The sequence below is a fragment of the Hakea prostrata genome, chromosome 5, assembly GCF_041222555.1.
Source record: "Hakea prostrata isolate BN-2017 chromosome 5, UWA_Hpros_2, whole genome shotgun sequence".
Lineage (NCBI taxonomy): Eukaryota > Viridiplantae > Streptophyta > Magnoliopsida > Proteales > Proteaceae > Hakea > Hakea prostrata.
Genome location: NC_142604.1, coordinates 58,284,217 through 58,345,164, shown reverse-complemented (window position 1 = coordinate 58,345,164; position 60,948 = coordinate 58,284,217). Strand labels below are relative to the sequence as shown.

General features: G+C 35.8%; 1 protein-coding gene, 1 long non-coding RNA gene and 3 pseudogenes across 2 annotated transcripts; 2 read left to right on the top strand and 3 right to left on the bottom strand.

Moving 5' to 3' along the window:
- The first annotated feature begins 435 nt into the window (after positions 1 to 435).
- On the top strand, positions 436 to 1,953 carry LOC149016786 (UDP-glycosyltransferase 92A1 pseudogene; annotated as a pseudogene).
- Positions 1,954 to 10,889: 8,936 nt separating this feature from the next.
- On the top strand, positions 10,890 to 20,931 carry LOC149016784 (uncharacterized). Its single transcript, XR_016173370.1, has 3 exons — positions 10,890 to 11,019; positions 12,811 to 12,896; positions 20,138 to 20,931. It is a non-coding gene; the product is annotated as an uncharacterized LOC149016784 (long non-coding RNA).
- On the bottom strand, positions 17,720 to 20,115 carry LOC149016785 (L-type lectin-domain containing receptor kinase SIT2 pseudogene; annotated as a pseudogene).
- A 6,888-nt stretch (positions 20,932 to 27,819) lies between the features above and the next one.
- Positions 27,820 to 30,285, bottom strand: LOC149016783 (uncharacterized; annotated as a pseudogene).
- Positions 30,286 to 46,552: 16,267 nt separating this feature from the next.
- LOC149016782 (formyltetrahydrofolate deformylase 1, mitochondrial-like) lies at positions 46,553 to 51,241 on the bottom strand. Its single transcript, XM_089156081.1, has 8 exons — positions 50,974 to 51,241; positions 50,673 to 50,785; positions 49,962 to 50,112; positions 49,767 to 49,840; positions 49,528 to 49,687; positions 48,830 to 48,928; positions 48,599 to 48,685; positions 46,553 to 46,804 (listed from the first exon to the last, which is right to left on the bottom strand). The coding sequence occupies exons 1-8, from the start codon at positions 51,124 to 51,126 to the stop codon at positions 46,658 to 46,660; spliced, it is 984 nt and encodes a 327-aa protein (XP_089012207.1). The 5' UTR covers positions 51,127 to 51,241; the 3' UTR covers positions 46,553 to 46,657.
- Positions 51,242 to 60,948: the final 9,707 nt, after the last annotated feature.

Below are 60,948 nucleotides of genomic sequence, written 5' to 3'. Positions count from 1 at the left end.
CGGGCGCTCGATCTTGAGCATTCGGAGCACGGTGCTGCGCATTAACTGAAGTCGAACTTGCTTTATGTATGTTTTCCCACAATTGCAGCAATTAAGTATTAGATACTATTTTCTTCTAATAGACTTAGAATTTTCATTTTTTTGATAGGAAAGAGATTTGAATCATCCGTAATAAGCACAATCTACATAAATATGGCATGTAAGGGATTATATACCATAATTGTATATTTCTTCTATTTAGACTGGAGAATTTCAATCACCCCAAAAGATTTTTTTCCTTCTCTGTTCTTACATATATCACTCAACTCATGCACCATCGCCTCTGCAAGTTAGAGTTTGATTTCTACTCAACTGTTTCTGATCTCTCAAAATACTCTCAAGCTGCAGAGTCAATTGGAGCATTAAGCAGTTGAGCATTCAAGTGAAACCTTCATCATGGCCAGAAATGGAGATGCAGAGCATGTGGTGATGTTCCCATTCATGGCCCAAGGTCACATTCTACCATTCCTATCCCTTGCACTCCATATAGAACAGAGATTCGGCTTCAGAATCACCTTCATCAACACACCACTCAACATCAAATCTCTTAAACCATCCCTCCCTCCCAACTCCACCATCAACCTTGTCTCTCTCCCCTTCTCTAGCTCAGATCATGGTCTCCCACCTGACTCTGAGAACACCAATCTCCTCCCTTACCCACTCATATGTAGTCTCTTTCATGCCTCTCTATCTCTCAGGCCCTCCTTCCATCACTTTCTCTCCCACCTCACTCACCCCCCTCTCTGCATTATCACTGACATGTTCTTCGGATGGAGTGTTGAGGTTGCCAGAGATCTTGGCATCCCTCATGCCATCTTCAACGCTGGTGGTGCTTATGGCATGGCTGTATTCTTCTCTCTGTGGCTTAATCTACCCCATCTCACATCAAATTCCGACGAGTTCTTTCTCCCTGACTTCCCCGAAATCTCAAAACTTCACCTAACTCAACTCTCTGAGACTCTCATAGATGCTAATGGGTCTGACCCTTGGTCAATCTTTATTCAGAAACAACTGAGCCTCTCATTGAAATCTGATGCTCTCTTGTTCAACTCTGTGGAGGCTTTGGACCGTACAGGCTTCGCTTATTTTAGTAGAAAATCGACCGGCCGAGTCTTCACGATTGGACCAATCCGAACAAGAACAGAGCAACAAAATCGCAGCAATCAGGATTTCTGCATTGAGTGGCTCAACACACATGAGCCCTGTTCAGTTTTGTACATTGCATTTGGTTCTCAGGACACAATCTCAACTTCACAGATGATGGAATTGGCTATGGGTTTGGAGGCCAGTGGTAAGAATTTCATCTGGGTTGTGAGGCCACCGATTGGTTTTGACATTAATTCAGAGTTCAGAGGAGAGGACTGGTTACCTGAAGCTTTTGAAGTTCGAATGAAGGAGATGAATAGAGGTTTGCTAGTGCGAAACTGGGCACCTCAGTTGGAAATTCTGTCTCATGGGTCGACTTCTGCCTTTCTGAGTCACTGTGGTTGGAACTCTACGATTGAGAGCTTGAGCCATGGCGTCCCAATCATTGGGTGGCCACTGGGGGGAGAGCAATTCTACAATAGCAAGTTACTGGAGGAAGATTTGGGGGTGAGTATTGAGGTTGCCAGAGGAAGTCATGATAAGATTAGACATGAACATGTAAGGAAGGTGATAGAGTTGGTGATGGGTGATGGTGAGAATCACAGAGGGAAGGAGATGAGAAGAAGGGCTAGTGAGGTAGAGAAGATACTGAAGGATGCTATTAGAGATGAAGGCGACTACCAGGGATCTTCTGTAATGGCAATAGATGAGTTCTTCAATATGGTTCGGTTGACAAAGAAGACAGAATCATTGTCGTTGAGTCTTGAAAGAGGAGAATTACATATGGGTGGCAAGTATCCATATCAGAGTATCACATATGTCGAGTGATTTTAAGAGAAAGTATTTTTTTTTTTGTTAGTAAACTAGATTTTAATTAGAAGCATGGCAAGAAAAAACCAAGACATCCTGAGTACAGACTACAAGAAGCCAAGGAGCGGAATTATAGGCCAAACAGTCCTACTTGCCACTGACTGGACCCTCCTAGCTAGACAATCGGCTACAGAATTAGCTCATCTAGAAACAAACCGAACCGACCAACCTGATTCAATAGAGAGAAAGTGGCGGATATCCTGAACCACACAAAAGGCATCAATATCGACCGGGCACAAAAAGGGTCTTCTCTTATCATACTAGCTAATATGTTTTATTTTGTAATTCAATAAAGAGACGTATCTATATGTATTGTATTAGTTGAACCTAATATAAATATGTCTTGATTAATATCATATTGTTTCGCAGAATACTTCAAATCTTGTCAAGAAATGTCATTCCCATTTATTTATTTATTTTTTCCATTGAAAAACAATACAATTGTTCCCATTGGTATTATGTTATCCCTCAAATTTCAAGAGATATCCATGTTCTTTCATTTGCCCTAAGCACTCATTGTGGAATAGGTCCTTCAAGCACTAAAAAGGATTCATTCTTTTTTGATAGTCATACGATGAATTCTCTACAAAAAGATAACAACTCAAATCAAGTGTCTTCTCTTCTTCTTTTTTTTCCAATTTATATCTACAGTTCTTATTGTATTATGTGATGCTAGTTTTACAACATTTGAAGAGCAAAATGGGATTGGTTATGCTTTTCTTTCTCCAAGTGGAAGTCTGCTGCATGCTGTTTCGGATCCAAAAAAGATTTCATCTTCTTTAATGGGTGAAGCTTTGCGCCTTCGTGATGCTCTTCAGGATGCAATTCGAAGTGGATATAGATGCATCCAGATATGTTCTGATAATCAATTGATTATCCATTTCTTAAATGGCATCAATTTGTTTTTAGATTGGGATGTTAGTCTTATTTTAGGAGTTATTTTAAGGCTATGTCAGGATATTGATGTTTGTAATTTTCGTTTTATTTCAAGAGTGTCTAATGCTTTAGCAGACACCTTGGCTAGGAGGGCCCGTCAGTGCCAAGTTTGACTGTTTGACCCGTTTCCTCTCCCTGGCTGGTGAATTTCTTATCTCCAGGTCGTTCCGTAGTTTTTTAATGAATGCTGTTCTATAACAAAAAAAAATAAAAATGTTATTTTTAGATAATTATTATTGTCTTCTTGTACTATAGTTTAATTACTAAAAGAACCCTGCTTTTTATGAAATTATTGTTGTTCTCCTTCAATTCTAACAGTGTTAATAAACTGTCATAATTGAATGTTTAATGTCTATTTTGTCCTTCTAAAATTAAAATTAAAATATAATATTATCCTCATTTAGAAAAAAATCATATCAAGTACCAATTCTAGAATTGTATTATTCTTTTGAATTCAAAAAATGTTACCTAAATTATTTTCTTCTACTAAGAAAATGAACTTTTAAAATTAATAACGCTAAAATGGAAAAAATAAAAACTAAAAAGCAACACCAAATTGAAAATTAAATATAAAAAAGTTAAAAAATAAAGAGCTATCTAAATAGGTTAATTTTTTCTTGATTACTAAGGTAATAATGTAATTTAGTATAAAGTATAAATAAATAAAATAAAACTTTAGGGTTATTTTGAAAATTTTAAGTCACATCATTACTTAACTAATAGAGTTTTATGATAGGACACAACAATAATTACAGGTGACATTTAAGGTTGGATTAGTAATTTCAAAAAGTATAGAGGATAAAGTAATAATTTTAGTTATATTATAAGGGGCAGGCAACATCTTTTTTTTAGGGCCTGTTTGGTTATATGAATCCTGAGATTTCAAATCTCTGGATTCATGAATATTCACGTTTTTACATTAAAAACGTGAATCTGTAGATTTATGGGTAAGGGGTGAAATCCAGAGATTTCAAAAAAGCTATACATTTGCACGTTCACAAAAATCACGTCGATCAAATAACTTTTTAGAATGAATCCTCAGATTTCATTTCACAACCAAACATCTAATTTTATAAATTATAACTCCATAGATTTGAAATCTCTAGATATTAGAAATCTCCAGACTCATGTAACCAAACAAGGCCCTTAAAGAGTTTTGTAAATCGAGAAGCTCGTTTGCAAGGTGCAAAATTTCACCTGATTCACTAGCCGCAAATCGGGCGAAATTGCGAAATATTGGCGAGATTTTGCCCCCCATTTCAGGGGGTATTTTTTGTCATTTTGCTACTAAATTTGGTATCTACCCCAATTTGATGTTAATATTTAATAATTTTAAATTATTTCCTATAAATTCTTCCATGTAAATACTCATTCCTAGTTACATTTAACATGTTACTTTCTGAGGCCTAATTCATTCGGATATAATTGGAAATATAACCCATTGACCTTGGAGGTCATTACAGAATCCATTCATAATTTAAATTATTTCTATAAATTCTTTCATACATATAGGATTCCCTAACCACATTTGGCATGTTGCCTTTTGAAGCTTGAATCTTTTTTCTTTTTTTTTTTTTTTTTTTTTTTTTTTTTTTTTTTTGTAGAAAGCTTCATTAATTTAGAGCAAAAGCCAAGGTTGAAGAACTCAACCAAGGAGAGGAGAGAGGCCAAATTTTCGAGCCCTTAATGGCATTGGTCTTGGGGGGGGGGGGGGGGGGGAGGGGGGGGGGGCGGGGGAGAAAAACAAAAAAAAAAAAAAAAAAAAAAAATAATTTTGTTGTGGGTTGGGGGGGGGGGGGGGGGGGGGGGATGAAGGAAAGGGGGGGGGGGGGGGGGGATTGAAAATAATAAAAAAAATAAAAAATTAAATAAAAAAAAAAAAAAAAATATAATTAAAAAATTAATTATTTTTTTCTTTCTTTTTTTGTGTTGTGGTTTGGTTGTTGGTGAGTGGATTGTGTTGTTTGTGGTTTTTGTTTTTTAATTTATTATTGGTAAAAAAAAAAAAAAAAATAAAATAAAAAAAATAATAAAAAATAAAAAAAAAAAAAAAAAAAAAAAAGAGAAAATATATTAGATACAAAGAAGAAAGACAAGATGAGTTCAATCCGAACTAATTCATTCAGATTGAGTGCATTACATATTTATAGTAGAAGGAGCATCTACTCTGATATGGAAATACAATATATGATTCTTGCACACAATAAGATATTCTTGATATGGAAAGATAGATTGCCGCCCAAGATAGAAGGTGCATAGAATGGAAATATTGACTGCCAATATTGTGTAATGAGATGGTTGTGATCTTCACCAATATTGCATCCTGAGGTAATTGAGATCTTCAATTGGAAGTACAATCTCTTTGGGGTAATGGACATCCATAATAAATATTATTTATAACACTCCCCCTTGGATGTCCATCAATAGATAATGTACCTCGTTAAAACCTTACTAAGAAAAACCCTGTGGGAAAAAAATCTTAGTGAAGGAAAAAGAGTATACATATCTAAATAATACGTATTGGTAGCTGCCTCATTAAAAACCTTACCAGGAAAACCCAGTGGGACAAAACCTTGGTTAAGGGAAAAAGAGTGCAGCACGTATTTTACTCCCCCTGATGATAACATCATTGAGTATCTTTGAATACGTACATTCCATTATCATATACCAACTTCTCAACATCTGAAGTAGGCAACACTTCAATAAATAAACCTGTCAAGTTATCACTTGAACGAATTCAATGAACATATATTTCACCATTTCATTGAAGATCAAGAGTGAAGAAGAATTTCGGTGAAATATGCTTTGTTCTATCTTCTTTGATGTATCATCCCTTCAATTGAACTTTGCATGCAGCATAATCTTCATATAATATTGTTGAAATTCCTTCTTCTAGTAGAAGATTGCATGCTTCATGAATGTATTGTATCATTGATCTTAACCAAATATAAAATAACTAACATTCACTTGAAAATAAATAGCATGTTTGAGATCTAGTTTTATGTAGATCAGATAAATATCCTGCATCTGCAAAACTAATAAGTTGATATCCACATTCATAAAATAATATCATGTCAATAATTTCTCGAATATACTGAAATATATGTTTTATAACATTTCAGTGTCTTCGTATTGGAGAATAAATAAATCTTGTTAATACACTTATAGAAAATGCTACATCCGATTGTGTATTATCAGCAAGATACATTAATGCCCCAATTGTACTAAGATATGGTACTTCAGGACCAAGAAATTCTCCATTGTTTTCTTGGGGTCGAAATAAATCTTTCTTTATATTGAGCGATCTCACAACCATTGGGGTACTCAATGGATGTATTTTATCTAGATAAAATCTCTTCAAAATATTCTCTATATAAGTTGATTGATGAACGAATATTTCATTCGTCAAATGCTCAATTTACAAATCAAGACAAAACATTGTCTTTTCAAGATTTTCATTTCAACTTTCTTAAAATAATCTATCGCTTTTGGAAACTCTTCAGAGTTTCGATGATATTTAAATCATCATCATATATACTTACTAAAATTAGATCCATATCCTTTAATAAAGGCACAATAATAAATTGGATCATTTTTATGCTTTTCATTTAGTAAATATCCACTAAGGAGATTACCATATATGCCTTGATAATCTTTGAAGCCTTATTGAACAAACTTCCTAGGAATTTTTATATGCTTCAGTCATTTTGAATCCTTCAGGGATTTTCATATATATTTCACACTCGAGTGAGCCATAGGCTGTAATAATATCCATTAGACGCATGTCAAAATTTTCATATATTGCCAGATTAATAAGATATCTGAAGGTGATTGCATCCACCACAAGAGAACATGCTTCCATGTAATCAATGCCAGGCATCTACGAAAATTCTTGTGCCATAATTCATGATTTATCTATCACGATTTCATTCTTTTTCTCATTTCATTTTTTCGCAGAAAACTCAATTGTACCCCACTGGCTTTATACCTTCAGATGTTGGACTACAGGTCCAAAAACTTTATTTTTCAAGCGAATTCAATTCTGCTTGAATTGCGTCTCTACATTTTGGCCAATCGTTTCTTGATTTATATTCATCAACAAATTTATGTTCAAGATCCTCGTCTTGATGTATTATTTCAACAATAAAAAATGTTGTCGACAACTTTATCTTTTCGGTTCCATCTTTTTCCTGCAATGACATAACTAATCGAGATCTCTTCATTATTTTTCAGGTACCTGAACCTCTTCTGGGGTTTTATAGAAAGTTATGTATTCATGATCTTCATAATCAATTGTCTCCATATTATGACCATCTTGATCATTTGCTCATTTCCTTTTCTAGGATTTTATCCTTGGAACCGATTGATTTGCACTGATAGATTGTCCTGCTGGGACATCAATTCTAATTGGAGCATTTACAAATTGGAATATGAGATTTAGTAACTCTTAGTGTCAGCAAACTGGCGAGTTGATTTATAATATTTATTGCATTATCCTTTGAACTTCAAGTTCACGGTGCTCGATCTTGAGGATCTAATGAGATAATGATAATGCATACAATCAATCTCTTTTTCCAACTATTTATTCTCTCCCCCTCATGTTGGAAAAACTAATTCATCAAAATAATACTCAGCAAGTATTGCGTTAAATAAATCTCTTATCTTTAGCAATATATTGAATTATATAAGGAGATTTATATCCAACATATATTCCCAACTTTATTTTGGGACTCATCTTTGTGCTATTTGTGGTGGAGCAATTGGAACGTAAGCCGTACATCCAAAAATTTTAAGATGAGAAATATTTGGCTTCTGACCATAAGCCAATTGTAATAGGGAGAATTTATGACAACCTTTTGGCCTGATGCGTACAAATGATGCTTTGTTCTCATACACAATGGTTTAGCAATTAATTGGAGACAATTAATAAATAATTTTACCAAACCATTTTGGATATAAACATGAGTAATAAAGCTATTCAACTGTGATCTCGGTTGTTATACAATAATCATAAAGCCCGAGATGTAAATTCACCAGCATTATCAAGACAAACTGTCTTTATCTTATAATTCATAAATTATGCTCTTAATCTCATTATTTGAGCAAACAATCTCGCAAACACCAAATTGCGAGTTCATAATGAACATACATGTGACCGTTTTATATATGCATCTATTAAAATCATATATTATCTGAATGGTCCACATGATGGGTGAATGGGCCCATACATTTCACCCTCTATACGTTTTAAAAACGTAGAATGTTCAATCTCAACTTTAGCTGGTGAATATTTAATAATAAATATTTCTTGAGAACAAATAATACAAGAAAATTCACTAAATTGAAGAATCTTCTGGTTCTTCAATGGATGACAATTGAATTTTCAATAATTTTTCGCATCATACTTGATCCGGTATGGTCCAACCGGTCATGCCAAATAATAAAATTATTGGAATCAATGTTCATTTGATTTACCCAAGCATGTGTTTCAACCATGCGATATTTGTGTAGTACAAATTGGGAGAAATATCTAATAACTTTGTATAGATATTTACTTATACCATTATTTGTAGTCTCAATCTGATAATAATTTTGACAAATAGCTTTGAAACTTAATAAGTTTCTTTGAGACTTACTACAAAATAATGAATTATTTATAACCAATTTTATCTCTCAGATAATAATAGATTAGCTCTTCCGGAGCTTCCAATCAATGTTGTACTACCGATTTTATATGAACATTGGCTTCCGCATTATCAAATAAGAGAAATATGTATATTTTTCTCTCAGTATAATATGCGTCACAGCATATAAGAGAATATTCACATTCTTCATCAAAATGAAACAAAATATATTAAAAGATATATATAGAAAGTCAATAAAAAAAATTATAGAAGAAAAAGATTAAATTTAAGATAAACTAATATATGAGATGAGATTTGAAGAGAAAAGAATTACATAATCAAATTTTCAACTATTATCTTCAAAGAAGTTTGCAGTATCTAGATATGTAGTATCTGTGAGGCCATCAAAATCATTCCTTTTATAGGCAAAAATTGATCAAGTATCATGATTTTGGAAAATCTAATTTATCTCCACATTATTTTTTTTATTTCTTTAATTAAGGCTTGACAAAGCTTAATTAAATATTGTGGAGTATGACAGATACATGTCTAATGGCTTTCATACCACATTGGTAACAAATATTATCTTCACTCCTTGAATTGTTATATTGAGAATCCTTATTATTCTCTTATTTATTTCCATAATAATGACGGTAATTATTCCGTCTTTTGTCTCATCCTCTTCCACAGTCATGACCATAATTTTAATTTTGCCTTCTTTCAGGCATATCATGAATTGTTGCATTCACTTCAGGGAATGGAACAGAACCAATAAGACGAGCTTCATGACTTTTCATTAATAGTCTATTATTTTACTCAGCCACAAATATGCATGATATCGTTCAGAGTATTTCTTAAAACTCCTTTTACAATATTACTATTGTAACAACAAATCTGAAACTTGAAAATTTGTTGGGATATTTTCATGAATAATATTTTCTCCTTATAATTTCAAAAGAGAATTAATTTAAAAAACTACAGAACTGTATTTATTTACAGTTTTAAATCTTGTAGTTTCAATTGCAACTTCATGTGCATCTGTAGAACTGTATTTATTTACAGTTTCAAATCTTGCAACTTCATGTGCATCTCAAACTGACTAGTATTCATTTACAGTTTCAAATCTTGCAACTTCAAGTGCATCTACAGAACTTTGTACTTATTTACAGTTTCAAATCTTTGCAACTCAAGTGCATCTGCAGAACTGTATTCATTTACAGTTTCAAATCTTGCAACTTCAGGTGCATTTATCAATATTTGTGGTGCAAAGCTAGCAACCACTATATACAATAAATAAAACCACAATCGTTAAAGCAACATAATATCTTATTATTTGATTGATTCTTAAATTCAATAAAACACATACCTTTTTATCATGATGCACTTACATTTAAAGATGGACAAGGCAAACTCCATTGTTTACAAAAACGTGCGAGGAGGTCGATCATTCTTTTCACTTTGGAATATAAAACATAATGATACATAGTCTGCTGTCTTTCTTCTCAAAACGCAATACTTCAAGCGGATTCGTTCTTCGAGCGGAATCGTGCTGATAACGTGTTATAAAATAAAGAGAAAATATATTAGATACAAAGAAGAAAGACAAGATGAGTTCAATCCGAACTAATTCATTCAGTTGAGTGCATTACATATTTATAGTAGAAGGAGCATCTACTCTGATATGGAAATACAATATATGATTCTTGCACACAATAAGATATTCTTGATATGGAAAGATAGATTGCCGCCCAAGATAGAAGGTGCATAGAATGGAAATATTGACTGCCAATATTGTGTAATGAGATGGTTGTGATCTTCACCAATATTGCATCCTGAGGTAATTGAGATCTTCAATTGGAAGTACAATCTCTTTGGGGTAATGGACATCCATAATAAATATTATTTATAACAATGTCGGGGAAAAAGGGGGGGAGTGGGGGCTCCTTATTTTGTTTTGGGGGGGGGGGGGGGGGGGCGCCGCCCCCCCTTTTTATATAAAAATAATTTTTGTTTTTTTTTTTTTTTTTTTTTTTTTACCCCCTAATTACCATGCTATCCTATCCTTATTTTTAACCGTTAGATCAACGCGGTAATACCTTGTTGTTTCTGGGGCCTACGAAGGATATATGCGAGAACAAATGGGGATTTTCATTCGGGCTGGGCTGCCCACTTAGATATAATAGGTTGACCCATGGGCGATGGGGCCCAATATTCAGCCCATGCCAATCCAATCGAAGCGAATCGGGTCTTTCTCCCCAGGCTCTGGGTTAGTTATCTACTTTATAACCCGACCGAAGAACCGGTAAGATCCTGATGCAGTTTTCCATTTGAGAAGAAAACCAAGGAATTCCTTCCAAGCGACAAAATTGAAAGACAGAGGGTCTTAGCAGTTGAAGTTTTGTCAATGTACTTCCGTGGCATCAAAGCAGCAGGTGAACTGGTCTCCTTACGACAGCAATGGAGGGTAAATTTATCATTCATGGTTTGTTGTTGTTGTTGTTGTTGTTTAAATCCTCCTTTCCCTATTCTGATCTATATTCCTTTGTTCTGCTTGTTATTCTTGTCCTAATTGAAGGTCTTGGATTTTCTTACCACAATAGAAAACTAGGGTTTGTAATATCTATAATTTGTTATGGCTCATTTTCATGGAGTGCTTTTGGATGAAATACTTGTTAGGACCTGCTTTTCTGGTAATTAACATGGTGAATACCATGTAGTGGAGCGGCTTTTAAGTATTTGCTAACTGAGTAGATTGTCAACCCATCAGCAAAGAAATAGAGTTTGAGTTACGTAAATAGGTAACTGACCTATTTGCTGCTTTAAACCGTGAAGTAGGATCAATTTTTCAACTTTGCACCCAAGATGAGGTGGAAGTGAAAGAAGGGAATGAAAATAAGGATGTAGATTGGAACACGTAAGTATAAGCATTAATTAGGGGCTGGCCTTGGTGCAATGGTTGGTGCATCACAGTTTAGCCTGAGGTCAATACATCAAAATAGTATCTAAGCAAAAAATTGCTTGTGTGAGGCTAGTAGGAAAACTGCCCCCCGGTCCCCTGGACTCTGCTTGTGCGGAAGCCTTCGGCACCAAGTTCACCCTTTTATGGGTATTCAGGAGCAGGCTTTCTATTGATTACATCTGCCAAGGCAGTTTTGATGTGGTATGATAAGAATGTTTCTTTTGTTATCTTGTGGGTTAATTCCGTTAGGAGCTGTATGATTTCCACTGCCGTGTCTTCAGCTTTGAAAACAGCAACCTGTGCATGTCTTTTGAACCCTTTTTTCTAGAAACAATTAGCTTTAGTTAACTCATAGTAGAACTTGGACCACGATGAAGTGTTTGTGTTGGACTTACATTTTGTCCCTGTTGACTGAAGAGAACTTGGGGCAATGTGCATGTCTTTTGAACCCTTTTGGTAGAAACCCTTCGTTGTTTACTATGAGGCCATGTGCTACAAGTTCATGGGTTCCTTGTCTGACTTGTCAGGAAAAATCCTTTAATTGAGCTAGAAAAGTTGCTAAGGGCAGTGGCTAGCTGTTTGCCATCTTTGGATTTGAAGAAAGTTAAGGTGGGTGGTGTCTTGAGGATTTTTGCACCAGAAATACCAAAAGGGTGAACCTGGTGCTGGAGGCTTTTGTACAAGCAGAGTCGGGGGAGGGGGGGGGGTGCAAAAGCCACCAATGACGATAAAAATCCTTTGGTAAATAAATAAATAATGTATCCCACCTGGACATTCCCTAATAGTTCTGGAATGATTGGGCATTTCCATTTGATTTTCCATAACAGTCATATCCAATCTGGTGATCTAGCCCATCTATTCATAGAAGCACTGCCATGGTACCATGGATGGAAGTGTAATGTTGTTTCTTCAGTTTTTACCCCCTAGTTGGAAATTTTTTCATTCCATTAGGCGCTACAAGTAAAATCAGGAATTAATAAAATGAAGGCATGCTCCACATACACCCAATGATCTTGAAAACAAAAATAAAACTCAGGCTGAAACCAATATGAACTATTATGAAGGGTTATTCATTTATGAGAAACAACCTCCTTGACAAATGGGTTAAGGCTATGTACGTTTTGACTCTCCCCATACTCCACAGTGGCAGGAGCTTTGCATACTGGGTACGTGCTTTTACAAATGGGCATTCATTTCCCAAGCTCCATTTTGTCATTGTGATGCCTTGCTTAGAATTATTTTCCTTATGTTGAAGTTCTATTTATTTTTTATGATCTTTACGTTTTTGATGTGCAGAGAGGACAAATGTCTAATTGCCTCTTCTGGGTTTCAGGCTGATGTTAAGGCTCTACAAAATGTTTTGACAGGTAGACAGACACCTGGTAAGTGGTAACAAGTAATACTTCATATATATTTTTTTAAAGTATTGGTTTTACCTCTATCAAAATCTGGTTTATGAATGATGTCATCAGTTGGTCTTTTGATACTTTATGCTATCAGGGACATGCTAAAACACACAGAAAACAGTAGAGCAGGACCTTATAATTTCAATGGTGTGATTGTTTTGTGTTAATTGTCATATGACTCATGTTAGATTATGATAAGAAGAAAGTTGTTAAAGGGTGAACCTGATACGGAAGGCTTCTGGACAAGAAAGTTAATGTGCCAAACAAATTGATTGGATTAAACCTCCTTAATTATTTGGGTTATTTGTTGATTGCTTCAGTGTTTTCTTATGTCAAACTTCCCTCAATCCAAGTCCCCTAACTTCTATTTATGTTTGTGGTGTTGGCTAGTAGGGAACTGTCCCCTATAGTTTGTCTTCTTTACTGAAAGGATTATTTTTACACTAGTTCTATATGGAAAGTGCAAGACCTTAAAATGTCAACAACGTGATTATTACATGCTAATGGTTATACTGGTATGTCAGATTAAAAGTTGATTTGCCAAACAGATTGGTTAGGTGATGCATTCTCTATCTTTTGGCTTAATTCTCTAACTGTGTTGGTCTGTTGTTATGTTAAACTTCCTCAGCCAAGCTCTCCTATTATGCTTCTGGTGTTGGCTAGCAGTGGGGAATTGTCTCCTATAATTTATTGGCTTCATAACTAGTTCTATTTGATAAGTGCAAGGCATGATATGACAGATTTGGATATTGAGGGGTTTAAACACACGTATCTTCTTTCTAAGATTAATGTGAATATCAAAGTAAAATTGAATTGGGAGTCCTATACAATTTATTATTATTATTATTAACTAATTTGATTATTTCATTTTTTTTTGGCCAGGTAAATTAATAACTGTTTTTTTTTTTATTATTTGTTTGAGTGAATATTCATAGAAAATGGAGTCAATATGCACTCAGTTTATGGTGATAAGTTGTACAGAGTCATATTTGTCACAGCATCTAGACGAAATATGGTATTGAAGGCATAGTTGGCATTGTGCCTAAGCGAACCAAGGCGTTTGAGGGGGTTTAAAAAAAAAAAAGAAAATGAAAAGGAAGGAAGATGACACCAACAAACAAGGCAAGAAAAGTGCTCATGGATGCCTAGGCAAGACTTTACAACATGGTTGGAGGCCCTTTTTTTTTTTTTTTTTTTTTTTTTTTTTGGGTATGAAAATGGGGTATAGCACCCAAATTGGAAAACAACACTTCAGAGAATGGCGAAGCCATTATCAGCCTGGAAAAACTCCTCTAAGCCTTGAGGAAGTTCCTGAAAGAATAGTAGGCAGTGTCCTTCATGAGTGAGCTCCCTAGCTATCCAATCAGCTGCACAGTTTGATTCCCTATACACATGTTTGAAGACAATACTCTTATGTCAACCATATCTGTGATTGCATGGATCAGGCCTGCCATTCTTCCCTGCAATTGATTGCTAGGTTGGAGGAGAAGGATTGCTTTGGATGAGTTTGATTCAACAATAAGTGGTAGTAAATTTCTTTCAACTGCTACACAGACCCCTTCGTAGATTGCATGTAGTTCAGCTTCTACAACATCTCTTCCATTTATTTGCCCTGTGAATCCTCCTATAAATGTACCTTCTGAATTCTTGAAGAGTCCACCCACTCAAGCATACCCTTGTGCGATTCTGCCTGCATCAACATTGCATTTGATCTACCCTATCTCTGGGCGTTGCCATCCCTCTTTTGGTCTTCTGCTTCCCCCTGATGTTTCGGTCTCTCTATTCATTCGCCATGCATTATTAACCTGAACTTGATAGTTCTTTACGATTTCGACCCCATTTCCAGGTCTGGTAAAGTTATTGTCATGCGCCTCATGGTTTCTCCAGCCCCACATGAGCTATGTTGTGCATGCGAACTTGGTTTGCCCATCTCTTACTCCATCTTGCTGCTGCCCCACAGATATAATCTCGTGGCCATGCTTCTTTATTGCATCCAAAGAACCAATCCTGGTGTTGCCTCGGTACTAGACGACTCCAGATTTCTTGAGCATATTGACAATCCCTGAAGATGTGTATGGTGTTTTCCGGATCTTTGAGGCAGAATCTGCATATCCCGTGGTGTTGGAGCCTCATTCTTTGTAATCTGTCATTGGTTAGGAGTCTATCCCAGTTTAATAACCATAAAAAGCAGCAGGTGTGGTACGACACTCTTAGTTAATTTCCAGATTGCTTCCCAATATTTCTTTCCCATCTCGGTAGCCATATCCATCTCCTGTCCTAGCTTTAGCACCTCTTACGCAGATCGCATGGAGAAACAACCATCTGCAGACGGCTTCCAAATGATCATATCCCGACCTTTCTCCATTGCTGGTTATGAATTTGAGTGCTCACCTCCAGAGGCAAAAATGTGTTGATTAGATTTCAGCTCCAGCTTCTGTTTTCATTGATATATTTTGGCAGATTTTTCTCTAGCCATTCTCCTTGGCAACAGGTTCACTGCAAATTGTTTAAGATTTATTCCAGGTGCAAGCTAGTTATCCTCCCAAAAACTTATGGTCATTCCATTACCTATTAAGGATTGGCAATGTGAAAGTACTTAGGGTGCCACTGTACTCATCGCTCTTCAGATGGGAGAGTCACCAGGAAGGGCTGTAAATCGATCATTCCTTCTATTTCCATCATATTTTGCTTCCATAATAGAAGCCCAAATTCTATCTTTATTTAGATAGCTCCAAACCAACTTCATTAGAAATGCGTCATTCGATCTGACAAGGTTCTTGAAGCCTAGTCCGCCCTCCTCTTTAGGACTACATAATGTTTCCCACTTAATTAAATGTGCTTTCCTTTGATTTTCTGAATCACCCCAGATGAATCTTCTTGCAGCTTTCTCCACATCCTGTAGCACCCCTTGGGTAATGGCCCTGATTGTATCGAATATATTGGGATAGAGGCCTTCAATAATATGGTTGCCTAGCCACAACACCTTGACCGCTATGGTTGTTTCTGTATGCAACATAATTACCTATAATTTAGGCCCATAAAAGTGGCCTATTTACAAGGAAAATCCATGAGATCAAAGACCCAATATATAAATAACCCAACCCTAGACTTACTCTATAAAGAAGCCTAGTTTGACGCAGAACCACTTGGCTGGTTGGATCAGCATGCTAGGATTTAGGGACCCAACCCATAAAGAACTGGTCATATGGGCTTTGGTCCGACAAGGGTTGGATTTAATTAGTTAAATTATTTCAGTATTTTATTTTCCGTACTTTATTTGTTGGTTTGGATTTAATTGGTCAAGTTGTTTCAGTATTTTATTCTCCGCACTTCAATTGTTTTAGCTTACCTATGTAAATTAGAACAAGTTAGAGTAAGGATTGAGTTGCACATTAATTTTGATTTCATGGTCTAACAAGGATACCTGTTAGTCTCCTTTAAAGACATGTGTGTAACCCAACCATTTACAGAGATATTTGAATAGAAGTTTGAGTTTTCACTTTGATGGTGTGTGATTGTGTGTCTCCCTAAATGCCTGCCATTATATTTTGGTGATGAATCCTATGGTTTTCGTAGAAGATGCTGGGATTTTATATTAAGATAGGTATGTGATTTATCAAACTCTTGATGATTTTGTATATGCTTAAATGAATTCTTGTATCAGGATTACGTGGTTGATTTGATGTTTGGAGAGGAAGTCATATTATGTATTTCCCTGAGGAGCTTACATGTTGATTGTCTTGTTAGCAAAGAGTTATATTACACCAAGTACTTGCTTTTCAACTTTTGTAGGAAAGCTTAGAGGTTTAATACTGGAAAGATCTACAATTAGTAAAAGATGAGATTGTAATTTTGTGAAATTATATGCAATGCTACACTTTAAGCTCCAAAAATAGAAAACTTTCAGAATCAACATATCTGCTACTTCTACTTTGTGGAGGTGGCAGTTTTGATGATCTGAGAAGATTTGTTACTCCATGGACATTGATTGCTGGTTCACTTTTTTTGTGACATTGATCAAAATTGATTGCTAAACTTTCACCTCTCCTTCTCCCCTGATATTTTTAAATACCCAAGTTAGCCCTCTATTTTTTTTACCCAGTCGTTTCCTCTTTCTTTTAGGTATTGCCATCTTTTAGGTATTTTGAATTTATGTATTGAAGCATATTTTTCTTGACTATCCATAGAGATATCGAGTATTAGAATTTATCCATTTACCCAAATGATTAACACCTAGCAGTTAATCAAGGTTTTCCGTGTATATTTTTGCTTGGAACCATTGGGAGGATATCAATCACCTTTTCTTTGAGTGGTCAAAGTCTAGGAATATATTCTAAAGTTGTATGCTCTGTTTATGGTTCATCAGGAGAAGCACCAATTTTGTTGGACACTAGGCTTGATAAATAACAGAAATGTAAAGGAGAAACACCATCAGTTGGTTAAGTTAGCATTCCACTACACTCTCTCTCATATATGGAACAAGATAAGCTGTCATAATTCCCAAAATCAAAACCAGCCTGATCGCCTCAACTGGCCTAACTTGCGTCGCTTGCCTCATTGTCTTGACAAACATGGTTCTAATTAAATTTAAGTAAGGCGAGGGGCTTCTATACTCTACGTGCCAATTAAACCAACTCTTACCCACATGCCTAATAAAACTTCCCATGGGAAGGGATGATTTAAGAAATGCTTGCCCCTTTCCTTCCTTTGTAGAGAATGCAAAAATGGATCTCAAAGTAATTCATGGCAGGCTACAGTTTGACTAATTGGGACTGATGGGTTTGGCTTATGTGATCAGGAATAGCCTTCACTGCGAGTCGATCTGCATCTTTTTAGGAAAAAAATTAGTTGTACTAAAAGATAAAATAAAATGTACAATCGGGATATATATATATACATGAAATCAATTCGCCCACAAGCAGTCAAATAAACCCATTAATTCTATATAAGCTGCAGGATACTTGGTACATACTACAATCAAAGCCTGTAACTCGATCAAAACCTCAACGTCCACTAGAAAGCACAGATTCTGCAACAGATGATGACCGACTTAGTACGCTCCCATGAGAACCTTCCTCTGAAGGCATAAAACTAGTTAGCTCATCAGTACCCATGCTTTGGTATACACATATTAGCTCTGGTAGAGGCACCACACCCTCCAAATAGCTTACAACTTGTCGCATGCATGGTCTCACTGTTGGAATAGGGTGGGAGCAAAGCAATCCAAGTTTCAACACCACTTCCATCTCCTGCACTTGATAATTCAGCCCCAGTTTTGGATCCACAGTTTCAAGAATGCTTCCCCTACTCCAACATGAGAACACCCAATCCACCAGCATAATGCACTCTTCAGGTGCTTCAGTCTCTATGGGTCTCCTGCCACAAGCAACTTCTAACAAAAATGCCCCAAATGCGAACACATCCACACTAGGCTTTGCTTTGCCTGTTTCACAAAGTTCTGGTGCAAGATAACCAAGTGTCCCTACTACATGAGTGGTTTGAGGGTTAGTACCATGATCATATAATCTTGCCAGCCCGAAATCTCCTAATTTTCCATTTAATTCCTTATCTAATAAGACATTACTGGACTTTATGTCTCTATGAACCACAACTTGTTTCCATTCTTCGTGCAGATATAATAGTGCAGCTGCCACACTTTTGATTACTCGAAACCTTTGGCACCAACTGAGCGTTGTCGTCTCTGTTGTTGTTCGATCAAAGAGAAATTTGTCTAGGCTCCTGTTGGGCATGAAATCATAGACTAGAAAGAGTTCTTCCTTACGTCGGCAGTAGCCCAGCAGTCTTACTATGTTTCGATGCCTCAATTTACCGATGCTGATGATTTCAGCTATGAATTCTCTCTCCCCTTGTCCATAATTGTGGGAGACTCGCTTCACTGCAACTTCTGTTTTGCATTTGGGTAGTACACCTCTATAGACCATTCCAAAGGCACCAGCTCCAAGAAACTCCTCGTCCTTGAAACCCTTAGTGGCTTTATAGAGGTCTTTATAACTGAACCTGTGAGATCCATATTCAACTTCCCAGTCTTCAAACACCTCGGCAAACTTTCTCTTTCTTTTCACCATAAATTGGATGATCAAGACTGACAATAACGCTACAGTAGCACCTATTACAGAAAATAAAGCACCAAAAAACGTAGATCTAGTTTTATGTTCTTTATGAGTAGGAAGCTTAGGGAGTTGGGAGAGAGTGAGTTCTCCTGCTTGCCCATTCAATTTGAAGCTCCATCCCAAAATATAATGGGATGTTGGCAAGGTGTATGTAGCTGTGGAGAAGCCCACATACACAGGATCGAGGAGGATCTTGGAAATATCAATTTCATAGGACAAGAGTGGGACTGTTGGCTTAGGGACATTGAGAGGAGCTAAGGTCACATTAAGCTGCTTCCCAGCACCATTATATTCAACCCAGAGTTGCAAGGGCTGTCCACTGGTGAGGCTTAGGTTCACATACCTGTTCTCTTTGTCACTGAAGTATGATGCAGGTGCAGATTGAACAGATTTCAAGTTATTGATGTTGATACCAATGTGGTTTCCATTGATGTCATTGAACTCCGCATTATAAAGGCAATCCATCTCTATTGCAATGACATGGTTGGATGAACTGCCAATGTTTGTCCTGTTGAAGAGGCCCATATAATTACCTGGGAAAGCACCTGGGAACTCTTTCGTGGATGCAATCACGAACCCTATTGCAGGACCAAAAAATTTTACCCCCCAAAAGGCAAATACAAAAGTAGTGGAGAAGGATAAAACGGTACCAGTTGATGTAGTCCCCAAGTGAAATGAATTTGGGTAGAACGCATGACCCACTTGTTGATTAGTTTCATTTGCCAGCATGAGGAGGCCGTTCTCTGTAATCTGTGATAAGCCATCTAAGCTCAGCTCAACTCCTCGAAATCCATTGTAGGTGAAATCAACTTCTTCTTGTAATGATGCTACACATCTCCCAAGGAGGAGTAACCACACAATCTCCAACTCAAGCAACATTATGAATAAAGAACTGGGAAACTGTCTAGCACCATTTGCAGAAATGTGAAGAGGTGTTGGGTTCAAGTCGTATGCTTTCCTTTTCCTCATTCTTATAATTATAAGTCTTGACTTATCCTTGTATGGAGTTTCCATTTCTTTGATTCATTAATAAAAAATAAAAGCTTTATAAATCTCCTTGTCATTCTATTCAGTCATTTATTTCAGGAGTTCAGGATGATGTTCAGGGTGACTTTGAAGACAAAAGAAGAGTCTATGAAGGCAGGTTTGACAATAATTTGTGATCATATACATTGGTAAGACCATTTTATACTGTCACATCTATGAATACTTTGACTCCCGTATCATATAGGATTGAATAAACTATTGAATTGCATTAATGAAATACAACAGCCATGCTTTTGTCTTTGATATTCAGTTTCTTACCTTCCAATTCTTGGACCCAAAAATTGGCGTGTTGTTTAAGCTCATGACCTTTCTTCTTCAATTATTGTTTCACTGAATCTTCTTTATTCATCTTCTCTGACTTTCTAGGAAGGCACTCTTTTCTTATTGCTCTTCTGTAACTTTTCTTGGAAGGCATTCTACATTTCTCTGTCTCATGGGTCAATGTGTACTTGTCTTTTCAATTTCCCTACTCTTATCTTGTTAATTTTTATTGAATCCAACAGAGCTTGAAAGCTAAGTCACAACTCACATTCATCGTTTTTGCTTCCGTCTCTTACTTGATACCTTGTACCCAAAAATTAAAGTCTTCTCTTACTTGATGTTGACGACAATTGTTTTGATAATGAAGGTTGCTGACCAGTGACCACGAAGAGAGATTCCAATCATTTTTGTTAAATGAGAAAATTCATTAAATAAAACCAAACAAGAATCTGAGAGGATTTCTTGTAACACACTGTAGTGTTCATTTTTCCATGCTTCTTTTTAAATCCCAGAGAGAAATATTAAATGTTTTTTAATCCTTAAACCATGAAAATTTATGGTTCTGATCTCACATAAACGTATACCTCAGTTTTCTTACTTCAGGAGAAACAAGTAATGGAGATCAATTTTGATAAAGAGAAATGGATTGTTAAAGATCTCAAGTTTATTTACAGATTTGGCATGATCTATTTAGCAATAGGCCATCGATTTTGAAAAATACAAGTCTTGCTTCTAGAACTTTTTGAATATTAATGCAAATTTTTGTTGACTATCTATATGGTTATTGACTTTATGCAAAGATAACATGACAATTGAGTTAACTTGGCTGTCTCAATTCAAAGAGAGTTGGAAAGGGATGCCGAAGGCAGACCAGATACAGATTCTTATCATAGCGTTTGTAAGCTAGACTGTGATGGCTATGTTATCAATACAAATTTTGACATTCTATAAAAAAAAAAAAAAAAAATTTTTTTTTTTTTTTACACCATTAATAAAAGAGTTTTTTAGATGTCACCCACTATAATGGAGGTGAAATTTTGGGTATCTCACTATAGTGGCTTAAATTAAATCGCACTCACTTGCTAATTTACAAGTCGCAGACTGTTAGGGTTTCTTAGATTCTGTAAGCGATGTGACAAATGACCGTATTTACAGAAATGACCTAATTACCCCATTTAAACCCTCCCATACCTAACCCTTAGGTGGGTGAAGGGAGAACATCTTCTACCTACACCTCGTTGGAAACTGCTCACTTTCGCGGGGAGCCACCGTGCCTTTACTGGAGAAATCTCTGTCCCTGCCAGAAATATCTCTCTCCCCCTCTATATTGTTCCATCACAAATTGAAATCAAAATTTCTAACCCTAGAAGAATCCCAAGCTACTCTTCTTGTTCTCCTGAACAAGCTTGCTCTCTGCAATAATGTTGGTGTTCGTGACGTTCTTCCTAATTTGATTTTAGAAACCCTAATGTTGGATTCCATTCTAAAAGATTGGACTTTGGTTCTGTATTTGCATGAATATTTTAAGGTTCAGTACTTCGGCACTAACATTTATTCACTTGAAAATCCAGACTTTCAACTGAAAACAATAAAAAATTTATAAGCCTAGAACTAATTAGAAAATCCAAGTTGCTTCAATAGTATCTTTTCCAGAAACACAATATTCCTCAATTGAAAATCCGACAGCATCAAGACACAGCAAATAATTTTAAGGTTTCACTACCGTAAAGAAAACATTATTGCTTCTGCTTTGGTTTTTGAATAAACAAAAATTACAATAGTAAAGGACCAAAAAATTTCTTTTTTGGCCAAAAAAAAAAAAAAAAAATTTTTAATTTTTTCCCCAACCCCCCCAAAGATAATCCTTATCTCAACTGAATTTGTATTAGTAATGAGTAGGGTCGAATCCACAGAGATTGGTGAAGATTTATTCTTTGATAAAAATTGGGGAGTTTTGAATCAACAAATTAAATAAAAATTAACGAGTGCAGTAGTTAACAAGAAAATTAGAATAATAAAGACTTTCGATCAAGATTCAACTTCAGAATTGATTATCTCAATTGATCATTGACTTAAAAAATAAAAGCTTTAATTTCGGGTAGATTGGTTATGGTCATTGAGGATCAGTCCTCTAACAACCAATCTTTCCCTACTTTATTGATAACCTTCGGATCTGTCCTTTGAGTTATTCCCTAATTAATAAACATAACCTTCGGATCTGTCCTTTGAGTTATGTCTATTAATCGCATTAAAAATTAAAAGACCCAATCCCTTAGTCAATAAACCCGGAAAAAGCCTTGTTTATTTAAACTAGGATATACATTCTCATAGCAAACTCTCCAGGGCATTGATTACCCATTCGAGAATGCTATTTGTCACTTATATAAGAATTGACTGAGTATTGTATTAATCATAAAACAACAGGCCGCTTGTCTAAGGATTAATACAATAACATAATAAATATAGAAAACGCATAAATACCGAGAATTAAAGAAAACCGATAATCCAAAGTCTCACAATTGGTGAAAATCAAACTTCCATTAATCTTGATCGAAAGCTAGAATTAGCTAGACATGGAAAATAAAAACAAAGCAGTGAAAATAGAAAACATTGTGCCGTTCTTCCTCAGAATTGTGGCTTCCTCTTGTTGTAGCTTCTCCCCAATCTCTGAAAATGCGTTCCTTCTTATAGAGGATTCCTGCCAATTCTGCGTTCTTTCCAAATCTGTTATTTCCATCGTTCGCTTTGGCAATGCAATTCTTCCCAATTCAGTTGTTTCCTTTCTTCATATTTGCCAATGCAATGGTTTCCAATTTAGTCACTTTCCAATTCAGCTTCTTCCTTAGATGTCTGATCGCAAGAGAGAACGAAATATTTGCTTGCTGAATTGAGACTTTTTACGAAAATCCTTCTGATTTGGGCAAGATCAAACCTCTAGCTTTGGACATAATCAAATCTTCCATCTTAATTTGGGTGTGATTCTTTGATTTGATTTAAAAATGTGCCAATATGGTTCTAACCATTCTTTTTATAGATTTGATATCCGAATGCTATAATCTGTTCATATCCAAATAAAACAACCAATTAGTCTCATTAAAATATAAAGGATTTGATATAATATTAATGCAATTAAATGACCTATCAAATTCCCCCACACTTAAACCATTGCTTGCCCTCAAGCATTATTTTAAAAATTCTTTTTTTCTAAGATTTAAAAAAAATATATTGAATTTCAACTAAGATTCAACAATTTCAACTAAACTTTATCAATCGACATGAATGAACTAGTTTCAATAAATCATCAGATTCAAGATGCATCAAGATCCAATACCCTCTCATTTGGATTCACTCTATACACTCAGTGTTTAAGGGTAACAAAGTCACTCAAATCAATCACAGAAGGATAATTACCATATGCTTGTAAAGAAATCACACCTCCACCACTAAGCATTGAATTAAACACATACATCCAAAGGTCTTTAATAGGTTGTAATGAGGCTTTAGGTAGGGTATGGAAAAAAACAAGGAAACTGGGATAAAATGAAATCAAAGGAATGAGTTGAATCACAATAATATGTCATAATCAAAAAAAATTTTTTTTTTTTTTTTTTTTCAGGTTCTCAAAAACTTATAGAAGCCATAAAGCAAAAAGGCAACACAGTATGCACTGGAAAAATAAAGTATGTCGCTCAATGATATTATTTTCCAAACTAACTGATTCTTTCTCCTCTCTCTCTCTCCCCTTTTTTTTTTTTTTTTTTTTTTTTCCGGAGCAACTGATTCTTTTCATTTTTTTTTTTTTTCTCTAAATGCAGCCACACCATTTTTTTTTTTTTTTTTTTTTTTGGCAATGCACTTTAAGTAAAAGATGCATTAAGTTTGACAGTACTTGCCTTTCCTTCTCAGTATTAATTGATATTTCATATCAGTAACTCAACCATCCTTCGATTTGGGTTCAATAGAATGAAAAGAACAAAAAAGGTTAATGAGGTTTATACAGTGGTATATTATCAAAAGAAAATGTAAAGGCTCAAAGTGGGCTCCTAGAGGTAATAATCAAGGATAGGCTATCAAAAGAAAGCTAAAAAGTGGTAAATCCTAGGTGCCCTTGTCATTTGTATGTATTTAATCCAATTATATGATTTCAGCATGCAAAACTAAACAAGTTCTAGAAGTATCCAACCATAAGAGATTATCACTCAATCAAGAAAATCAGAGCAAAACTAATGATATATGCTCTTAGGCTCAAAATCTCACAAAAATTGTTTGTGTATATGAATCTTTAGCATCTTTTCATCTAAATCAGAAATTAAAACAATCTTTCATTAGCATGTGATTTTACAGAATTTAATTGATCATGATTCATCAAAATTGAATTCAACCTGTAAATATTGGTCATGCATTCCATTGAACTCATAGAAAATGAAACATCATTAAAAAGAATTTCAGAAAATTTCACCCACAAAAAGTATAAATATGTTATCCCCTCCCCCACACTTAAATGTAACAATGTCCCTATTGTAATAGAAATAAGAGAATCTAGGAATACTCCCCTCATATATAGAACAGTGGACTGAAGTTGAGCAATCAAGCGAAAGGCGAAGAGTTAAAAAAACTGGTTGTCAGAAAAGAAAAAAAAATTAAATTAAGATTTCTAACAATAAAATAAAATAAAAAAAAAAAAAAAAAATTTTAAAGTAAAGAAAATTGGGTTGCCTCCCATTAGCGCCTTCATTTAACGTCTTTGGCTAGACCTGGTTCATTTTCATTCCTTGTATTCTGGAATACAAAGCTCAATTGCAACATTATGCACTTGAAAACCTTCATAAAAAGGTTTTAACCGATGACCATTAACCTTGAAAATTTTATCAGTCTCAAAACTTTGGATTTCAACTGCACCATGAGTGAAGACATTAGTAACAACAAAAGGTCCTAACCATCTAGAACGCAGTTTTCCTGGAAACAATTTCAATCTAGATTGGTAGAGCAAAACTTTTTGACCAATTGTAAAATTCTTACCTCGCAATTGCTGATCATGGAAAGCCTTTGTTTTATCCTTGTAAATCCTTGAACTCTCATAGGCTTCGTTGCGAATTTCTTCCAACTCTTGTAACTGAAGCTTTCGTTGTTCTCCAACTTTGTCCATTTCCATATTGCATTGTTTTACAGCCCAAAATGCCCTATGCTCCATCTCGACAGGAAGATGACAAGCTTTCCCAAACACTAAACGGTAAGGAGACATACCTATAGGTGTTTTGTAGGCTGTCCGATAGGCCCACAATGCATCATTAAGTCTTAAACTCCAATCTTTTCGATTTGGATTTACCGTTTTCTCAAGAATGGACTTGACTTCTCGGTTTGACACCTCAGCTTGCCCACTTGTTTGTGGATGGTATGCAGTGGAAACACGATGAGTGACATTATACTTGCGGAACAATGCTTCAATCACTTTATTGCAGAAATGAGTGCCTCTATCACTAATCATTGCCTTGGGTGTGCCAAATCTGACAAAAATCTGTGACTTGACAAAATCTACAACCACTTTAGAATCATTAGTTCGGGTAGCTTTAGCCTCCACCCATTTAGAGACATAATCCACAAGCAAGAATTATATAAAAATTACCAAAAGAATTAGGAAAAGGACCCATGAAATCTATACCCCAGACATCAAAAATTTCACAAATAAGTATAGGGATAAGGGGTAATTGATCTCTATGTCCTAAGTTCCCAGTTTTTTGACAACGCTCACATGATTTACAAAACCTATATGCATCATGAAACAAATTTGGCCAATATAACCCACATTCTAGAACTTTTCGAGCCGTTCTTTTTGGACCAAAATGTCCACCACAAGCATATGAATGACAGAATTGTAAGATGGATGATATTTCTTGTTGATGGACACATCTGCGAATAATTAAATCCGAACAATGCTTCCAAAGGTAAGGATCGTCCCACACATAATATTTGGCATCACTTTTTATTTTATCTTTTTGAGCTCTAGATAAATCCTTAGGTAGAGTTTTAGTAACTAAATAGTTAACTATATCTCGCATACCAAGGAACCTCATTAAGGAAAAAGAGATGCTCATCTGGGAAATTGTCTTGTAGTGGAGATGAGTCTTCTCTTGAAATCAATCTACTCAAGTGGTCGGCAACTAAATTTTCTGCACCTTTCTTGTCACGGATCTCCAAGTCAAATTCTTGTAACAAGAGTATCCAACGGATCAGCCTCGGTTTTGCTTCTTTCTTTGAAAACAAATATTTCAGAGCTGCATGATCAGAGTAAATAACAATTTTAGTACCCAATAAATAAGAACGGAATTTTTCTAAAGCAAATACAATAGCTAAAAGTTCTTTTTCCGTTGTTGAATAATTGCATTGTGCAATTGTCAAGAGTTCTTGAAGCATAATAAATGACGTGAGACTCTCTTCCAAATTTTTGTCCAAGAACAGCTCCTATTGCATAGTTACTTGCGTCACACATGATTTCAAAAGGGTGGTTCCAATCTGGTGATTTGATGATGGGGGCTGAAATCAGCTTGTCTTTTAAAATGTCAAAAGCTTCCTTGCACGCTTTATCAAAGTCAAATGCTACATCCTTTTGCAATAATCTGCACAAAGGTTGTGTGATTTTGGAGAAGTTCTTGATAAAGCGACGATAAAATCCTGCATGCCCCAAAAAAGAACGAATCTCCCGTACGATTCTGAGGATAAGGCAATGATTTTATAATATCAATTTTTGACTTATCAACCTCTATACCTTTTGCAGAAACGATATGTCCAAGAATAAGTCCTTGATCTACCATAAAGTGACATTTTTCATAATTCAAAACAAGATTAGCTTCTATACATCTCTCGCAGCACTTTTGTTAGGTTAGTTAGACATATATCAAAAGAATCACCATAGACTCTGTAAAATCATCCATAAACACTTCTATGATGTTCTCAACATACTCGGAAAAAATACTAACCATACATCTCTGGAATGTAGCAGGCGCATTGCAAAGTCCAAATGGCATCCGTCGGTAAGCAAAAGTACCAAAAGGACATGTAAATGTGGTTTTCTCTTGATCCTCTCTGGTGCAACCAGAACTTGATGAAAACCTGAAAAGCCATCCAAACAACAATAATGAGATTTTCCCGCTAACCGTTCAAGCATTTGATCAATAAATGGGAGAGGAAAATGATCCTTCCTAGTTGATGCATTCAATTTACGATAATCTATACAAACTCTCCATCCATTCTCGGATTCGAGTGGGCACCAACTCACCATTTTCATTTTGAATCACGGTGATGCCGTTTTCTTTGGAACTACCCGAACTGGACTTACCCATTTGCTATCCGAGATTGGATAGATCATACCCGCATCAAGGAGTTTTAAAATTTCCTTTTTCACTACCTCCATCATAGGTGGGTTCAAACGGCGTTGAGGTTGCCTAGAAGGTTTACAATTCTCTTCAAGCAGGATTTTGTGCATACATGTTGAGGGACTTAAACCTTTTATGTCCGCTATGGTCCATCCCATAGCCTCCTTTATATTCCCGAAGCACTCTAAGCAATCTCTCTTCTTCTAATGCATTCAGTTTACTTGAAATAATTACGGGGAGACTTTTATTATCACCCAAGAATGCATATTTTAAATGATCCGGCAATGTTTTGAGTTCCAACTTGGGGGCCTGCACAATAGAGGGTAAAAGTTTTGTGTTAGAAATAGGAAGATTAGCAAAAAGAACATCAACCCTCATAGGTCTAAGTGACTCTAATTCAAAAATAGTATTTTGCAATTCATCCTCTATTGCAAACTCTTCTTTTGCAAGCTGCACTTTTTCAAGAGTTAAACCATTACTAAGTGCAATTTTTAACTTGTCTTCATCACAAAAATTAAATATTTTTTGAGCTAGAGTGTCAATGGCATCAAAAGCATAAACAGCATATACATCATTAGGATATCTCATGGAAGCATAGATATTAAATTTAATGATCTCGCCATCAAACTCCATTGTTAATGTTCCATCATGCAAATCGATTTTAGTTCTAGCAGTTTTCAAGAAAGGTCTCCCCAATAAAATCAAACTTGAATTAGGAGAATAGTCTTCTTCCATATCAAGTACATAAAAATCTGCAGGAAAAACTAATCCATTTACTTGAACTAAAACATCTTCTAACACTCCTTCGGGATAAACATTTGATCTATCAGCCAATTGAATTATTACGCCAGTATTCTTTAAAGGTCCAACATTCAAAGATTTATAAACTGATAAAGGCATAACATTAATAGAAGCACCCAAATCACACATGGCCTTCTCAACTTTCATATTACCTATTTTACAAGGAATGACAAACATACCTGGATCTTTGCACTTTGAAGGTAATTTCTTTTGTAACACAAATTGAGACATTCTCCCCCACACTTATTTTCTCATTGCCTTGCAACTTTCTCTTATTAGTACATAATTCCTTAAGAAATTTCGCATAGCGAGGAATTTGTTTGATAGCATCAATTAAAGGAATATTTACCTCAACTTTGCGAAATGTCTCAAGAATTTCTTTTTCCTCTTCAAGTTTTTTTGATTGAGAAAGTCTTGTTGGAAAAGGAGGGGGTGTTACCTTAGGACTTACATGTTGTACAGGAGGTGTTACTTCTTTTTCTGTCTCCTCTCTTAAATTTGAATGATAAGCAATGGGTCCTTCTAACTCTTTGCCACTTCTCAATGTCATGGCACTCACATTTTGCTTTGGATTGATAATTGTTTGTGAGGGCAATTTTCCTTGATTCTCAAGCTTACTTACTGAAGATGCGAGTTGACTCGATTTGACTCTCCAAGTTCGAATACTTGCTCTTGTATCCTGTTGGAATTGATGAGAACTAACAGCAAGAGATTCAACTAATTGTTCAAGAGACTTACCTTGCTTAGGAACTTGTTGATATTGTTGATCGGACTGCCTAGGCTGATATTGTTGTTGGAAATTGTTAGCTCTAGGCCCATAACTCAGATTTGGGTGATCCTTCCATCCTGAATTGTATGTGTTTGAGTATGGATCATATCTTCTTTGTGGTGGACCTGGGAATCCTCCAACAATATTGGCATGTTCATGAGTCTCATCTTGAAGTGTTGGGCATGCATCTGTGGCATGATTAGTTTTGAAGCAAATACCACAAGCCTTCACTTGTTGGATATTTCCTACAACCAATTTTTCCACAAGAGAAGTTAGATTATCCAAACGTTGGTCAATGGAAGAGACACTTACCTCATTAACTTATCTTGGTGGATCGTCCCGTCTAGTCCCAAATTGTTGAGTGTTGGCAGCCATATTAGAAATTAAATTTCTTGCCTCAGTAGGGGTTTTATGTACTAACGCACCTCCACTAGCAGCGTCAATCATATTCCTATCCATGTTAGATAACCCTTCATAAAAATATTGAATTAGAAGTTGGTCAGAAATTTGATGTTGGGGACAACTAGCACACAATTGCTTAAATCTTTCCCAATATTCATGAAGAGTTTCTCCATGATATTGTCGGATCCCACATATATCTTTCCTTATTAGTAGCAGCCCGCGAGGCAGAAAAAACTTTTCAAGAAACTGCCTTTTCATATCAATCCGGTGGTTATTGAACCAGAAGGTAAGTAGTATAACCAATCTTTAGCTTTTTCAGACAAAGAAAATGGAAAGGCTCGTAACTTGATTTGTTCATCGGTTACACCATGTGGCCTCATTGTGGAGCACACCACATGGAACTCCTTGAGATGTTTATGAGGATCTTCTCCTGCAAGACCACGGAAGGGGAGTAAATGAATCAAACCAGATTTTAATTCAAAAGCAACCTCAATATTTGGATATTCAATACATAATGGTTGTTGGTTCAAATCTGGCATGGCTAAATCTTTTAAGGTCCTCTCATTAATATTAGTAGCATCCATGATTTCTTCTTCAACCCCAAATAATCCAATTAAATCAATACTAGAAGATGAAGAAGATGATACTCCCTGAAAATGTTGTTTGGTTTCCTTCCTCAATCTACGGGCTGTTTTCTCAATCTCAGGATCAAATTGAAGTTCACCTGTACGAATGGATCGAGGCATAAAACAAACAACCAAGAATAAAAAAAAAAAAATAAAACAAAGCAAAATGAATAAATCTAAAAGAACCAATCCCCGGCAACGGCGCCAAAATTTGATGGGTGTCGAATCCACCAAAGATAATCCTTATCTCAACTGAATTTGTATTAGTAATGAGTAGGGTCGAATCCACGAGAGATTGGTGAAGATTTATTCTTTGATAAAAATTGGGGGTTTTGAATCAACAAATTAAATAAAAATTAACGAATGCAGTAGTTAACAAGAAAATTAGAATAATAAAGACTTTCGATCAAGATTCAACTTCAGAATTGATTATCTCAATTGATCATTGACTTAAAAAATAAAAACTTTAATTTCGGGTAGATTGGTTATGGTCATTGAGGATCAGTCCTCTAACAACCAATCTTTCCCTACTTTATTGATAACCTTCGGATCTGTCCTTTGAGTTATTCCCTAATTAATAAACATAACCTTCGGATCTGTCCTTTGAGTTATGTCTATTAATCGCATTAAAAATTAAAAGACCCAATCCCTAGTCAATAAACCCGGAAAAAGCCTTGTTTATTTAAACTAGGATATACATTCTCATAGCAAACTCTCCAGGGCATTGATTACCCATTCGAGAATGCTATTTGTCACTTATATAAGAATTGACTGAGTATTGTATTAATCATAAAACAACAGGCCTCTTGTCTAAGGATTAATATAATAACATAATAAATATAGAAAATGCATAAATACCTGAGAAATAAAGAAAACTGATAATCCAAAGTCTCACAATTGGTGAAAATCAAACTTCCATTAATCTTGATCGAAAGCTAGAATTAGCTAGACATGGAAAATAAAAACAAAGCAATGAAAATAGAAAACATTGTGCCGTTCTTCCTCAGAATTGTGGCTTCCTCTTGTTGTAGCTTGTCCCTGGTCTCTCGAAAATGCATTCCTTCTTATAGAGGATTCCTGCCAATTCTGCATTCTTTCCAAATCTGTTATTTCCATCGTTCGCTTTGGCAATGCAATTCTTCCCAATTCAGTTGTTTCCTTTCTTCATATTTGCCAATGCAATGGTTTCCAATTTAGTCACTTTCCAATTCAGCTTCTTCCTTACATGTCTGATCGCAGGAGAGAACGAAATATTTGCTTGCTGAATTAAGACTTTTTACGAAAATCCTTCTGATTTGGGCAAGATCAAACCTCTAGCTTTGGACATAATCAAATCTTCCATCTTAATTTGGGTGTGATTCTTTGATTTGATTTAAAAATGTGTCAATATGGTTCTAACCATTCTTTTTATAGATTTGATATCCGAATGCTATAATCTGTCCATATCCAAATAAAACAACCAATTAGTCTCATTAAAATATAAAGGATTTGATATAATATTAATGCAATTAAATGACCTATCACTTCCTAGGAATTTTAGGGTGGGGGGTTTTAAATATAAAAAAAATATATATAAAAAAATCAAATGGTGGGGGGGTTAAAAAAAAAGTAAAAAAAAAAAAAAAAAAAAGATAAAAAAATAAAATATATCTTTTGTTTAAAAATAATTAAGGGGGGGGGGGACCCCACAAAAAAAAAAAAATATATATATTTTTTTTGTGGTTTTTAAAAAAAAAAAAAAAAATTATTTTTTTTAAAATATAAAAAATTATTTTTTTTTTTTTTTTTTTTTTTTATAATATATAAATAAAATTTTTTTTTTTTCTTTTTTTTTTTGGGGTTTACGGGTCCAAAAACTTTAATTTTTCAAGCGAATTCAATACTACTTGAATTATGTCTTTACGTTTTGGCAAATCATTTCTTCATTTACATTCATCAACAATTTTGTGTTCAAGATCCTCGTCTTATTGTATAATTTCAACAATAACATAATATGCAAAAATGTAGTCAACAACTTTATATTTGCGGTTCCACTTTTTTATTGCAATGACATAACTAATCGAGATCTCCATTATTTTTAGGTACCTGAACCTCTTATGAGATTTTATAGGAAGTTATGTCTTCAAGATTTTCATAATCAATTATCTCTATATTATGACCATCTTGATCATTTGCTCATTTCATTTTTCTAGGATTTTATCATTGGAACCAATTGATCTTCCACGTTTTTAAACGTGATTTAATTTCATTTGCACTGATAGATTGTCCTGTTGGGATATCAATTATAATTAGAGCATTTGCAGTTAGAATATGAAATTTAGTAAATCTTAGCAGGTCAACAAATTTGGCAGTTGATTCATAATATTTTGTGAATGTATTATCTTTTGAACTTCAAGTTCACATTGCTCAGTGCGAGGATCTAATGAGATAATGATAATGCATTACAATCAATCTCTTTTTCCAACTGTTTATTTTCTACCCTTCATGTTGGAAAAACTAATTCATCAAAATAATACTCAGCAAGTATTGCTTTAAATAAATCTCCTATCTTTGGCAAGATATTGAATTATATAAAGAGATTTATATCCAACATATATTCCCAACTTTATTTGGGGATTCATCTTTGTGCATTGTGGTGGAGCAATTGGAACATAAGCCACACATCTAAAAATTTTAAGATGAGAAATATTTTATTTTTGACCATAAGCCAATTGTAATAGGGAGAATTTATGACAACTTTTTGGCCTAATGCGTACATATGATGCTTTATTCTCATAAATAATGGTTTAGCTATTACTTGGAGACATTTAATAAATAATTTTACCAAACCATTTTGAATATAAACATAAGCAACAGGCTATTCAACTGTGATCTCAGTTGCTATACAATAATTATAAAGTCTAAGATGTAAATTCACCAGCATTTTCAAGACAACCTGTTTTTATCTTATAATCCATAAATTATGCTCTTAATCTCATTATTTGAGCAAACAATATCGCAAATACCAAATTGCAAGTTCATAATGAACATACATGTAACCACTTTATAGATGCATCTACTAAAATCATATATTATCTGAATGGTCCATATGATGGGTGAATGGATCCATATATTTCACCATATATACGTTTAAAAAATGCAGAATGTTCAATCTCAACTTTAGCTGATGAATATCTAATAATAGATTTCCCTTGAAAACAAGCAGCACAAGAAAATCCACTTAATTGAATAATCTTTTGGTTCTTCAATGGATGACGAATGAATTTTCAATAATTTTTCGCATTATATTTGATCCAGGATGGTCCAACCGGTCATGCCGAATAATAAAACTATTGGAATCAATGTTCATTTGATTTACTCAAGCATGTGTTTCAACCATGCGAATATTCGTGTAGTACAAACTAGGAGAAAATGTCTAAAACTTTTGTAATAATGCATAAATAATCACTTTTACGATCATTTATAATCTCAATCATTTTGGCATATATCTTCGAAACTTAATAAGTTTCTTTGAGACTTAATACAAAATAATGCATTATCAATAGCCAATTATCATACTCAAAGGAGTCTGCAGCATCTAGATGTGTTGTATCTTTAAGGCCATAAAAAACATCCGTATTATGGGCAAAATTTGCTTCAGTGTCATTAATTTGAAAAATCATATTCATCTTCACATTATCTTTATTTTCTTTAATTGAAGCTTGACAAAACTTAACAAAATATTGTGGAGTACGACGAGATATGTGCCCAATAACATTTTATACCACATCGATGACATATATTATCTTTACCCCTTGAAGAATTGCATTGAGAATCCTTATTATTCTCTTATTTAGTTTCCATCATAATGACGGTAATTATCCGTCTTTTTTTTTTTTTGTTCATTTCCACAAGCATGATCATAATTATAATTTTGTCTTCTTTTCAAGCATATCATGAGTTGCTGCATTCATTTCAGGGAATGGAGTAGTACCAATAAGACGAGTTTCATGACTTTTCATTAATAGTCCATTATTTTACTTAGCCAAAAATAAGCATGATATCATTCAGAGTATTTCTTATAACTCCTTTTACAATATTGCTATTGTAACAATACATCTGAAGCTTGAAAAATTTGTTGGCAAATCTTTATAAATAATATTTTCTCCACATAATTTTTATAGAGAATTAATTTTAAAAACTACAGAACTGTACTTATTTATAGTTTCGAATCTTGCAACTTCATGTGCATCTGTAGAACTGTATTTATTTACAGTTTCAAATCTTGCAACTTCATGTGCATTTGCATAACTATATTCATTTACAATTCAAATCTTGCAACTTCATGTGCATCTGCAGAACTATACTCATTTACAGTTTCAAATCTTACAACTTCAAGTGCATCTGCAGAACTGTACTCATTTACAGTTTCCAATCTTGTAATTTCAAGTGCATTTAACAATATTTGTGGTGCAAAACTAACAACCACCATATACAATAAATAAAACCATTACGTTTAAATTGATTAATGACAAACCACAATAGTTAAGGCAATCTAATATCATATTATTTGTTTGATTCTTAGATTCAATAAAACACATACCTTTTTATCACGATGCACTTACATTACAAGATGAACAAGGTAGACTCCATTGATTACAAAAACAAACGAAGAAGTAATAGAAAACATAATGATACATAGTCATTCGTCTTTCTTCCCAAAACACAATCCTTTGAGCAAAGTCATGCTAATAATGTGTTATAAAATAAATAAGATATATTCAAGACAAAGAAGAAAAACAAGATGAGTTCAACTCTTCTATTGAGTTAATCATTACATATTTATAATGGAACTAGAATCTTCTTTGATATTGTAATATCAAAGTTTACAAAGAAATACAATATATGATTCTCACACACAATAAGATATTCTTGATATGGAAGGATAGATTGCCACCCAAGCTAAAAGGTGTATAGAATGGAAATATTGACTGCCAACATTGTGTAATGAGATGGTTGTGATCTTCACCAATATTGCATCCTCACGTAGTTGAGATCTTCAATTGGAAGTACAATCTCTTTGGGGGTAATGGACATCTATAAATAAATATTATTTATAACAAAGTTAAATTATTTATCAATGCTACTATTTATGTTTTACATCAAAATAATATAGCAGAGTAACCTCATATGTAGGAAAGGAGATTTCTACAAAAAAAAAAAAAATGTAGGAAAGGGGATTTTGTTTTATATTTTTTTCTTCAGACAAATAAATAGAAGAATATTTGCTACAAAGAATTCAAGTTTTTTCGATGCCTATATTAGTCAGTATTATAAAATAGAATAAGATGCTACATCTTAAAGAACATAGAACCCTCGAATAGTCCTCAAAACTAGGCTAGGAGGGCCATGTTAAGCTGCCATATACATTTAAAAAATGTACTATATTTCTAGATGTAACTCGAAGAAGTTTAAATTAGGACACATCCAAATATGCTTCCCGAGTTCGAATACTTTGCCTTCTATGTGGGCCCACTTTACGTATCTTCCCTTCACAAGTAATTAATCAACATATTAAAACTTACTTATTTCAATAGTTTATATTTCATCAGATATACACACGTGCATTTGCATGTGCGGTTTTACTAGTTACGCTAAAAATCAGAATTTAATATGGGATTGAACTGTTAAAAGTCTCGTTGTAGGTTTAATTAATGGATTAAGGGTAGAATGGGAGTAATATATGGATATATTTTCAATCTGACAATAGGAGTAAGTCAAAATTCAATCAAGTTCATTTCCAGGGTTGACAAAGCATGGTAGAAATCTTAGGTTAATTGAATGGGTGGTTTACATAATCCGGAAAAAAACACCCGCATGATCTTCCAAAAGGGATAGGTTCTATTTGCCAAAAAAACCTCCTACTTTTTAGTCCCCCCCCCCCCGCGGTATGCTTTATGTATAAAGAAGAAAGTAGTGTACATGTAAGGCAACCTCAGAGAACCTATCTAGCTATGTCTAAATATACAAAATCAATCAAGTTTAAAACATTGATAACCTCTTCCACAATTTAGCTGCCAAAATTGAAGTGCTAGAGCAAACCCAAAATCCTAATCAAGAGCTGATACAAGCCAAAAGAAAGAGCCTCCAATGGGTACTGATAGTAGAAGAACAATTCTAGTTCCATAAATCTAGAGAGAGAAATATCACTGATGGTGATAGAAATACAAGGTATTACCTTCTTGCATAAAAAAATCCACCACCATCAAAGAAGAATTCAAAGTATTGAATATGATGGAAAGATTTGTCAAGGACCAATAGAAATAGAAAAAGTGTTTTCTATGCACATGCAGGATCTCTATGCCTGTTCCTATCCTCTTGATCCTGCTTTCCTAGAAGGCCTCTTCCTCCCTGTACATCAACATAGTATCCCATCTGGAATCTCAAGTCCTCCATCGATGGAGGAAATTAAAAATGTCATATTCTCAATGGGTTTAATGCTTTTTTCTTTCAAAAAAAGGGGAACCTCCTTTGTGCATAACTTGTTCACTTTGTCAATAACTTCTTCCTTAACCTAAACATCCTTTTTGGAGTCAACCATACTCTACTCTACTTCATTCCCAAAAAAGATAATGCTAAGGCAGTTTTTAATTTCAAACCAATTAGCCTCTGCACATGTTAGCTATAAAATCTTGGCAAAAGTCTTGGCCCTAAGATTACATCTCGCCGTTCCAAGGTGCATTTGTTCCCAATAGACAAAAGTCTTGGCACATGAGATGTTTCATTTCATGGGCAAAACTAGGGGCAAACTAGGATTTGTAGCTTTAAAGCTTGATATGTCCAAGTCATATGATTGAGTGGAATGAAGTTATAACAAAGCTCTTTGGACTCCAGGGGTTTGATAGGCAGTGGACTAAGTTAATTGAGACCCTAATATCATTTGCCTCCTCTGTAAAGTTAAATGGAAGTCCCTACTTATGGTTTTCTGGAACTAGAGGACTTTGACAAGGATGCCGTCTAAGTTCATACCTCTTCCTTATCATCATGTAAAAAAAATAAACAAATAAGTATAAATCAACCCTCTTACTAAATTTACAGTCTTACCCTTACTTTGACTCATTTATTTTCATGCAACCTATAAATTGAGTAAGGGCCTGTTTGGTTACTTGAGTCTGGAGATTTCAAATCTTTGGATTCACAAATGAGAGATTTATACCTGTTTGGTTGTGTGAATCTCTAGATTCATGAAATCTAGAGATTTACCTTTTTACACTATAAACGTGAATCTGTAGATTTATGGGTATGAGGTGAAATCCAGAGATTTCACCACAACTCTAAAAGTGCCAAACGTTTGAACCATAACTCCAAATAAATTTTTTCACGATGAAATCTCAAAAAATTTAGGCTAACCAAACAATTAATTTTATGAACCATAACTCCATAAATTTGAAATCTATAGATTTAAAATCTCTAGATTTTTGAAATCTCCAAACTCAAGTAACCAAACAGGCCCTAAAGTAACTTTATCATAACACTCTTTACCTAACCCTCCTTTATTTCCCCAAAAATAAGAAAAATAAAACATATCTTTAAGCTCCATGTGGATGGAGGGGTAAAAAAGTCAAAGAGTTGGATGACTTTAAACTTTGGTATACTGGGGATAAAACAAATAAAAATGGAGTGGGTATAATAGTGGATAAAGATTTTAAAAATGATGTGGTGGATGTTAAAAGAGTGGGTTGTAGGATTATTGCTATCAAGCTTGTAATGGAGAAAGAGTTCATAAATATAATTTGTGCATATGCACCTCAAGTAGGATTAGATGAAAGTCTAAAGCTAGAATTTGGGAAAATATGGATGGATTAATGCAAGGAATTCGTCAAGGAGAAAAGATTATCATAGGATGTGATTTAAATGGACATATTGGAAAAGATTAAAGAGGATATGAGAGTGTTCATGGAGGATATGATTTCGGAGAAAGGAATGAGGAGGGGATTTCAATTTTGGATTTTGCTATGGAGGATATGGTTTCGGAGAAAGGAATGAGGAGGGGATTTCAATTTTGGATTTTGCTATTGCTTTTGATCTATCTATTATAAATACTTTCTTAAAAAAGAGAGATGAACATTTAATTACTTTCAAAAGTGGACAGCATAGAAGCCAAATAGATTTCTTCCTAACTAGAAGGACTGATAGATTGTTGTGCAAGGATTGCAAGGTGATACCAGGGGAAAGCTTAACTACACAACATAGACTTGTGGTCTTGGATATGTGCATAGTCCCAAGAACACATAAAAGGTCCAAGGTAAACTATCCCAGAATAAGATGGTGGAATTTGAAAGGAGAGTACTATAAATCCTTCGTTAATGAAGTAGTCAAACAAGGAAAATGGGATTTTAAAGGGGATACCAATGCAATGTGGAATGAGATGGCTATGTGTATTAAGAAGGTGGCTAAAGATTTTCTAGTGAATCAAAAGGAAAGATCCATTCTTATAGAGAGACGTGGTGGTGGGATAGTGAAGTTCAAGCTGCCATTAGGAATAAAAAAAGCTAGTTTTAAGACATGGAAAAGAACTAAGGATGTTGAGGATCTTCAAAGGTATAGGTTGAATAAAAATGAAGCTAAGAAAATTGCGGGAAAAGCAAGGGAAAGGAAGTATGAAGAGTTATACAATAAGTTGGGTACAAAGGAAGGGGGAAAATCTATTTATAAGATAGCTAAGATGAGGGATAGGAAGAGTAGAGATCTTGACCATGTTAGATGTATTAAAAATGGAGATGGTAAAGTATTAGTTTGTGAGGAGGATATTAAGAAAAGATGGGAAACCTATTTCTCTAGTTTACTAAATAAGCATTCTTCAAGCACTTATGTTTCGGACGATTACACTTTTCATCAAAGCACCAATGTCCGAACTTATATACGTAGAATTTTGATGTCCGAAGTAAAAGAAGCTTTAAGGAGGATGAAACTCGGCAAGACACAAGGTCCTAATGAAATCCCAATTAAAGTATGGAAGAGCTTAGGAACCCATGGACTAGTTTGGTTGACAAAGTTGTTTAATAAGATTATGAGCACAGGGAAAATGCTAGATGATTGGAGGAGAAGTGTTGTGGTTCCAATTTACAAAAGTAAAGGAGATATTCAAAGTTGTAATAACTATAGGGGCATTAAATTGATGAGCCATACGATGAAATTATGGGAGAGAATAATTGAAACCCGTTTGAGACACTTAACTACAGTTACGGAGAACCAATTTGGGTTTATGCCGGGAAGATCTGCAACGGAGGCTAGTTACTTAATTAGGAGACTTATGGAAATGTATAGAGAATGTAGGAAAGATTTTCATATGGTATTTATTGACCTAGAAAAAGCTTATGATAGAGTCCCTAGAGCGTTAATTTGGCAAGTACTAGAGAAAAGAAGTGTTGCAAGTAAATATATAAATATAGTTAAGGATATGTATGATGGTTCGGTGACTAGTGTTAGAACAGTGGGGGTACAAAGTAATGAATTCCCAATAACAGTTGGGCTACATCAAGGGTCAACTTTAAGCTCATATTTATTTGCACTGGTAATGGATGAATTAACCAAAGACATTCAAGATGAGATCCCCTGGTGTATGCTTTTTGCGGATGATATTGTGTTGATTGATGAGACCCAAGTGGGGATTAATACCAAATTAGAATCATGGAGATTAGCTTTGGAATCAAAAGGCTTTAAACTTAGTAGATCGAAGACAAAATATTTAGTTTGTAACTTTAGTCATGATCGGGCAGATGATGAGGTGGTGATACTTGACGATAAAGAGATTCCTCAGAGTGATTGTTTTAGGTACCTAGGTTCAATCATAAGTAAAAGAGGTGATTTAGAAGATGAGGTTTCCCAAAGAATTAAAATAGGGTGGATGAAGTGGAGAGGTGCGTCCGGGGTCTTATGTGATCGGCGTATTCCATTAAAGCTTAAAGGAAAATTTTATAGGACCGTTGTTCGACCAGCTATGATATACGATGCAGAGTGTTGGGCTGTTAAAAAGAATCATATAGATAAACTCAGTGTAGCAGAAATGAGGATGCTAAGATGGATGAGTGGCAAAACTAGGATGGATAATATAAAAAACGATCATATTAGAGTTGGTCTGGGAGTTGCTCCCATAAGTGATAAGCTTAGAGAAATTCGTTTGAGGTGGCACTGCCACGTTCAACGGAGACCCATAAATGCTCCTGTACGGAGAAGTGATATAATCCATATTGAAGGAACTAGAAGACCTAGGGGTAGACCTAAGATAACCTTAGGAGAAGTGGTGAGAAAGGATATGTATAGCTTAGGCCTTGTATCTAGCATGGCCTCGAACAGAACTGATTGGAGGGCAAGAATCCATGTAGCCGACCCCATTTAGTTGGGACAAGGCTTATTGTTGTTGTTGTTTAAGCTCCATGTGGCATCCATAACATGGCACATAGGATGATACATTTCCCTATCATATTTCAAGCATTTTTTGTTTCTCAATCTTGCCGTCAACTCCCACAATGACGCATGGCATCCATAGATTCAGGTGGGATCCACTTATATATAGATGCAACCTATTCCAAACACATGCATATAATTTGATCCTTACGATTGGACCATAAAGCATGTTTGATTCAATTTGCAGATTTGGTGTGCAAAGAAGCCATGGGCTCTTGCTTGATTTGGGATAGAATGCCATTGGATATGGATCCATAGTTGCAGCCTAAGAAGAAGACAGTCTTGAACTGGTGGAGATCACCATTTAAGCATCATAAGACCTCACTTGATATGTTTAGTTTGAGTTCCATGCATATGACCAATTTTTGTTTTAATTTTGTAATTTACTTAGGGCTCATGCTATTTTTCCTTTATCTGTTTCCATGTAAACCAACAATGGACATGAAATGATAAAATAAGTTGTTGAGTCCCTCGTCAAGAGTGTCTACATTAACCTTGTTTCCTCCCTCTCTCATTTGCCCCTTTGTTTGCAATTTTTGCCTTCTCTTGAGGCATTCCTTTAGTTACTACTTGAGCTTAAGTCCAAGTAATAGTTATGAACAAAAGGTTTGCCTACTAAGTATAAGTAGTGCATGCACAACAAAAGATTTGCATAGTTTGAAACATAAAACTTAAAGAGTGTGGAACTTGTTGCACAATTCTACTATTACACCATTGAATATTTTTTGATAAAACTAAATAAATACCTAAAGAAGAAATTACTTTAGCAAGGATGAAGAAATATTTGTGGGATGATCTTGCAATGGTTTGCACCCTTAGATCAATTTCACTCGCATCCAATGGACTGCTATATTCTATGTTGTTTGCTGATGATATCATTTTAGGGATGAGATAAGAAACTCCCCATTTCTAGGAAATACATAATTTAGAGGGGTATTCTTATTACGTCACACAAAATGGGAAGATTTGAGTGGTTATGATGGAAAATGCTAGTAGATGGAGCATTACACAAGTGGGGCCCAATTTATATTGTTCCTATAAATCATAAAATACTAAGTGGAGGATCATCATTGGATGACAAATATGGTCAATGATAAGTATGTATATATATAAAAAGCACTTTTGTACCAAAAAAAAAAAAAAAAGTATGTATATGGATAAATAACTGAAATCTGCATTCATATCTGGCAGAATTCAAATCTGAATCCATTTGAAAACCAATTAGATGCACATATGTAATGCATTATCCAACTAGTAAATCATCCAATTAATAAGCTATCTTGTTCAACTTCTCAAACAAGTATTTGATAGGATCCATCTATGAAACCTGACAAACAAGATGAACATATCACATATAGTGTCTTTAATCTCTTAGCTATCTAGAGTAAGGTTGCTTAAGAAGTAATTGCATGTCCTTTGGCATGAATGACTCAATTTTTTGGAAAATGGAAGAGACAGTAGCGCAGCTCCTCTTCCAAAGGCACTTATGTTACCTAGGAACACTTCAAGAACATACTTTAAGACTTGATCTAGCCCTAACTTCAAAGTACACTTAAACCTTTAGACAGAGCTTGGATAGCCCTTATTGTTCAGCCATTACATTTAATATGCCTAGTATTAAGGGAATATGGATATAGGCTATGGATAATGCTGTAACTTAACAACATACCAGTATTTGGTGCAAGAGATATTTAAAGATGGAATTCGTTTGCATGATTACTAAGAAGGGCTGATTTGTAATTTTGCCTCACATTATTCACTTGAACTATGACTTATTTCCTTGGCTTCACTCTACTTGAACTGACACCATATTGTTATGGGTTGAGCTAGGGTACTTATATTTTTTGTTCAGATCATTTCGCTTTGGGTTTGATGAATGTGGTTTAGGTCTTTCTTCTTCTCTCGTGCGACTATGATTAGGGTTTTCATTCCTCTCTTTTCTCTCTTATGTTATTGCTTGTACTTAGTATAGGATGGTTGTAATCAATGGATTCTTGGAGTTTTGAGGTCACGATGATGAGGCCTACCTTCGGTTGTAGCTATTGTACTGGTTCTCTATGTCAAAGCTTTCTTTGATTAGTGCATTGGGCTCTCTCTTGAGCCCAAAAACATAGAACATTAAAGTTGATCTCCATTATCAAATTCCTTTATCTTTTGTTATTTCTTTATTACATTTTGCAATCACACTGGATTAATTCACCAAGGTCACAATAGTGGTAGCAGAGTAATATTTAGGGCTCGGGTTTTGTTAAGGATATTTCTAGAAATTCAGCAAGAACCCTGGCTAAACCCAGGGTTGCCCTAACCGCCACATCATCTCCAAATCATCAAGGGTACTTTTTGGAAAGACACATGGATGCCCAACAACCCTAGCCAAACCCTATTCTGCAGTAGTAGATAATATTCAATGTTTTATCTTATCTAAAACACAAGATAGTCCTCAAAAGTCTACACTATGTCAAACAGTGTTGGAGTTTAAAAATTCAACATCTCAAGCACTGATCAAGATCTTCAAAGTTCTTCATTATCTCAACAACCCAAGCACATTTAGAGTTATACCTTTTCTTAAACACATAAGAGACATAATCAATGTAAAATCCTAATACCTAAGTATAATTGTGTAAATAGAACTCTATTAGACTACAAGAGTCCTAGATTTGGGATGAACAAGGACTCTAGTTCATATATATGAGATGCATCACAACACTAAATTAAGGAAGTACAATTGTTATATCTGTGGATGTAGGTTGCATAGAAGAACCGAACCACAACCTCCTCTCTCTCTCTAGCATTCTATCTCTCTATCTTAGCCACACATGCCTTCTAATAGGTTTGGTGAAATTGATTGAGGTTTTTATCCTTCTAAGCCTTTGTTATTGCAATTTTGGGCATATTGTGTGGACTATTTACTATTAAGTCATTCTTGTTAATGATTGTGTATTCTTGTTAATTGTATATGACTTCTGTTAACAGTATACATCTTGTATTAGTTTTATATATTAATTTGTGAATGTTTGATGCTCTATTGTACCTGTATCTGAATTATGTTGTGTTGTTTGACGACAAAGTGTGCCTTAATTGTGGTGTTTTTTACCATACATGGTATTTCTTGAATTCAGGTATTGTTGTTTATGTGCTTTGATTGTGTTTTAATAACAAAGTAGAGACCATCACGATTTTGAGGAGCTTGGAGGGGATTCCTCTCCTAGTGTGATAATGATGCTAAAAACAGGGGAATCCACCAAGAAACACAGCCAAAGCCACTAAAATTCAAAATAGAAAACAACAAAAATAAATAGTGTATGTGCACAAGTAAACCTTATTGTATTTCTAGCTTTAGATTTAATTTGCCCGTTTGAATTAGCATTTCAAGCATTTTATCATGAGCGTATATGGACCAGCACTGAAACAATGACAACCAAACATTATTAGCATAATATCCATAAGGGCTTCCAGAATTTGAAATCAAATTGGACTACAAAAAATTTGTAGTATTAATGCAAGCCACAAAGCCCTCAACATGTAAGTGGTACACACATTTGTAACGAACTAGGCAAAATGCATGAACCAAGATTCAAATCAAAAGCATAGAGACACCTCAACTGCATTTTTTTTTTAAATAAAAAAAATTTAATCCTCAATCAATGGTAGTAGATCTCTGCTATGTATACAGGGGCAATCATACCCCCAAAACCTATCCCCACCCCAGGAAGGAGTCTTTCTACCTTTCAAGACCCTAAAAGAGTTGCAAATGCCATTGTAGCAATACCAGTTTGGAAGATGAGCTGCCAAAGCCAGAGTCCATTTCCTACCAGTAACATCAGAGGTCCTTCCACCTGCTGAACTTCCCAATAACGAGACCACAGTCAAAACAACCAACAAGAACTCCTTTCAGTTCTGTTATCTTATGATCTTCCAGAGTAGATATGAGTGCTCCACTCAAAACATCCAAATCTGCATATTAATAACGCCCAGAATAAACCACATTCAAACAGAATCCTACCGGAGTGAGATGTCAGAGAAGCCATCTCCATTCGGATCTCCACACTAGTTTTCAAGTTCATTCAGAGGAAGTCCTTGCGTAATTGTGTGGGTTTCACAAGATTCAAGAAACACAACATCATACTTTGTTGAAACAAATCATCAAACACATGATGGTCTCAACTCAATGCTAAATTGAACCCACCAAAACAGGGTGCGGGTGGGGTCACAAATTCGATCCATTTTGAAAGCAAATGATTGGATCATCTTCTGTTGTGCGTGAGCACTCAAGTTCGAGTGACCGTGAAATAGTCTCACACAGATTGACCATCTGACCACAATTCCCTGGCTACTATTTCTTCAAGCCAACAGTCAATCCGACCATCCCTGGTTGGTGTTTTCTCAAGCCAACATTAATTTTCGATCGCTGGATTCGTTCATGATCCTTCTTGGTGGCCGTCCGATCACCCTTCTTTTTGTATCGTGTTACATGAAAATTGATGATTTGTGCCAAATATATTTCTATTTTAGATAAGGTCACAATGTAGATTTATAGACAATTAACCTTATCTATAAAACAGGCCAAAGTTGAGGCCTGTAACCAATTCAGCATTGCCCGGATGAACAGATAATTGATAAAAAGAAGAGTTTGATGCCATTTTCAGGCTGTGGCAACTTAAGGATTCATTAGAACTTACAGGGTCCAACCCAAAGGTTGTGATGTATATTTCTGGCATCAGAGTACTGATACACATCCAGGAACAGGGTAGTTCCTTCTTGGAAAACTTGCTAGTTTTCTCTTGTGCTAATATCTGGGGTGCTGTAAAGTTGGCGATTAAAGGGGAATGTCACATGTTCCTAACATTCTTCTGCAAAAATCTTGGCCAGGTGCTGTATACAGTGTATGTGATGAGAATTCAGAGTGGTCTACAACGAAAGAAAAGGATGGTGTGGAAGAAGACTGCTTTGGATTGAGAACTTCTCAGGGTCTTCTGGAGTTCAGGTGCAAAAGCTAAGGTCCACAAGCAGAAATGGGTCAATGGTGTTAGAGGTCTGCTACGCCAAGCTGGCTGTATCAAAGAAACAGAAAACTCCATGGAGTTTTTAAATATTAACTGACAATCTCCTTTGCAAGTAACTTTGTAAATTTCATAAAAGAAGAGAATATATATGAGAAGCTATAGGCTATACAAGCTACTAGTAAATACTAAAGAAATCGCAGACATTTCTGCTATCCCAGACCATAGATCCCACTAAGACTTGCACTGACATTCCAATCCCCATGGCAACCTGAATTGTAGTGTTTTCAAAATTTACAGGTTGCCCTGGATAGATTCTACCCAAAATGGCACAACTCATGAGTGCAACTTCATTTGGAAAATTACTCTGAGAAAATAATAATAATTTCTAAGTCACTCCTTTCTTTCTTCCCTTTTTTTTTTCCTAGTGAATCTATGGTGAAAATCAAGCACCAATCCCCAAGTAGGAGCTGACCTGTTACCTGAGCAAGTTGACTTGGCTGAATCAAATGAACCAGACTATGTTAAGCTACAATAACATAATAATTATCAATAGGTAAGTCAAATTCAAAGTATTCTCAGTCAATGCTGATTCTGCCAAGAATTTTGATAACAATGAAGACAAACTGTTTACCAACATGAAGTGTTATCAGATAAAATTTAGTCAGATTTTTATGTTCTCAATCCCTTCTTTGAGATTCCTAATGATGAAATGTGCAAAAAACTCAGCTGAATCTTAAAACCAAGGGAAGACCGAAAAAAAAAAAGTAAATGGAAACTGATTATAAATGCTGATATTGGTGAGACAACAGAAGTAAGATTTTGGCAGTAGTTACATTGTACAATTCTTGCAATACTATATTTTGGCCATTCCAATTTCCACTTCAAAATACAACAGTCTTGTTTTCATCATAGGGTAACACTCGGAGCTCACAGTATGATTTTATCGCCTTCTCCAGGCATTGTTTCTCCAAGTTCTCTGATTTCTGAACAAAACTCCGAAGGTTATCTCGGTGAGAGACTCTCTCTACCTATAAACACAAAATTTATCATGAAGTTTTATACAGGTAGAATCTGCCTTGTTACATTCATGATAAGCATACCATCAGCATTATTTAAAAACCAAGAACATGTAAAGCTGTACTGCTTCATGTGCATGTAAAGCTGTACTGCTTCATGTGTAAGAAACTAGTAAAACATATAATTCTAAATAATAATCACAGAGGATCAAAGACAAAGAATACAATATCTAATGTGCTTTCATTTAATAAATTAGGGAGGCGAAGGCTCATTGCACTTCAGAGTTGCCACACATACATGTTTTAAAATGGCCCAGCGCTTCCAAAAGCAGGGTTGGGAAGAGAGAGACACAAAATCATATCACAAAAATTCAAGTACAAATATAGAAAATCTCTTACTGTATTATCATATAAAAGGATAATACATCTGTTCGAACCACTATTAAACAGGTGGCAGGATGATGTGGCGACTGAGAGATGGAAAGATAGATCTAGGTTCGAAATAACTAGTTTTCACATTTCAGAGCCCAATTCAATATAATTATTCTCCCCGGGGTTGGGGTGGGTCCAGGTTTTTCCCCCCCCCCCAGGGAGGTGGGTATTTGGGGGGGGGGGGGGGGGGGGGGGGGGGGGGCAAGGAAGCAGTGAACCTTCAAATTCTACCAGTAAAATTTGAGCTCCATCCAATCTGCCAGATGAAAGATATTTGGGTTGTTCTTTTCAGATAATTGTTTCCCTTACAAATAGCAAAAAGTTACACACATTTCCAAGGGTTTTAGTTTACAAGAGTTCCTTCAATGGGAACAATCTTTTTCGTTTTGAGCAGTTCCTCAACCATACAAAAACAGGGAGTATGTGAGGAACCAAAAACTTGAAGAAACCAACATCTGACTTCTTTCTTCTAAGCTAGGACCAAAAATAAAAAACTTCGATAGAAGTGGATGATGACACCGCTCTAATCTCAAATAGTATTCCAGGAACTAAATTTTTTAGATTTCAAAACAAATCAAATACCAAGTCAACAAAGCAGTACTGTCTCCCTGCTTCAGCAAAAGGGTATAGGTGACAAACGGAAGCGATAGACCTCAACAGTATTCTCCCCATACTTTGATGTCTAGTGTAGTAGTAGTGACCAAAGTTCACAGGCCACCCCTCATGGCATTGATCTCTAGAGTTCCAATGATGAATGGAAATCACGTCAACAGAAATTTTTGAATTTTGAAAGGCTATCGGGCATTCTATTGGTTTCCCTCTGTTGACCCAACATTCAAACTTATGCAATCTGAAAATCTCTGATTCTAGCAGAGCTGATAATTAAATCAGTGATTAGATCAGAGGTAAAGGAATCACTCATTAAGCAAAGAAATCAGATCACTGGAAGTGGAGGGAAAAGAGATGAGACAGGCTTGGGAGAAGGATGAGAGACAACATGTGGTGGATGATGAGAGAAGGGAATAAAAGAAGAAAAATCAGTAAAAGACAGCATATCATTTTACTGATCTACTGAATGACACGATTAACAGGTTTGCAGAAGACTTGGCCCAGATTAAATTTTAGTAAGTCCTGCCCCTTTATCTAATTGTATATTGATGAAAATTCAAATATCTGTAAGAAGAATTTAAAGCATCCAAAAACTATTGGCTTTGTGAATTTTCTAGTAAAAACAAATCCTCCCAGCAAGAAATGACTGATCCTGAGAAAATTTCAAAGATCATAATTTTTTCAAGTTTTTGTAAAAAATATTTTAATAGTTTTTTCGAAAGCAATTTATGTAATTCAAAGAGAAAGTAAGTAGGGAAAAAATACCATCTGCTCAATGATTGGCCCTGCATCCAGTTCTTCAGTTACAAAGTGACTAGTTGCACCAATCAGCTTTACACCAGCATCAAAAGCCTGTCAAAACTGTGTTGCAAATGAAACAGCTAGAACGACAAGAAGATACAAATACTGAATAGTATGATAAATTACACAAAGAAGAGAAAGAAAATAATAATAATAATAATTATTAAATAAAAAAAAAATAAAAAAAAACCTAACCTGTTTAGCAGGATTGCCACCCTTGAATGAAGGCAAAAGGCCATGGTGAATGTTAATTACATCCTTCCCATAAGTCTCCAGAAAATTTGCAGATAAAACCTGCAGATAGATACTGATATCATGTGCCCAAACATAACAGCAGAAATTAGATCAAATCAACATCTGCGCAAAAGAATAGCAGCAAGCAAAGAAAAACAAGATGAAGACACCAAGTTTGATGATTCATCAATTGATCATCAGAACTGAATGAAGACTATCCTCCCAGCAAGTATTATTTGGATGACCATTCAGAAGGTCTTTTACACAAAGATGTTGTTCTGTTAGTGTAAAATCTAATCCTCCAAATCATGGAGGTCTCTGAAGAGAGCCAACTGCGATTATAATTTAAGTTGGGAAGAATTATATTAGAAATACTAATTAGTTCAAATTAAACAAGAGGCTGGACCAAGCCTGACCCAAGATTAAAGAACATAAAAAATAAAGAAAATAAAAACTGTCTGGAATTATTTCCCTGGTATATTACTGCTGGGCAGCAGCTCCAAAGCACAATTTGGGCATTTTCTTCAAGATTCAGGTCTTTGGATTTGCACCAAGCACCATTGTCGTAAGTGATATACCACAGTATCCTATTTGGTTTACTAAAGGACCGGCAACTCTAACAAATCGGAATGATGCAAAGACTTGAGGATCAAAGTTACCTGCATATATCTAGCTAGCACTAGAAAATCAGTGTCATGAACCAAATCCAAGACTTCACTTTCTCTTTTATCCATTGGAGTAGTGGACAAAGAATGGTATGGAATTCCATGCCTATCAAGAAAGCGCATAACATGGGTGTTTGGACCTCTTCCATGATTACTGTAGGAAGGTATTGAGAATTGTAAGTGGACAGTTTAGAGGCCAAAAACTCATTAGGAAAGTGCCTTTCTGATGTCACCTTATAACACGAGTTATATCAAGAGGGAGTTTCCCATCTTGCCATGCATGTAACAAATCAACCAGACAGTGGTCCTGCATAGGAATAAGAACAGTTTCAATAATGTTGTTGCAAACACCCAATAAAAAAGGCAGATAAGCATTAATCTTCCAACTCTTCTTCTGGGAGTGGGGGAGGATGGAGAAGAAAATTCACCTGTTTTGAAGCAAGAACTGCTATTTTATATTTGGGGTCAAACTCAGGAACTCGAACAACAGATTTAACTGCATCAAACATATTGGACAGCCTGAGGAAGTCGTCATTCATTTCATCCCGCGGCCATCTGAGGGGGTCAAAGATAAACTCGCTGCCAGTTGTATTGGGATTCAGTACCTTATTACACTGCTTGATTCATGCGTCAAATTTACTATAATTTCAAACAAACTTGCACTGATAACTCTAAACAGAACAAGAATGGAACCCACAATCTGCATCATGAATAGCGTCATTACTTGTGTGAGAGTGAAATATGAAGAGGGTATACCCCTTTCCTTGAGTACAGGATAATGTAACTACTGTCTCAAACGATCCAAACTCATGAATCCAATCCTTGAACACATCCACACAAACAAAGTACACGCAATAAGTAGAAAATAAATATTTTACTCATCCCACACATACGATTGACACAATTTTACACATTGGAAATCCCACGTATTTTTGCTCCCACCTAGAATGTTGTGATTTGTTACCCAAAGAATGGTCTTCTGGTTTGTCCAAGTTTAATTAAGATAGTTTCCTTTTGAAGAACTGTCACAGCCGATGAGAACAAATTGGAAATGAATTCAAAGGAGCTAAATATACGAATGGGGTGCCATCGCAAACATATTAAACACCGAAATAGTCACCAATGAGGGAAAAGTAAACCTTCTAGAATAGAAGACCTGTTTGTTTTCAGGAACAAAGACGTCGACATTGAAAATGCTTCCCCCTCTCACGGCAATGCATTCCGATAGCTTGGCGACAATCCCAACTTCATCCTGTAATAGAGTATTACACACAAACAAATTAAAACCCAATACAGAAAGCCAAAATTAGATTCCCACCAATCAATACATTCTTAGTTAAGGGAGTTAGTGATTGGGAAAAGGGAATCACAGGAAAATTTGCTGAGTTCTTTCTTCTGAAAACAAGGCAAATTCTGGAGAGTAAGAGAGAGGGAACTTACGGGGCAGTGAAAGACGTGGATTCCAAGACTGGGACTGGAAGTAGTGGAAGTGGAAGTGTCTCCGGGCAGTCGCCATGAACTGAAAGCTCTCCTCGTGAATCCGACAAGTTGTGGAAAGCTGGAAGAAACCCTTCGAAGAATTTGTTGGGTCATGGCTTCGAACACGCAGAAAGATGAAGACAGAGATATCTCTGCCACAGCTCTTCAACCGCGGCCACTCGAAAAGCCAACCAATAATCTGTGTCTTTACCAGTAGCAGATAATTTCCACAATACCGGCCCATAACGGGGTTCGTGCCTTAAGGATTTTTTCCGCTGAATTTTTTTTTTAAACTCGCACGAGCTACGCGCCACACTCCAGCTTCCCATCTCGTCCGTCTGTTCCGTGAATCCCATCAGACCAATTGATTTTGTGGCCCACCACTATCATTCTGGGTCCCACCTCGGCACAACACATTCCAGTCCGACAGGTCGGATTCTTCCGCCATTCGGTACTGAATCACGAGCAAAGAGGATCCGGATCCATACTGCATACCATTGATTTGCTTTTTTTGGTAATCTATGCTACCGTTGATCATCTGCCTTTAGATTGTCAAAAATACATTTGTTAATAATAGTATGAAATACTTGATACGAATCAATATATCTCTTAAAATCACCTAATCTATACATATTCGATGCCGATACTTTAAGCCTTGACCACGAGTCCGAATCACCTTGGATTGTGTGCTCTCTCACGTCGAGTCCGAATCACCTTCTCCTTAAAAAATGGTTTGTGTGCTCTCCCACATTTCTCCACCGCACAATAGGAGTAGGGTCCACGTGGAATCCACTGACAGTATTTAGATGTGAACTCTAATCTTTATTATGTGGTGGATTAATGAAGCACATACCTCTCTTTTGACAGCAAAGTGATCAAGCGTCATCAACCATAGCATTTGATCACCAAAATGCCATTCTAGAAAGAGTTAAGAAACCCCATTCTTCCTCTTGAAAGTCCTTATACCAGGTGTTAATGACTAATGATGCATTTAAGTTGTCTCTGTTTCACCCTCTTAGATTTTGTTTCTATTTTAGTTCTTCTTGAATGAGATTTTTACATTAAAGAAGAAATAGAGAGATCCTCAAGTGGTTCTTATTGTGTTTAATCAGTTCATTTCTGCTAAAACTAGAAATGGGTTTCTGTTGATTTCTTTTGCAGCTCAACAGGGTTTCGGGGATGGAACCATCAAGCCCGTTTAGGTACTTAAAGAGCGTATTGGCAATGATGATAGGAGTCATTCTATCTATCTATTACCAATCCAAATCCTCTCCACCTTGTTGGGGATGGATGCACAACCATGAGGAATAACACAAGTAACACGCCTACAATAGCACAAAATTTAACGACGTTCGGAAAAACTAGCTATCCCAAAAAGCAAAAAAGATTTTCCACTATTTTAAAAAACCTTACCACTTTCACACCTCAAAAAAGCTATCCTTTGCTTGCTTCCCCATCCCCTTCAGGGAGGGATCCCCCAGATGGATTCCCCAAAGATTATTTATAAGGAAACCTAAAACCTAATCCCTATATGATTACAATTTTATCCATGTACAACTAACCTAAAGTCTTGATCCAATTACAAATACAAACAAGTTATAATTATATGGACCTATAGATACAAGACACTCAAACCCAACAATTTCCACATTGGCTTGAATTTTACAATCAATCTTGAAGAATATCGTTGTTGATGTCTCTTTGCAAACACCTATCTTTGTATATCCGCCACATTTTATCACATGGCCCATATCCCCTCCAAAGATGCCTTTCTTGACCACCAAAACCAACACGATGCACCCCCCCCACCCCCAACCTGAGGTGTCCCGTACAGCTCATCACCGTCATATGACACGACGTGGTTCTACCTCTCCTACTACTTCAACCCACTTCGAGAGATCACCACCACTTAACAAATCCAAAGCGTAAGTCACCCGCTTCCTTCTAGATTTTCCCTTGTTTGATGTCTGAACAACCTACAAATTGTGTCTACGTATACTCCTTACCCAAGTGCAAACTAAAACTCTATATGTTTCAACACTCCTTGCAAGCCTGTACAACATACCTGATATGCGCCCATTGTACCTGTCATTAACCTAAATAATCTGACTGTTGATTTCCGTACAAACCTACAAAATTAATACCAACAAAGAGAAATCTCTTCAATCCGTCACCTCCACTGAGTCTGGAACATCCAAAACTAAAACACATACTGCAATATGGAATAACTTCACACAAAACTCTGTCAAAAACTATATGACATCGATTCGATTTTCTCCCACAGGACCCCTTTTGCCCTTTTTTGGTTCTTGTCTACCTCCCCTCAAGCTCACTCTTTCCAATATAATCATTACATCCATTAAACTATCAAAGAAAAGAAAAGATTTAAAAAAAAAAAAAAATTCAAACAAACCAGCTTAACCTCATGGCCATTCTTACTTATGATGATCAAAACTGATCATCAAACTCTTTCATGATCGCAAATCAAATCATTCACAATCCAAACCAGATTGTCTTGTTATTTTTTTTTTTAAAACAATCTTTAACTTTGATTTGAACATCCACAAGAAAAGGAATCTCTAAACCAGAGAATTGTACCTTTGAATAATATCTTAAAGTCTATTTCATTTTATTGGCACCAATTATGTCCTTCCTAAATCTTCACAAACATTAGGCAGTTATCCACCGAACTTTACTTTGATACCACTTGCTGGGTATAGATGCACAACTATGAAGAATAACAAAAGAAAAACACATCCACAACAACAAAGAATTTAATGTGGTTCGGAAAAACTACCTACGTCCACCAAAGAAGAAAAAAAGAGTTTCTACTATTTCAAAAATACTCACCACTCTCACACCCCACATAGTCCTACCCTTTTCTTGCTCCCTATTCCCTCCAGGGATGGATCCTTGAGATGGGTTCTCCGATTCCTTGTAGGGATTGATTGATATAAGTTATCCATACAAACTATTTATAAGGAAACCTAAAACTCTAATCCTCGTATAATTACAATTTTATCTCTATACAAGTAATTGACTAAAAACCTTGATCCAATTACAAATACAACTAGACTATAATTATATGGACCTGTAGAGTACAAGCCACACAAACCCAACAATCCACCCAACATGTCAGTGTTCCCATCCTTCTACACTCACATAAGACCCAACACATGGCCTACCGTGTCAGGCCAAGATGATAGGGGTATGGATAGGTTCGGTGGAGAGGATCTCCACACGTCAGGGATCTAGACCCTCCAACCCATATCAAGGAACTTCCTAGCCCAATGTGAGGGTCATCTACATCACCATGTCATACTAGGTTTGGATATCCTTCCAATGATACCAACCAACTCAGTCCGATATCCTTACCTATCTAAGAAAAGTCGCATTCTATGACACCAACCAACTCCAACTATGCCTCCCTTAACCATTTGACCATCTACATATAAAAAGCAAGCTACCTCATGTCCCTTCACCTACTCCAATAGGCTACTGGGTATCCACAAGCCCCTTATTATGTGCAATCTTACCATGAATGACATGTGGTCTGTTTGTGTCCCCTCACCTACTACAATAGGTTATTAGGTGTCCACAACCTAGCCACTATCACGGGTCACTCGTCTTCAATACCCTAACAAGAAGGGTGATTGCATGATATGGGTTTCTAGACATGCATCTAGACACCTAGAGCAAAAGCATGTATATAGTCTATATGAAATGTAAGGTATCAAGAGCAATGGACCAACCCACAACTCCAGATACAATATATATGTATGCATTATCCTCCCATCCCATGATATCATTATCATAATCGTAAAGTAAATAACATGTAACAAACATTCATGTCACTACCTATGCATGCATGCCCTACTACAAAGTTACATAATCACACAACCAACATGATAATCATGAGATAAAACATGAATTAAATACATGATAATATAGAATTGTCTCCCTCACCTATCACGGCATTTGCATTCTTCGAGAGGCCAAAGTGTGAGTAATTGACAAAATTAGCCAAGACTTATCAAAATCATGTAAGACCATTGAATTACAAATTAAAACCATTGAATTACAAATTGGAACCAAATGAGACAAAGACTGAACATTGACAAAATTTCCCAATCAAACCTGTGGAGGGCCGATAGGTTGAGACTACCAGGACCGATCGACTGCCCTTGGTTAACCACCTTCTGGGTTGCGAATTGGTTGGTCTTCTCTCTTGCTCACTTCGAATTCCCAGGTTTTGGAGCCAAAAACACCCAACAAAGTCTCCTAACATAAATCTCCAAATTTGTTAATAGAGAATTGTGAGTAATTGATTAGCCGAATAATCACCCAAGACCTATCAAAATCATGTAAAACTCAAGATACAATTAGAAGCATAACGTCAAATTCATTCATTAGTCATATTATCATTATTAATCTTATATGTGTGATGTGGGAATTTTGTGGGTGAATACTTGATATGTTGTTGAGTTGACCTCATTGAGTTCTTTTGAACTCATTTCTTTTGTGTATGTTCTATTAGATCTTACTGCAAGTTATGAGGACTCCATTAAAACAGAGGATCCGTCGTAGCAAATTATTTTGAGGGAGTGACTTGCAAGGAGGTGGACTCGCATTGAGCTTCGTGCCCATGCTAGGATTGCTCCTATGGAGCTGGGTTCTAGTAGTGAACTAGTGATACTTTGGGAGTCGATAGTGTCTCTCATAACTATGTTTCATATTTTTACCTTATATCCTTCGTGAAGGGCGATGGCCTCTTCTATCAAGACAATTAGATTATTTTTCTCCTACAAACAAACAATTCTTTCTTCTAAATTCTGATGTCCAGTTTTGATTACGTTTGGATTCAATTTAGATTTTAGTTGAGGGATAACTGTAACCTCTTTGAAAATTCATTTTTATAACTTGTTATTGATCTTGATTTATTCTTGTCTTTTGATTACGCTATAACATATAATTGTATGGGTATGTCATTGAACCGTGGTCCTGTAGTGTATCATTCCAATGGGTATTCGGGTATGACCGGATCTGGCTAGGTGGGGTGTGACACTGGCGGACTTTATAATTGAAACTCAACATCCACAGGATGAACATCCATAAGAGGAGATTGTTCCCAAGAAAATAAGAAGATGGGTCATATCAGTAGAAGGATCCAACAACACTCATGGCAGTGGGGCAAGATTACCTTGCCAGAGTCCGAGAGGATTCGTAATAAATTATGTCCTTTGTTTCAAGTTTAGAGCTTTTAACAATGAAGCTAAGTATGAAGCAGCAGGCCTCATATTAACTAGAACACTTGGAATCCAGAATTTAGAGATCAAAAGAGATTCACAACTAATTGTGAATCAAGCAAATGGAGTGTAAAAAAAAAAAAAAAAAAAAAGGATGGAAAAATATTTGACCTTGTTCGACCTGCATAGACACCAATTTTCAAATTTATTAACAAAACAAGTACCCACAATAAAGAATGACTAGGCAGACACATTATCTCATTTGGCCACTGAAGAGCTAGACATTACAAAGCCTACGGTTTATCTGAAGGAATTGATAAGTTTGACCATGTATGTGGTCGACTAGATGTAGATACAGGTCAAACAAGGATGGATGGAACCAATCATTCACTTTCTAGAGCATGATCAGCTTCCAAAAGATAAAAAGGAAGCTCGAGCTGTTCAACAGAGAGCTGCTTGGTATACAAGTCAGAGATGACCTACTCTATAAGAAATCACTTACCAACCACTTCTATGGTGTTTGGGTTCCTAAGAAACCAATGAGGTTCTTCGGGAGGTACATGAAGGAATATGCATAGCACATATAGGTGCTTGAGGACCAGCAGATGAAGCATTGCGACAAGGCTACTTTAGGCTAACCGTGCAAGAAGATGCCAAAGTTTATGTTCAGCAATGTAACAAGTGCGTAGCTCATGCCAGCTGTACATCATAGCCCAGTAGTACCACTAACATTAGTCCTATCCCCTATTCCTTTTGCAAGATGGGGGATAGATTTGGTAGGGAAACTATTGAAAGCTTTAGGAGGAAGAGAATACATGTTGGTCATAGTAGATTATTTCACAAAGTGGGTGGAAGAAGAACCTCTGCCATCAATAACTACAACCCATATGGAACGTTTCATCACACACAATATAATATACAGATAGGGAGTTCCTAAAATTATTGTATCCAAATGCAAAAAGCAGTTCGAGAACCCTACCTTTGAAAGATTTTGAAAAGATCAAGGCATCGAGCACTGTCTATCTTCAGTGGCTTATCCTCAGAGCAACGAGCAGGTTGAAGTCACTAATCATACCATCGATGGACTAAAGAAAATGCTCATCCAGCTAAAAGAAAGATGGGTCGACGAGCTTCCAAGTGTACTCTAGTCATACCGAACAACAACCAGAATGACTACTAGAGAAACTCCTTTAGACTTGCACATGGAGTAGAGGCATGAGTGCCAATTAAGGGGTAGATTGGGTCACTTAGAGAAAAAGAGTTCGATGAAGAAGCCAATATTGAAAGCCAACCTAGACATAATTGATGAAATCAAATACAAGTCGTAGTATTGTCTAGAAGAATTCCAAAGGCGAATCGCTACCTTCTACAATGCCAAATAAAAATGAGGCAATGCTTTCCAAGAGGTTTGGTTCTTTGCTGAGCAATAGCTTCATATTTGATCAACCAAGGAAAGGTAGCACCAAATTGGAAAGTCTCATACATAGTAATCCAATAGGTCGTCCCTAGAGCAAATCACTTGTGTGATCTGGATACTGGACATAAGATCCCTAGATCATGGAATTCAAGCAATATCAGAAACTACTATCAGCAATGTACTACTTCAATTTCCATTTTAAACAATTTTGAGTCATCATCCACAGGGTTAAGCCCTAATTAGCAACACAAGCACTAATGCAAACTTTTCGCTTTTTTGAGCAATTAAAACTTTTGCATCTTCAGTAAGGCATATTTCGTTGATTAAGCAATTCATACTTTTGCTTTTTGAGCCAATTCTTGAAATCCAAAATTGCTTCTGACAACTTCTTCAAGTCACCATGCTCAGGGGCAAGCAGCATAGTAAGACTTCTCAACCAGAAAAACATGACAACTTGAAAAAGTTGTGAGCGCAATGCTTGATCGACCAATAATGTGGTCAACCATGGACAAAATAAATAGAAGCACCCAAAAAGGATATTGTGCACAACCAAGGACTAGAAGAAAACTTCAGTTGATAAGGATAAATATTTACAAAGACAAGATTGACCAATAGAAGTTGATAAAAAAGATGAAAATTACAAAAGCCTGAGACTAAGCCTGGTCAGTCTCCTCCTCAAAATTGCTACTACCGTGATCATCCTCTTCTTGCTCGCCTTCATCAGCGACGAATTCTGCACCTTTCGGGCCCGGCTCCTAGTTGGAGTCTAAAAAAAATCTATTTCATCAGGAGCGCCATTGGGAAAGGGATCTTTCCTGACAGCCCAAAATGGTCAAGGAATCTCAAGCTCATCATAGATATCGTGGTCGACAAAGTCCTTGAAGTTGGATAATTGTCTGTGAAATTTTAAAAGTAACCGCAAGTGCATGGTATCGTGTAGCTAACGGGTCGATCTCAAGGAGATATGCCACTTATAATTCAACTTCTTAATAGTAATGCGAGAGTGGAATGATTCAATTTTTGTTAACTAATTAACTAAACTAAACGATCCTAATCTATACGTCTAATGCAATCGAATTGAAACAAACAATAAATTAAACACAATCAATGCATAAATAAAAGATAGGAAAATGCAGATGCAACACCACCCGTCACCAGAAGCAGAGGCACGACTGTAGGCTTGCTCCGGTTATGTGGTCCGAGATTATGAATGAATAGGCAGAAAGTAAATAACAGAGCAATAAACAAAGCAATAAAAGGAAAAGGAAATAACTAAAATGCAGATGCAACACCACCCGTCACCGAAGCGAGAGGCACGATCGTAGGCTTGCTCCGGTTATGTGGTCCGAGATTATGAATGAATAGGCAGAACAATAAATAATGCTGAAAGTAAATCCTAAATTAAGAATATAGAGGGGTAGATAGAAGCGGGAATGGAGGGAGGAGAGAAGATTAATAAAGAAGGTTACTTACTTGCGAATTGAACAAACGATTCGAATCTCAAACAACCCTAACAACCAGATCTAGATCTAGAATGATCTAAATCTGCAATTGCTAGACCCAGAGAAAAACGAATCTAAAAAAATTGAATCTTGAACTTGAAGCTTGAACTTGAATTGCATTACATAAAAAGATTAAACCTAAACATTGAATCTAGAAATTTAAATCTCACTAATGCAAGCAAAGAAAACTAGAGAAAACATAAATAAACTGAAGAGAGAAGAAAGAATGCTTCTACTAAGCTCTAAGACACCTTCCCCTTTGATGGAGTAGGCTCTCCTTTTATAGAGTTTACATGAGATATGAAGCACGGCTGAATTTGAATAAAACTCAGGGTTTCTATCTGACTCATCCAATTAGGGTTTTGACGTACTAATCGCGCCGACTTAGAGAGATCAGATGCATAATCCCACCGTTGGATTTGAGGTTTAAGTAGTCGTGAAGCTCTCCTCCAAAAATCAGCACGATCGGACATCGGATGACCATTCGATGAAGGGTTTGATCGAAACTGGACAGAGGCATTCAAAAACGGGATTTTTGCTTCATCCTTATCTGAATATAATTCTTTTTCCTCTTTTTCTTTCTTTAATCAAATCCCAAATAGAAAATAAGATATTGAGGTATGCAAGGACTCTTTTCCATCTGGACTCTCTCAATAATATCTCTGTAGATTTGATTTAAAATCTCAGCCGTAGATCAAATTTGCCTTCTTTATCTCTTCAATATTTCGGAGTTGGCCCGTAATCACACATCTCTAGCCCATCATGCTCCAGATCAGGCCCATTTTTGCATTTGAGAATGTGAATGGACTTCTTGACATGTAAAATAGCATGATTCAAGCCCAAAACTCCAAATATTTGCTTAAATCTTGAAAAGTCCTAAAATCTGCAAAAACAACATAAAACCCAAGGTAACTCCATTCTAAGTGTATAAAATGCATGTTTTATGCCCTAAGATTTCACACATAAATGTGTTCATCAATAATCAAGGTGGAGATGCTTCTTAAGTACATCTCTATAATTATAGCATTGACTAAAATTGAAGTCAGGCCCAGCCACCTCCGCTATGAAGTCATGACACTTCTAAGTTCAAACCCAATGCCTAATCACTTCATGGAGAAGTCCATTTGTCACATCCCCCTAGCCAGTACCCTAACTGTGATACCCGAAGGTGTGATCCATAGTCCTTGTCACATCCACTCGGCCGGTACCTTAATTGCGATACCCGAGTGTGTGTTTCATAGCCTCGAAGATCAATTCATAACAATCATCCTCTCACATTCACAATAATATAATCAAGAATAAGACTAAATCAATGTATAAATATCATTAATGATGTAATCAAAGAATGGTTCTTAGAAAGATTACAATTCAAATCTGAGTGCGAAAATATGATATCAATGGAATAATTAGAGTATAGCGGAAAATTTCTCTATAACTACAACGGAAAGTAGATCTAACTCAAATGGAATTGCAAGTGAATAATATCTAAGAACAAGAATAAAACTAAGTCTAGACATAGGTCTCTTCCAATTTAAATAGTACACGTCTAAATGTAAAGACTTCAGTATCCCAATGCTAGTGCACTAGCTCTAGAGCTTGACTAATCCTGATACGCTCCACTGTCACACTGGTAGTCTTCACTGTCATAGTCATGATAGCCAGCACCTTGGAAACCGTATGAGTCATCCAGCGCGGTCATGTAGTACTGGTTCTCGAAGTCATCAGTACTTGTAGTAAGATCTAACAAACGTTGTCCCCAAAGGGATGAGTT

Excerpts from the sequence above, each read along its gene's own strand:
- LOC149016782 (XM_089156081.1), bottom strand. The coding sequence starts at position 51,126 with ATGACCCAACAAATTCTTCGAAGGGTTTCTTCCAGCTTTCCACAACTT. Across the intron at positions 48,929-49,527 it reads TGCTAGCTAGATATATGCAG|GTTTTATCTGCAAATTTTCT; the intron begins GTAACTTTGATC and ends ATCTATCTGCAG. Across the intron at positions 48,686-48,829 it reads GTGGCAATCCTGCTAAACAG|GCTTTTGATGCTGGTGTAAA; the intron begins GTTAGGTTTTTT and ends CAGTTTTGACAG.